Source organism: Myodes glareolus, chromosome 9 (assembly GCF_982192425.1).
Source record: "Myodes glareolus chromosome 9, mMyoGla1.1, whole genome shotgun sequence".
Lineage (NCBI taxonomy): Eukaryota > Metazoa > Chordata > Mammalia > Rodentia > Cricetidae > Myodes > Myodes glareolus.
In genome coordinates this window covers 27595091-27665342 of record NC_142034.1, presented here as the reverse complement: position 1 = coordinate 27665342, position 70252 = coordinate 27595091, and the positions used below count along the sequence as shown (strand labels likewise).

The window sequence follows — 70252 nt, the reverse complement described above, 5'->3', positions numbered from 1 at the left end:
ATAATATCAGCAGCTCACGGAGCCTAACCCCTTCCATAGACCCATCGCCTAGGGAACAGAGGCTACTGGTGCCTGTGCATCAGCCAGGGTGGGGACCATCAGGGCTGAACCTCAAAGGGGAAAGCTCAGGGGATCCAGCGAGTAGCTAGAGAGATGGGCTGAAAGGTCAGACATGAGTCAGTGTGGCTTCCAAACCGGTAAGTGACCGGTTGTGACAGGGTTCATCGTCATGTCCAGGTGACTGGGCTAAAGGAATCCAGGAAGAGAAGGAAGAAAAAACCCACGAGACAGGGATTCCTGTAGCCCAGCGTGATCTGATCTCGACACTACAGCGTGCCAGCCCAGAGCAAACCTGGCACAGGATCCCAGAGGCGAGCTTGTGACTGTGGTGTATGCCTGGCTGAGCGCAAGATTAAGAGCACAGGGTAGGAAGCAAATGTGATCCCTGCCCTTGAGAGCTTATTGCTCAGGGAAAGAAACATCGATAGGTCACTTCAACATAATACGGGAAGTGATAAAGTGGATACGTGTTTGTTTGGCTCCAGGGATTAAGCCCAAAATGATTTAACGGAAAGCACTTTGGCTCCCTGCCAAGGGGGTAATGGCCAGCCTTGATGCTTCTGCCTGTGCGGCATCCAGACCCTCTTCTGGGAAGGGCCCTCACCACCTGAAGAGGGAGGGCCATTTTTTTATAGAAGGAGAGTGAGCCAAGGACCCAGATTGGCCCTTCCCTTAGGAGATATTAACTGGTTTGGTGATAGATAAGTGACCCAGAGATTTTGTTTTTTTTGTTTGTTTGTTGATGGGTTTTTATTTTATTTTATTTTATTTTTTGAGACAGAGTTTCTTTACACAGCCCTGACTGTCCTGAAACTTGCTCTGTAGACCAGGCTGGCCTTGAACTCAGAGATCTGCCTGCCTCTGCCTCCTGAGTGCTGGGATTAAAGTCATGAGCCACCATCGCCCAGGTCCACGTCAGGAGAACCGCTTTTCCTACCGGAATTGCTGGAAGATGGAAATACAATCCAGTTAAGGAAAGGGACAGGGACCCATGGACCACAAACGGCACCTGAAACCTGAAGACGCCAGACTCTTCAAGGTATCCAGCTGAAAGGAACAGTCCCCTCAACCTCAGGTGACCAGTCTTTTTTTTTTTTTTAAGATTATTTATTTTAAATGTATTAGTGTTTTGCCTTCTATGTCTGCATCCTGTGGTCCTAAGGAGACCAGAAGGCACCAGAATCCCTGCAAATGGAGTCACCAATGGTGTTAACAGCTCTCTTAGGACTGAGAGAAGAACCCTGGTTTGTAATAAAAACCCAGAGACAGAAACTGGGGTGCAACCTGGAAACCAGAAAAGCAAAGCAGCCAAATAGAGAACTCTTACTTCTACCAAAGCTGGATGACCACAGACTAAAAATAGGCTAAGCCTCTCCTCTCATTTTATATTCCCTCTAGCGCTGAGATTAAAGGTGAGGCGCCACCACCTGGATTTGCTTCTGCATTGATTTTACGTAGCCCAGGGTGGCCTTGAACTCAAAGAGATCCGTCTGACTCTCTCTCCCAAATCCTGGGATTAAAGGTGTGTGTCACCATTACCTGACCTCTTGTGGCTTTGCTTTGCCTCTGGTTTTCAGGCAAGATTTATTTATTAAAATGCAAATAGCAGGGGGTTGGTGAGATGGCTCAGTGGTTAAGAACACTGACTGCTCCTCCAGAGGACCTGGGTTCAATTCCCAGCACCCACATGGCAGCTCGCAGCTGTCTGTAACTCCAGTTCCAGAGAATCTGATATCATTATACCAATATGCATGAAATAAAGTTAAATTAAAAAAATATAAATAGCATACCACTATCCTGGTCCTCTGCAAGAGCAGACAGTGCTCTTAACTGCTGCGTCATCTCTCTAGCCCCTGTGACCAAAATTTTGGAGAGCCAGTTGTGACATAGTCATACTAAACAAAAGTATAAAGCAGAAGCTGGGCGTGGCAGCACACACGCTTTGAATCCCAGCACTCGGGGGACAGATGCAGGTGGATCCCTGAGTTCAAAACCAGCCTTAGCTATACAGCTAGTTCCTGAACTACCATGGCTTCACAGAAAAAAACCTGAACACCTACCCCCCTCCCCCCACAAAAAAAAACCCGGCAACCAATAATGACTCAGAGTGTAAAGGTGACTGTCACTAAGCCTGATGGCCTCAGTCTTATCCGTGAGACCCACATGGATGGAGGGAAAATTGTCCTGAAAGTTGTCCTCTGACCTTTACATGTGCACCATGACATCTGTATGTTTCTACCTCCCAATAAGTGAATAAATGCTTAAAAATTAAAAGTTAACATTCGGCCTGGAGAGATGGCTCAGGGGTTAAGAGCACTGGCTGTTCTTCCAGAGGATCCTGCGTTCAATTCCCAGCAACCACAGGGTGACTCACAACCCTCTGTTATGAGATCTGCTGCCCTCTTCTGGCTTACAGCATACATGCAACTAGAACACTGTATGCATAATAAATATATAAGTCTTTTTTAAAAAGTTAACAAGAAAGAAATAAAAGGCATGAGGGGAATAACTCAGTAAAGAGTGCTAGTCTAAACAAAACAAGACAAACAAAAGTCAGGCATCATGAGGTACACCAGTAATGCCAGCATTCAGAAGGATGAGACAGAAGGATTATGAACTCTCCATGCACAAGTATTTAGCTTTATGAAAGTGTCTTTGAACATAAAGGCTATGCCGGCCTTTGATTCCAGCACTCGTGAGGCAGAGACAGGTGCATCTCTGTGAGTTCAAGGCCAGCCTGGTAACAGAGAAAGTTCCAGGACAGGCTCCAAAACTACAGAGAAACCCTGTCTTGAAAAACCAAAAAAGGGGACTGGAGAGATGGCTCAGAGGTTAAGAGCATTGCCTGCTCTTCCAAAAGTTCTGAGTTCAATTCCCAGCAATCACATGGTGGCTTATAACCATCTGTAATAAGGTCTGGTGCCCTCTTCTGGCCTGCTGATAGAATATTGTATACATAATAAACACATAAGTATAAAAAAAATTTAAAAAAAAACAAAAAAAATTGTCTCATTTTCCTAAACTTAGATTATTTTTGCAGATAAACTGAGCAGGTGGTACCAGAAATTTTTCTTCTCTCCCCTTTTAAATGTACTATTGTCCTTGTGTGTCTGTGCACAGTGTGAGGATGTGTGGCCATAGCACTAGGAAGCATGTGTGGAGACCAAAGGGCAGCTCTGTGCGGTCAGTGCTCTCCTTCTACCATCATGGTGCTTGATCTGGGGCTTGAACTCACACCGGCAGGCTTGCACAGTGAGCACCTTCCCCACTGAGCATCTCCCCACCTCTTCCACTTTCCCTGATGCTGTCGTCTGGATTAATGTGACACATCTATTGCAATGCATTTCCCAGTGTTAGTATTACAGGCTGAACTAAAAGCCCACGTTAACACAGTGTTCGCGCATTGTGATGGATCATTCTTTGAGTTTTGACAGACGACTAATCCTAGGAACCTAACATTATAGGATGTACAGAATAGCTTCACTGTCCCAAAAACCCCAACTCCCACCTACTTAGACCTCCCTGCCCCAGAATCTCTGGGACTACTGACACCGCCCCCACCCCAGCGCATTTACAGGAAGAGAGAAAAGTAGCAAGAATACAAGAGTATTTTTTACCGATTCTCCTAGCAACTTTGAAGTATACATTCTTACTAACTGTAAACGAAAGCTGGGCATGGTGACCCACCCTTATAGTCCTAGTACTCTGGAGACTGAGGCAGGAGGATTGTGGGTTCCAGAAAGGTTAAGCGCATCATCTTTTTTGTTTTTGTTTTTGTTTTTTGTTTTTTGTTTTTGAGGCAGGGTTTCTCTGTGGCTTTGGAGCCTGTCCTTGTAGACCAGGCTGGCCTCAGACTCATAGAGATCCGCCTGCCTCTGCCTCTCGAGTGCTGGGATTAAAGGCATTCGCTCCTCATCCTTGTATGCCTTGGTGGCTCAGTTTCTTTTTTTAAATTTATTTATTTTGTGTGCATTAGTGTTTTGCCATGGCTGTGGGGTCCCCTGGAACTGGAATTAAAGATAGCTGTGAGCTGCCGTGTGGGTGCTGGGAACTGAACTCTTGTTCTTTGGAAGAGCAATCAGTGCTCCCAACCACTGAGCCATCTCTCCAGTCCCCTCAGTTTCTTTGTTGATCTGAATGCACCATAGTTTCTTTCTCCACCTACTCACAGGGACATTTTGGTTGCTTTGAGTTCATGGACATTATGGAAAAGGCTGCTGTGACGTTCGTGTGCAAGTTGCCGTGTGAATATAAGTTTCCATTTCAGCCAGGTGGTGGTGGCACAGGCTGTCCTGGCACTCGCTCTGTACACTGGGTTGGCCTCAAACTCAGAGATCTGCCTGACTCTGCCTCCTGAGTGCTGGGATTAAAGGAAAGATCCTACCACACCCAGCTTTTTTATTTTGTTTTGTTTAAGCATGAGTTCTGGAGATCAAAGTCAAGCACTTTACTGACTGGAGCAGTCCCCTTAGCCCTGGCCTTGAACTCTTGATTCTTCTGCCCCCATCTCTCAAGAGCTGGGATTACAGAGATGAACCAGGATGCCTGACTTTATGCCACGCTGGAGTTAGGATCCAGGGTTTCACACCTGCTGGGCAAGCACTCCACCAACCAAGCTGCAGCCTCATTTTTCCCTTTGTAAGCATCTGCCCATCACATCTCGAATTTTCCTACCTACCCTCCATCACTGGTTGAAAGCTCCTATTGTCCCACACTCTCCTCCAGCGTTTGGTATGGGCTGCTGCTTGTATTTGATAGTTGTTCTGCTGGGTGTATAGTAACTCCTCCTTCCAGCACCCTCTTCTGGCCTCCCCTGACCTCAGGTGCTCCAACCTAGAACTTTTCCCTCCTTTCATTAGCTGCTCAGGCAACTTTCCACAGGGTTTCTTTTTCTAATACTTATTTATTTATTATGTATACAATATTCTGTCTGCTTGTATGCCTGCAGGCCAGAAGAGGGCACCAGACCTCATTACAGATGGTTGTGAGCCACCATGTGGTTGCTGGGAATTGAACTTAGGACTTTTGGAAGAGCAGGCAATGCTTTTAACCACTGAGCCATCTCTCCAGTCCTTGAGACAGGGTTTCTATGTGTAGCCCTGGAACTTGTTCTGTAGACCAGGCTGGCCTGAACTCACAGAGCTCTGCCCTACCTCTGCCTCCTGAATGCTGGGATTAAAAGCGTGCATTACCACACCACCTGCCTTTCAAGCAAGCTTCTACCCTGGTCGACCCCACTGCCTTCTGCAGCCCAGAGCCTAGACTCCCCACCACAATCTCTGGAATCCTTACAACCTTATGGTGTCCCCACCCCAGAGGGCGCACTGGCACACCCAGAAATTTCCTGTGTGCCCTGTCACCCTGTCAGTCCCTTTCTAGTCCCCTTGGCAACAGATTCCCTTTAGACTTTCTGTCTGCTCCTGCTGTGCCTTAACATCACACATACACCATAGACAGACTAGTGGGGAAGCCCCAACTATCTTGAACACTTCTTGTTACCCTAAGATATTCTAAACATACAGAAAAGTTCAAGGGTTGGCTTAGCAAATGCCCACATGGTCAGCTTCCGTGTTTGTCAAATAACCTTTGACCAATAAACCAGAAGACTGAGCTGCCTAGCCCCAGTAAGTTAATACTGCCTGCCCTGGCCAGTAGTCCTAGTGTCCGGGGGGATGGTCAGTTTTATACCATCCTGAACTGCAGAGCAAGACCCTGTGTCAAAGGAGGAAGAAGGCAAAGACTTTCTGGGCTTGACTCTTGAATCTGCCATTTATGTATCCTCTCTGTGCCTCAGTTTCCCCCTCTGTCAGAAGGCAGGAACAAGGATGCCTGCCTCGGGGCTCATGGGCAATTGTGAGTTTGTTGAGCAAAGCCTGGGCCAGAGTAAGAGCTGCCTCTTATCACTTCATCTTCCTTCCTGACTCAACACAAGAGATCACCCCTTTGATGGGGCTCCAGATCCTTCCCTCCCGCCCACCTCCTCAGGAATGGCACCCAGCACCCGGCACCCACTGGCTCCAACGGACATCAAAACAGGCTTGCTCCCATTTCAAACACTCACACCCCTGCTCCCACCCTCTCTGCCCCTCTCCAGCCTCCACTGGCGACAGGATAGAGCTGCCTGCACTTGCCCTGAGCTTCCCTCCCTCCCACTCTTAGCTCAGCCCTGGCTGTAAACAGCCCCCTGCTCCTCCCCATCACCAACCGACTCCACAAGAGATGGCAGCCTTATGCTGCCCCAGCCAGGCCACATGGCCTCTTTTGGGCTTCATGGCCACATCCTCCTCTTGGAAGCTCTCCTTCAGAGTCACCACCCCCACTCAGGGCCCTTTGCACTGCTTCCCTCCTCTGACCACCAGCTGCCACTTTTCTCGGCCCTGTGGCGTCTCCTTCCCTCCCAGACCATCTCTTCTAGGTCAGAGGCTCAGCCGCCCTAAAATGTCAGGCTCCCCAGTTTCCATTCCTAGCCTTTCCTTTCCTTCCTCCCTCCTTTCCCTCCTCCTCCTCTTTCTCCTTGAGACAGGGTCTCTCTATATAATCCTGGTTATACTAGACTCAACTATGAACTAGGCTGGCCTTGAACTCACAGAGATCCTTCTGCCTCTGCCTTCCAAGTGCTGGGCCTAAAGGCGTGCATCCACATGCCTGGCTACTGATCAGTTTTTCAGAACCATGTGCCCTGTTGCCAGCCACTGCTGGACAGACCTTCCAGGGTGTCTCAGGGATGCTCAAACTCCACCAGAGAGCTGCTGGGGAGGATCTTCTAAAGTCTCCTGTACACATGCCACACGGCACCCAATTCCAGCCTCAGGCACAAAACACACGTGCATCAAAAGACAGGTGCAAGAATATCCTTCCGGTGATACTTAGGATCACCCCAGACTGGAAGCTACCCAAAGACCTGTCAACTGTTGTCCCGCGCTACCGTCTCGCCAGCAAGAACCACGCGGTACACATAGGATCCTTCTGCAGAAAAGCTTTATGTCTCTTGAGAGGGAGAGCATAAGCTTACATGGCGGAGACCCAGATAAGATGGAACCCATCCCTTATAAAGGAAACAGACCCTGCTCTGGACATGTCTTTCCTGGATTGGTCAACTGCTCCCAGTCCCAGGTGAAACCTTGGGAGTAGTGGAAAATACCAACACATGTGAGCTTTCTAGCTCACCTGGCGGTGCAGCGCCATCTATGGTGGAGAGTGTGGTTGCGGCCCTCTACAAACTGTAGAGCAGACAAACGCACAGTGATGTAGTCCTTGACAGGCGGCTCACACAGAATGTGCCAACATAGCCTACGACTTGCATATATTTTACAATACAATGTTGAGTAAAAGAAAAGAAAAACAAAACAAAACAAAAAACCAGGCTGGGCTAGGAGAACCAGGAGCTCAGTGATACAGCTTGTGATCAGCATCCCTATGAGGCCATCCCCGGTATCGCAGTGGAAGGAAAGAAGGGAAAAGGGGGAGAAGAGGAGGAGGAAGAGACAGAGATGAAAGAGTATATGCTGTACATTCCATTTACATAAAAGTTAAAAGGGAGCTGGAGTGATGGCTCAGCAGTTAAAACAAAACACTGTTGCTCCTGCAGAGAACCCAGGCTCAGTTCCCAGCACCCACATGGTGGCTCACAAACATCCATAACTCCAGTCCCAGGGGATCCAATGACCTGTTTCCACCTCCTGGGTACCAGGCACACACATGGTGCACAAACATACATTCAGGTAGGATGCTCAGATACATAAAACAAAATGAATAAATCTTAAAAATATGAAAATCTGATTTGTGTATTCCATTGAAATGGATCAAGATGGTGTTTGTCCTCAGGACTCCTGGGTGCTGGTGTTGCTTTCCGGCCTGCGTTCAGTCTAGGTGCTGAGTGCACAACTCTGACTTACGCTAACTCATGGATTGGGATATGCGCTTATCTGCAGGTCTGCTTCCATCCAGTGACCAAATCCTCTTCCCCGCCATCTAGCCCTCGTTCTGGCTTTCTCTTGCCCATAGAATGCCTGCACCTTCAACACTCAACTGTCCAAATCTGAAGATTGGAGGCTACCTCTCCCCACCTCTCCCTGCCACTCACCCCGTTCATCCCCAAGACCCGTACCCTGCCTCTGACGGTCCTTCAAATCATTGTTTCTACCCCACTTAGCCCAGACCCACTTTCTTCTTCCTTGAACCACTGCAGTGGCCTCTAGCCTTCAGGCTTGATAACTGTTCACAGAACAGTCAGGATGCTTCCAGAGTGAAACACCCATCCTGTCCCCCTCCTGGTTAAAACTTGTTGTTTCGTTGTTGTTTTCTGAGACAGGGATTCACCGTGTAGCCCTGACTGACCTGGAACTCATTTTGTAGAGCAGGCTAGCCTCAACTCACAGAGATCTGCTGCCTCTGCCTCCCTAGCGCTGGAGCTGAAGACATGCACCACTACACCCTGCCCTGGTTAAAGTTTTAATGGTTCCCTGCAGCCTATGGATTAAGTGTATTCCATTTCCAGACTGAGTTCTAAGTCTCTGCCTCCACCCCTGGCCCCATTTTAGGGCCTCCCCATCACTGACACCCCATCCTATGCTCCACGAACGTTCGCACAGCCCTTTCCATCAGTGGTTCCAGGGGCAACCACTCCTTCCCCTTACCCCTGTTTTTATAGATCATACCCAACACTTCCTCCTGGGCTTGGTTCAGATAGATGCCTTTCTACCTATAAAGGGTGTGGCCGCTTTGTAGGCATGCAAATCCCCCCATCACCCTCCACACCATAGTGAAACTGGTACCCAAAGTGCAAAGTCCCCGGGATGAAAGTTGGGTCCCATGAAGGGGGCATCACATCAGCACCCAAGACAGCAGAGATACGGTGTAGAGGCTCTGAAGAGCCTGCTTGGATGAGACTCTGGAAAGATGGGTAAATTGCTTTTTGACTTGAAAGTAAGAAACCCGAAAAGAGGAGCCATTGGCCAAACAAGATAGTTGGACAGAGGGGAAGCTGGAAACCGAACAGGGTTTCGGGAACCACCTGTCACTGCAGGAGGCCATCTTCCAACCTCCCAAGGATTCGGACAAGACCTTTTTTATTATGACCACTAGATGGCGCCAGATTCCCGGGCAAGGAAGAAAGCAAGCCGCCTACACACCAGGCTTCAATCTTTTCCTGAATCCAGGTGGAGCAGTGGCTTTCTGTGAACAGTGCCTGCTCTGCCCAGGAAACAGACCCATCCACAGGCATCTCTTCTCCACGCCAGAGACAGTGTGTGCACCAGACCTTGACTCGGACACCAACCAGTGCCCCTCCTTCTCACTCCTGCCAGCCTGCCAGAGTTCTGTCACCTGTCACCTTGCTTTGCCCCTCCTTCAGGAGTAGGACTGTAGCTAGCTGACACTTGCTCATCTCGCTGGACCAGATGAGGTCCAGTGGGTCACACCGGTCCTACAGCATCCTCTGGCTACTTCTCCACCCAGCTGTCAGTGGCTCCCTTCCTGCCGGCCTGAGGGACCCCTCAGGGACAACTCAGAACTCATTTCTTTCGAGAATGACAGCATGCCTCAGTCTCAGCACAAGAGGGATTTAGCTCCTCTTATTTAGCCACTCAGCAAACATTCCCCCCAAAGACTGTCTTAGGTATCTGAAGGATAATGGTGAATGGGGTAGGCAGTCCCCAGCATACCGTGCAACAGGGAACAAGGTGCTAAGCATACACCATCAAACAAGTATTTAAATAATGTTTCTGCTGGAGAGATGACTCAGTGGTTAAGAGCACTGGCTGCCTATTCCTGATGAACCTGGGTTCAATTCCCAGGACTCACATGGCAGTTTACAATTGTCTATAACTTCAGTTCTGGAGGATCCAACACCCTCATGCTCACATACATGCAAACAAAAAACTAATATACATAAAATTTAAAATAAATTATAAAAAATACTTTAAGAAATAATGCTGAGCCAGGTGATGGTGATGCACACCTTTAATCCCAGCTCTTGGGAGGCAGAGGCAAGCAGATTTCTGTGAGTTCAAGGCCTGCCTGGTCTACAGAGCAGTTCCAGGACAGTCAAAGCGACACTGAGAAACCCTGTTCCTCCTCTTCTTTCTCCTCCTCGTTCCCCCAGACAGGATCTCGCTACACAACCCAGAAGTCCTGGGACTCTTTGTGTACACCAGGCTGGCCTTGAACTCACAGAGATTCAGCAGTCTCTGCTACTGTTAAAGGCGTGCACGGCCACGCCCGGCCTTAAATGCCTCTTGACGCTGCTGATGTTGTGATTTCAGTCCATTTCTAGAATACAACAGACCTTAGAAATTACCCTAAAATAACTCACTACAACCCCCAAGGCTCCTGTGCTCACTCACGTTTTGCTCAGGAGCCAGGCCCAGGTGGGGTGAGGAGGGATTAGGACATCTTTGAATCACCTGTCACCCCTAAATGAATGAACGAACCCACGAGACAGGGTTTGCCCGACGCTGTCCCTTCCCTGTGGGCAGCTGGGGGCTCCAAAGCAGGTCCTGCCCGCCGCCCCCGCTCGCATCCTGGGAGGGGAACCGGCAGCCCAGTGCCCTTCCTGCCCCCAACGCCCCGGGCTCCTTGGGCGCCCTCTTGGCAGAAGAACAGAGGGCATCCAGAGCGGGTGGCAACTCGCCCCGCCACGAGCTCGCAGCGGCGGGCGATAGGAGCTGGGGGGACGCTCAGATAGACAGACAGATAGCGCTCCCCTTGCCCGCCCCCGCCCCCACCTTTCCCACGCGGCGGCCTCCCGGGGCGGCCCAGGCCAGGCTGTCACCTCCTCCTGTCCCTGCGCCCCGACCTAGGCCCTCTGCTCCTCCAAGCCCAAGTTTTTCCAGGCTCGGCATCCTGTGATAGTAGGGTCTGGCTTTGGAAAACCCCACCGAGCCCCCTACACACTGTATACAGAATGAGACCTCTGAGACCGCAAAGCTCTCTGCGGGCTAGTTCCACGGCGTCTTTAAGACAGACTGCAGAACCCAGAAGCAACCACGAGGTGGCGCGCTGGCACTGTGTGTCCTCGACACGGTGCGTCCTGGTTAGCAAAGCAAGGGGAGAGACAATGCCAGGTTAAGGAAGGCGGGTTGGGTGGCGATGGGGGAGGGCGGGGGTGTTAAGAATTGAAATTAGGAAAAGTCCTCTTTCTCTCTAGGATTAGGTTGGGGAGCAGAAGTGGGATGCAGTAGAGAAATGGGTTTGGCACCCGGAACAGTAACTCTTACCTGGGAACTGACTTTGAGAGCCAGACAGGGTTAGGAGATGGGGGTTGGTGATTGCTCCAGCGCGAGAAGCCTCTTCATCAGGGTCTTCGTGGAGGGAAGAAACTGAGTGGCGTGCCTTGGCTCTTAACTGTTGGAGATAGAAGGATGTGAGCGATCTATGCACATTCGGGCATGCACAGCTGACCGTGGAGGTTCACAGTCCTACACCCCTCATTGCTTTACACTACACACAGACACACTCTCTCACAGGCACTCTTGCACGCACGCACGCACGCACGCACGGCAGACCTTTGGAACATATAAAATCCTCTATCCTTAACCCCTAACGAAGTCCGCCCTCCCAAGGGCTTTCCCATATTGTGTGGAACCTGCCCCCAGACCAACTTAAGTCCGCAGAAAGCCAACCTCGCAGGGACTACTGCGTCACAGCTTTCTCAGCTCTCCCTGGTCCATCTCTGAAACTGCACACATATAGTCCGGGGTACCTCCATTCTCTAGAGCAGCCCCTAAATCCATACAATACAGTCTCGCTCCAATGGAAACTCTCAAGTCCTACTTAGGACTTTTGCAGGCCAGGGTGCTCTTGCTTGGCGAGACTCTAATAATTTTAAAAATTACACTTCATGACTGCAGTGCCATGAAGATGATATATTAATGTACTCAAACTTTTTTTTTCAACATGGAAGTTCTTTTCCATTTTTTTTTTCGGATTTTAAAAGCGATCACAATATTTTCGTGGACCCTAGGTCTTTGCCACTTTATCTGTCATTTGCATAGTACACACATACATCACCAAGGACCACCTCCTTTCACAGATACCCAATGGACAAATTCCCCTCCTTCCAATCTCACCTAAGCCCACCCCTAGCCACGAAAACAGACGGGTTAATCCCGGGGGCTCTGCACAACCAACCCCTCCACACACACACCCCCGCTTCAGAGGATTTTTCTGGGCTTGAGCGCAGGAGAAACGTGGTGGTGGTGGTGGCGGCGGTGGTCTCTGTGTGTGTGTGTGTGTGTGTGTGTGTGTGTGTGTGTGTGTGTGCATTTGGGGTAACAACAAAGAGGGTTGGGGGAGCCAGTGAGAAAGCGCGAGCATGTTTTGCCTCGAAGGCAAGACTTGCAGCCAATCAGCGCGCAGGAGCCTCCCTCTGCGACTCCAAATTGAGTCTATAACCGGCTGGCCGGGCGGAGCTGGCAGCATTTGACTGTGGCTTGGGACGCGGAGAGAGGCACGCAGCGACTGACCGACGGCCGGCAATGGTCTAAGCGCCCTTCGGCCACCCCCTCCCCCAGACGCGACCAGGCCCTGCCCTCGCCCTCTGGACACACATCCCACCTGGGCTCCTCCGCCTACCCGGCGTTCCTATCCGCCCGCTTCCGCGCTCCTCAGAAGAGGCCTGGGGAGCTGCGGCGCCCGCCAGCATGAGCGGCTCCTTCGATCGCAAGCTCAGCAGCATCCTCACCGACATCTCCAGCTCGCTCAGCTGCCATGCGGGCTCCAAGGACTCGCCTACCCTGCCCGAGTCTTCAGTCACTGACCTGGGTTATTACAGCGCTCCCCAGCATGACTACTACTCGGGCCAGCCCTACGGTCAGACGGTGAACCCCTACACCTACCACCACCAGTTCAATCTCAATGGGCTCGCTGGCACCGGCGCTTACTCGCCCAAGTCGGAATATACCTACGGGGGCTCCTACAGGCAGTATGGAGCGTACCGGGAGCAGCCGCTGCCTGCCCAGGACCCAGGTGAGAACGCTGGGGTTGTGGAGAGGGTGTGAGACACTGGAAGGTCCCCAAGCGAGAAGTCTGGGGATGGGAGCTAAAATCTAGGGAATCCTCGAGGGTAAGAATTAGAAGAGTTTGAAGGAGTTGGGTTAGATGACCCCCAGAGAGGATAGGCGACAGTATGTGCGGCATTGTGCGCCGGGGTCTCCTGGAGATTCCGGGGAAGTTGGGGACACAGAAAGCGCGTTCTGGGTAATGGGGGAAAAGCTTCGATGCTGCTGTCCTGCGGGCACTTGAGTCGGCAGCCCCGCGATGGCTTGGAAACTTGATGGGAGTCGGCTCCGGGGGCTCTTCCTCTGGACTCCGTCTCCGGAGACCCCGAGTAGCGAAGGGCACGTGGAGAAAGACCCAAAGAAGTCACAGAAACGGAGGGAGGAGAGACTGAGAAGTAGAGATGCGGAAAGAGAGAGGTGGGGATAGAGAGAAACAAATGTGGGGAGGACAGTAAGGAAGAGCACGGAAGAAAGCAGAGGGAAGGAAAAAAGGGAAGGGAAAAAGAAAGAAAAAGAAGAGAAAGGAAGTCTGGGGGGGGGAGGAAGAAAAAGAAAACAGAGAAAGGAAAAATTGAGAGAATGCCTGTACCATCCTTGCATTTTTTTCTGAAGCAAATTATCCTCAAGTAGGAAGCTTATTAAAAGGGAATGGGCGGACTGGAAGGAGTGGGAGACGCCACCGCCGGTTAAGTGGGTCACTAGAGGACGGTCCGCAGACGAGAAGCTGAGCCGGGAATGCGTCCTGAGCGAAGCCGCGCGGTTCTCGCCCAGTCGCTTGCTGGCGCCGGGGCCGGCTCTCCGGGGCCGGGGTGCGGAGCTGGGAGCGCCGAGTCGTGGGCGGCCGCCCGTCCGGCTGGGTCGCCGCGGTTCCCTCCCTAGGCGAGGGCGGCACAACGCTTCTCCAAAGAAGTCCCGGGGAAATCAGTGGGTCGGAGGGTGCGGCGTTTGACAGAGGGGGATCTTGGAGAGTGCGGGGTCCCAGGCCGAGGCTAAGCTGGTGCGTTCCTTCTTGCAGTGTCGGTGAAAGAGGAGCCGGAAGCTGAGGTACGCATGGTGAATGGCAAACCCAAGAAGGTCCGAAAGCCACGCACCATCTACTCCAGCTATCAGCTGGCTGCCCTGCAGCGCCGTTTCCAGAAAGCCCAGTATCTGGCCTTGCCCGAGCGCGCCGAGCTAGCTGCACAGCTGGGCCTCACACAAACACAGGTTAGTACTGAAAGCTCAAGAGTCCCTGGGGGCAGATGGGAGCGTGAGCGACAGGGGTACCTATGAGCCTGACTGGGCTTTTAAGTACCCCCCAACCCCCGCGCCTCAGCAGACTGCAGCGGCTTTTGCCTGTGGGTCGAAAAGTCTCAGCGTTTGTTGAAAGGTTTTTACAGTAACAAGTGTAGACGGGTGCAGTGTGCATCCTTGTGAACTTATGCAACTATGTATGTCTGTCACAGAGAGATGTCCTCCCCTGCACCCCAGAACTCCCAGCTCCCAAGGCCCTCAGCAATATTACAGGACACAGGAGTTTTCTCTCTCCCAGACAAAGGGGTGGGGGGCAAACAGGCAACAAGCCAGGAAACTGTAAGGAGTGAGGGAAGTCCTTTAAGGGTCATTTTGCAAACAGAAGGCATGTATCTGTGATGGAGCCCCGGTTAGCACATACACAAAAATGTACGCTTGTGTAAAAACACGGCCTTGCTTTGCACCCAAATGCCTCTGCCCAAAGTCAGGCCGAGAGGTTCCCAAACAAAAGGACGTAGAGTCAGAAGGTGGGAGTGTCCCGCCACCCCTTTACCCATCCCCTAAACACCAAGAAGTCTCACTGCTCTGGGGAGGAATGTTGGGTGCCTGGCTCTCTACAGGTGTTGACAGGCTGGCCTTGGTTGCGGCTGGGCTGCGTGGGGCCTGGTCCATCGGGGATCTGGGTCACCTGGGGAAGAGCTGATTCATTGTTTGTGCCAGTCATGGGGTGGAGAGAGGCAGGCGGAGGGGGAGATATCCCAGGGGAAATTTAGGGAACTCAGGTTCACCTGCTCCCGAGTCCCTGGGTCACTCCCAATACCCAACCAGAGCCCCCCGAGAACCCTGTGTGTGAATGAGGGTGCTCATGTTGTGGGTGCTTATCTGGGTGTATCTGCCTGCATTTATAGCTTTACCGTCTGGTGGCTGTGTGAGGCTGTGAGTGGGTATGTCGCTGAGTATGGAGATACCTGTGTGGGTGTGTGTTTGTCGCTGTGTATCTGTGAACCTCAGCTTAGGGCCTCTGATGTGGGGCAAAATACCACAAACTGCCCAGGTCTCACTTAGGGTGTCTTTTTATTGAGGGTTTGCTGTATAGTAGACCATTTCAGAATTCTTTGTGTCTTAACCTTCTCGAGCCTTACAGTGACCCTTTGAGATAGGTGATAGTGTTGTCACGGCCCCCATTTTGCAATGAGAGGAAGGTGAGGCCAGAGAGGTTAAGTAACCTGCTTAAGGTCGCACTTCGGAAGTGGCAGAAGACGGGACCAGTAGAATGTTCCAAGCCGCAGTTCTTTTCCAGCTGGAAAGAAAGACGCTGGCTTGGGAGTGGAGGCCCTGGCGTGTTTTGCCTAGTTTTCCCTAGAGGCTGGGTACTGGGCTCCCTGTGGGGTTTCCTTTTGGCATCCCAGAGAGGCTAACTACTTGCTCTTTTCTTATTCTGTCCAGGTGAAAATCTGGTTCCAGAACCGCCGCTCCAAGTTCAAAAAGCTCTACAAGAACGGGGAGGTGCCGCTGGAGCACAGCCCCAACAATAGCGACTCCATGGCCTGCAACTCTCCGCCGTCACCCGCCCTCTGGGACACGTCTTCCCATTCCACTCCAGCCCCTACCCGCAACCAACTGCCCCCACCGCTCCCGTACAGTGCCTCCCCCAACTACCTGGACGACCCCACCAACTCCTGGTACCACGCACAGAACCTCAGCGGACCCCACTTACAGCAACAGCCACCTCAGCCGGCTACCCTGCACCATGCCTCCCCGGGGCCCCCACCTAACCCTGGGGCTGTGTACTGAGCACCCACCTGGCCTGAGCCCCGCCCCCCACGAAGGACCCCCTCCCAGGACCAGGCAGAAGGTGCCCTATCCTAGCGACACTCAGGAATCATCCAGGGGCACAGGGGAAAGACTCCCTTCCCCCTCCCTTGTCCCTTCCAGGGACCCAAGAACCTCCAGATGAGATATGCATGGACCAAGGGTGCCCCCCTAAACCAACCTCCCTCCTCCTGCTTAGACTGGGGTGCCCTCCAGATATCGAGGCATTTCGCTCCGGTGGAGACAGCACACGCTCTCTGCCCCAGGAACCGGCATTGTCTCCAGATGTCTCATCACCTTCCAGCCTCTCTGACACAGTAGAGACCTCCAAAAGGGAGAGACGGAGTATCTGCAGGTCCGGCCTGCCCTGGGGCACGAGGGACCGTGGATTCCAGCACTGCCAGACCTAAGTCACCGGGGCAACGAAGCCACTCTTGAGCCAGTCTTTGAAAGACATTGGAAACCGCATCATGGCTGATCCTCAAGGTGGGGGGCTAACCTAGCCCTCATATAAGATTTGAGAGTTAAACCAAAGAAAACTCCCCCCAATGAGGAAACCATTTAATGTCCAGGGAAGAGTTAAAGGAGCCTTCTCTCCGCCCCTTCCCTGGGGAGAAGGGCCACCCATGTGTGTTTTTCCTAAGGACCCCATTTCTTCTTCCATGTACAGGACTTTGCACAACTCTGGTTTTAAAAGCTGTTGAAGCATAGGACAACTAAGGGCATTGTTAACAGTTAGGACCAAATCCCACTCATCTCACCCACCGGGCAGGCAGCTCTGCTCTGCCCTGCCCCTGCCCCCCACCCCCATCACCCCTTCCTTTTCTACCAGTAAGCTGGCAGTCTGGGGGGTCAAACCCCAACTCTCTGCAGAGATACACCAGGCAAGACACATCCCCAAACACTCCCTTCACCGCAGCTTTGGAAAGGGGTTGCTTCCCCTCAGCTGCAGGATGCAAGCAAGGAGTCAGGAGACAGAGGAAGCCTAGGACTCAGTGCCTTGGGGTGAGGCTGGCTGCTCAGAGGGCTGGTACCAGTAGTGCCTCTCCCTGGCCCAGGCATTCCCACAAAGCTAACTTTCTTCTGCCCCTGATGTGGTAAAGACATCGAAGAAAAGGAGAGGTAAAAGACTGTAGTTATATATATAGTATGTGTTTTTTGTTGTTGTTGTTTTTTTTAAAAAGAGCAACCAAGAGAAGCAGCCTCCTCCCTTGTGGTTTCCTATTTATGTGACCCTGTTCCTCCTGGACCAATCTCCCTGTGTGTTGCAAGCCGAAAGAGGGATGTGGGCTCCTACTGGATTTGGGTTTCGTAGGAGGTGCAGCAGTAAGGAGAGATGTGGTGGGTCTCCGAGTCCCACCCCAAGGGGACAGGAATGAAGCCAGCTCCCACCCCTCCCCAGCCTTCTCATTTCTGCTTTCTTACTGGACCAGTCTTTATATATAATGTTAATAAAATAAAAAAAAGAAGAAGAAGAAAATAACCCCAGTGCTCTTTGAACTGTCGACTAGTGGCAGGCAGTTCTGAGGGGAGCCCTCTGAGCTCCTAGGGGAGGCTGAGATGGGGAGAGGGCAGGTGCTCCTGATCCTGTGGCTATCCACATTGTGAGCAGGCCTGGGTGGAGGCTCCCAACCAAGGCCTCCCTGACTCCACTCTGCTTGGTGGCTTGGCGTTCTCCGTCAGTCAGCTGCCCTCTGCCACCACCACCGCCGTTGCCAGGTCACCTCGGGGCTGCACTTTGATCTTGAGCTCACACATGGACATGCTTGCACATGCGTGTAAAACCCCCTGCCTCCACGCCCAGGCACTCCCAGCCCCTCACCCACCTGTCTATCCCTTTTAGCTCAGGTGAGAGGGGGGCCAGCCGACAGGAGGTACTGGTCCTATAGCTGGTGGAACCTAAGACTGGGATTGGGAAGCCATGAGATGGGGGAGGGGGTCTGTGTTTGCCTTCTTGGGAAGGGTGTGGTCCTGGCCCATAATCTAGATGCTGTCAGTGACTGCCTATGCTGGAAATGCTGACCCCTGCTTCCTGATCCCAACTCCAAGGCTTCTGAGAGGAGAATGAATATGTGAGCACGTGTGTGCGTGTGTGTGTGTGTGTGTGTGTGTGTGCGGCGCAGAGTGCACCAGGAGGTGGCATAGATGTACACTATGAAGCTTTCTATCTGACAGACACATAGTGATATCTCTTGTCACACGTACATGAAGTCCCACCAGAAAAATCATTACCTTTTGAGGAAAATGACATCCCTTACACACACACACACAGACACACACACACACACACACACACACACACACACCTGAGGCAGGTGAACATCACACTAACATAATAAACTAAAGAGAGCTAGGCCCCCCAATACACAAGTGTAGAACACACTCAGGTTCCCCTATCACACACACACATACATTCACACATTTGTGCACAGAAGCATTCTTGTTTAGAAAGTCAGGACACACTCAGCAGCCACTGTGACCAAACTCAGCCTGGAACCACCACCCTGTCTAAGTGCCCAGTCAGACAGAGACTCTGGGGGCCTATGGAGCGAGACACGGTACAGATGAGAAGACAGAGCGAGGGCCCCTCGCATGCCACACAGAAGCCCTGTCCTCAGGACAGGACCTCAGCCCCTTCCCTGGCCTGTACCTCTCCAAGTAGGCCTCAACCATTCTGCAAGCCAGCCTGGGAGGAGGCCACGCCCATGTGACTGACTTGGACTGGCAAGGGTTAAGCTGGCAGCTGCCAGGCGGGGCTGCGTTGAGCTTTTGGTTTGAGGGCTGCGTGCAGGCAGGAGCAGCAAGGCGGCAGCCGGGCAGACTCGCTGGAGACACTGCATTTTATTAGGGCTGGGCTGCCAGCAAAGGGAGGGAGAGAGGAGAAAAGGGCAGAGAGAGGAAGGAAGGAGGGAGGCTGGGCGGGCGGGCAGGCGGTGACGGATGAAAGGGTAAGGGTGTTGTAAGGGCCTAATTCCTCCCAGCTCATCCCAGCTCTGTCAGGCTGGATTAACTGCCCAGGTGACCTCCCGCGGGGTCAGCTCCACCCCTGACCTCCCCTTCCTCCTTTCCTCACCCCCTGGCCCACCTCTAGGCCAGGGGTCAGCTTGCCCTTCACCCACACTGATGAGGAGCCCTGTGGGGACAAAAGCTTGGGGGAGGGACCTGGCAGCATGCCAAGGTGGGACTCCAGAGCCCACCCTTCTTCCAGGTGCTGCCTGACTACACACATTGTTTCTGGGCAATCTACAGGGATGAAGGGGCAGGCTAGGGAACCCCAGTCTGCCTGAGGGCTGCTGCCTTCTGAGATCTTGATGTTATATAACAGGTGGCATTTGGTAAATTACCTGGTGAGCAATAGCTTGGCAGATGAGTGGGATAGTGCCCACTTTTCAACTGGGAAAACTGAGGTTCCAGCAATAGTAGAGTTGATGCTTAACATACATGAAGGCTTGGATTCCACACCTAGCACCAAAAAAGAAAAGGAGGAGGGGAAGGAAAAAGAGAAGTCTGGGCATAGTGGTTCAGGTCTGTAATCCCAGATCTCTGGAGGTTGCAACAGAAGATTTGAGAATTTAGGTCAGCCTGGACTAAATAATGAATTCAGGGCCAGCCTGAGCTACATAATGAATTCAAGGCTATCCTGAGCTACATAGTAAGAACCTGCCTCAAACAAACAAACAAACCAAAAGGGGTCGGGAGGGAGAAAATGAACCAGGTAGCACTGTGGCACGCGCCTTTAATCCCAGTAGAGGCGTAGAGGCGGGTGGATCTCTGAGTTTGAGGTCAGCCTGGTCTACAGAGCGAGTTCCAAGACAGCCAGGGTGCACAGAGAAACCCTGTCTGGGAAACCAAAACCAAAAGAGGGCAAAAATGAAAGTCAAGGCTGAAAAGTCTGTGGAGGTCACACAACAAATCCAAGACAGAGCTGGGATTTGAACCCAGGTCTCCACAGAGAACGAGTTCTCTGAATGGACTTTTTCTGTCAGTCAACGGTAAAGCGCTGGCAGAGTCTAAAAGGTGACCCTAACTCCACCAACTTGTCCCACGTGGTCAGCCCTCAGCAGGCTTCTCCCCAGAGAGGTCTAAGGGAAGGAAGGGCCAGCCTTCTTCCTCCAGGAAAACCCTAAGAAAAGCTAAATGTTGTGGTCAGGAATGTGTACTCTGGAGTCTTTTGGATCCTGTCTTCGTGAGTTTACTGGCTGTGTGGCCCTGGCCTAGTCACTTAACCTCTCTGAACTTAGGTCTCCTCACCTGTAATATAGGGATGATCCTACCAACCAGCAGAGCTGTGGGGAAGATTAAGGGGGATAATCTAAGTAAAATGCTTAACAGGGCACCCAGCCCTCGCGGAACCTGCTTAGTGAATGGAAGCGGCTACTGGCAATCTGACTTGTCCTGTTCTCCATTCAGCCTTGGACCTAATCTCATTCATAACACTGGCTGACTGGCCAGCTCTGCATTGCCACACTGGCTGATCCACCAACTCTGGGTGCTTGCAAAAAAGGCCAGCCGTTGTTTCCTGAGCTGTGTGTCAGACACAGACAGCTGGGGAAGCTGGGGCAGATGGGAAGGAAGCTTTGAAAGGCTGCACCAGAGAGAGAAGGGGTAGTCTGAGCAGCGTCTGGAATGGTGGGCACATGCCCTGTGACGACATGGGCTTCCACAAGGCTCCCCTAACTCCATGGGATGGAAAGGAACAAGACCTAATAGAGAAGCAGAAGACTGAATCCCAAGTGATGTCAGGCGAAAGCCCAGGAGGCAAGGACCAGGCTCAGAAGATCCTGGATCCTTCCTGGATGCTGAGATCATTAAAAGTGATGTTCTGACTGTTTCCAGCCCCTCGGGTGGGTCAATAGCTGCCCTGACACCTTGAACTTGGAGAAGGAAAGGCCCCGGTCCTCTGGGTGGAGGAAGCAACTCTTGGGGAAGTGAATGAGAAGGATTGTCATAATCCTGACCCAGAGGAGGGTCCTAGGTGCTGAGAGATCTTAGAGAGCCCTCCAATCCAGTATCCATACACCTTTCCCATGGCAGCCTACAATTTGCCCTCTCCTCCTGCAAAGCCCCATAGACTGACACCCTATGAATGAAAAGGGGGCAGTTCTGTGTACTGGAGCAAGGATCCTGCTACCCAGCTCCTGCGTGGGGGCCCCTGCTGGATTACCAAGCCCAGAGTGGATCCGATGGGAAGGGAGAGCACACTTGAGGTGGGGGGAGACCCAACAGGCCTCTGTTTTTTTAGCTTTAAGTGCAGTTTAATCACTGTAATAAGCTGTTTACAGCACCCCACCGCCCCAGACTGGTAGGCTCAGAGGCCAAAAAGTGCTTGGAGCTGAGATTCCTCTGTCAGCCCAGAGGAGAAGGGCAGCAGGAGAGTGGGCATGGGCTCTGGTGGGGTAGGAGCAGGAGGAGGAAGCAGGAGGCTGAGGGAGCAGTGTGGGTCAAGAAGTTAAGGATGAAGACAAGGCAAGCTGTCCTCCACGGAGCCCAGCACCTCCTCTTCCAGAAGGTCCTCCATGAACTTGAACCTCAGTCCCTAGCCAGTTTTTCTCCTCTGTCTCTCAGACATGCTTCTCACACCAAGTCAGAGATTCTGTCTAGGCCTCTCCTTGCTCAGCTCTGAGAGAGCCAGCATGGTCCCTCCAGTTCGGAGCACAGGCTTGGGCTTTGCTGTGGTTCTGTCCACCCTGGGGAGAATTGCAGGCCAAGAAGGAGAAAATCTTTCTTTCTTCCTTTCTTTCTTTCTTTCTTTCTTTCTTTCTTTCTTTCTTTCTTTCTTTCTTTCTTTTGGTTTTTTGTTTTTGTTTTTTGTTTTGCTTTTTGTTTTTTGAAACAGGGTTGTTCTGTAGCTTTGGAGTCTGTCCTGGAATTTGCTCTTGTAGACCAATCTGGCCTCGAACTCACAGAGCTCCACCTGCCTCTGCCTCCCGAGTGCTGGGATTAAAGGTGTGCGCCACCACCACCAGGCTTGAGAGATCCTTTCTATACACATCCTGGAGCCAGAGCTGGAGGCAGAAAGCAAGCGGGCAGACTCCAGGGCAGGGTCTTGGGTACCACCCCAGGAGGTGTCTTGCACAGCTGGAGTATCAGGATGCCCACAGAGCCTGGGGGATGAGCTCAATTAGGTGGAGAGCCTCAGAACCCTCAGGCAGGCCCCCTCTCAGCATTAGCTGGGGGTGGGCGCTGCCAGAGTGGGAGGGGCCAGTGATGACTGCCTCTTTCGGCAGGCTGTTGGGGGTTATCCAGATGACAGGAGGGAAACGGGATTCAGGGTCACCGTCCTGTGTAACTGAGGAGTAGAGACGGCTCCTCATCCTCGCTGGGCCTCTGATCAGGAAGCTGGCACAGACAGACCGTGCCACTTACCTGAGCTCACATAGAAAAGGAAAGACAGAGAGAGCTCTGAGGGCTGAGCCCCCTGTACCCCGCTACATCTCCGCAGTCTGCTCTGAGTGGGTGCTCAACCCGTGACAGCTCCCTGGAAAGCTTTCTTCAGTCAGCCAGAGGGCTAGAGAGCCATAGAAGCTGCCTGAGGGTGCAAGATCAGGACACTGACCTGGTGAAGCCTGGGAGAGTCCTAGTATGCTGAGCTCCCCCCCCCCCCCCCGCACTAGGGAAGGGGCTGCTCTCTACTCAAGGTGAGGAGAAGCTGAGGGCACCCAGGAAGGGGGCAGCCTGAGAAGGGGACCCAACAGGAGGCGGGGCGGGGCCTGTGGGCCCAAATTCCTGGGTTGTCTCCCAGGGCAAATCAGCGCAGGACTGTTACTGTTTGCTGAGTAAGCAAAAGGTTCCACACCCTGAGGATCAGCTGCTGTGAGGGAGGGGCGTCCCCTCCCCCTCCCCCAGGCAGTTCACCTCGCACCTGGCAAACAGCAACAGCGTACCCTTCCCTGTGCGCCACACTGAGGGCACCCGGCCACGTCATGCAACGCGTGTGGCACAGTCACACACCCACCCCCGGGGCCAGTTGGTTGTGCCCTGAGCTCAGGAATCACCAATGGCAGAAGAGGGAAGAATGAGACAACCTCCGTTCAGGGAGCAGGGGCAGCCAGAGGAGTGTGTAGGCCTGAGGGGGCAGGGGGCAGGGGGCAGGCTGGTAGCAAGGAAGCAGAAGAAACTGCTCCAAAGTGCTGGATAGGACTCAGTAAGGACCTACTGTGTGCCAGGCACCCAGCTTCTGTGCCAAGAGCTTTCCTGAGCTCCGTCTTATTGGATCCTGATAAGTACCTGTGCCATTATGATCCCATCTTACAGGTGAGATACCTGAGGCTGTGTGACCTCAGGCCAGTCACTTGCCCTCTCTGAACCAGGCTTTCACTCGCCTATAAAATGAAGCTAATCATCTCTCTCTTTTAGGACTGCTAAGGAAATAAAATGAGATAGCACACGGATGCAAAGGAAGGGCTTGGCACACAGCTTGGCACCATGCTGAGAGCTCAGACCGCTGTCACTTTTCTATTAAGTCATCTATGGGCAATCCAGACACTCCCACAGACCCTAGGGAAGTCTTAGCACCCTCAATGGACGTTCAGAGATGGGTCCTCCGCCTCTGTGGAAGGTGGCCTTCCATAGAATTCTTCTTTATGTGGCTGGTCACGTGACTCCGTGGCTAGAAGAGCTTGCCACACAAGCTGGAGGACCCGCGTTTGATTCCTGACACTAACCAATGCTTTAACGATGGGTGTCCATGTGGAATGCCAGCTAGCCTGGAAAAACAAGAGGGACAGGGAGAACTGACTGCCAAAAGTCCTAGCATACCTGTGCCTGCAAATACACACACACAGCACTCATGCATGCTTGCACACGCATGCCCATGTATGCATGTGCACGTGCGCGCGCGCACACACACACACACACACACAATTGAGCATGCATGTGAGCATAAATTCTAAAAAGATTTCTCCCTTCTACGGTGAAAGGGCTTTCTTGATTCCAGTGTAAACCTGCTGGGCTTCAGCTGCAGTGAAGGGACAGTCACTTAGGAAGGGCTGTATCCTGGGACCAGCAGAAAGGTCAACAGTAGGAGCCAGGGGTGTACCCTGACAGTAGCTTGCTGTTTTACATTTATTTCCCTGATAAAAGGGATACTTTTCTTCTTTTACTGCCATACTAGAGAACTGTTACTGAGGTTTCATATGTATCCTGTATTTGGCCACCATATTAAGTCTCCTTATCTTAGGTGTGTGTGCGCGCACACGTGTGTGTTCATGTATGTGTGTTCAATTTTGTAGAATCCTCAGAATTTCTAGGTGTCAATCAAATACCAAAGAAAACACTTGCTCTTCCCTTCTCCCATGTCTCGTGTGAGTGTCCTGGGGTAGAGGCAGGGAGATGTTTCCGAAATGAAGAAGTCGGGCTGATATGGTGGCACAGACCCGTAATCTCAGCTCTTAGAAGGAGGATGTAGGTAGGCTGTGGGTTGAGAGTAGCCTGGACTACACTTGAAGGCTCTGTCCCCAAACAAAATAATTTAAAAAAAAAATGCTGGGCTGTGGTGGAGCACACCTTTTGTCCCAGCACTTGGAAGGCAGAGGTGGGCAGAACTGTGAGTTTGAGGCCAGCATGGTCTACAGAATGAGTTCAAGGACAGCCAAGATTGTTACACAAAGAAATCCTGTCTTGAAAAAACCAATAATAATTAAGTAAAGGAAGTCAGTGGGCTCAGTGTTAGCTATGCCCTTCAGGCTGGGCCTCACCTCCTGGGAGCCATCCTCCTTAGACCCTGTGGACTGTCCTGGAAGTACAGAAGGACCTTTCCCTTAGCCACCTCCTATGGACCCGCCACCCCTCATCACAAAGCGGTTCACACACACACACACACACACACACAAACACACACACGCAAACATACACACACATACACACACATACACGCACACACACGCACATGCAAACACACACGCAAACATACACACACATACACGCACACACACGCACATGCAAACACACACGCAAAAACACACACACGCAAAAACACACACACGCAAACACACACACACACACACACACAGTCTGAGGGAGCCTGCCCACATTGCAGCTCTGCTCACAGTGGGTCACCACACAGAGACATGTGCTTGGAGCAGGCTCTGGAGCAGAGAATGATGAGGTGCAGGGGCCTGGGTGAGACTCGCGGAGCTAAATTCTCCTGCTCAGCAGTCACTAGAGTGCAGCGCTCTGTGGAGTTTTTAAAAGATATTTTTATTGAATGTATTCATTTATTCATGTGTGAGCTCCCACGTGACGACGCCGAGGTCAGAAGTCAACATTCAGGAGCTGCTTTTCTTCTGCCGTGTGGGTCCTGGGGTTGAACTCAGGGTGTCAGGCTTGGGAGGGGCAGGCGCCCTTGCACGCTGAGCCATCCTTTTCCTGAGGGCTGGGAATGGAATCCTCACAGGCTAAGCAGGTGCCCCCTCTACTAAGTTATACCCAGTCCGAGTCCCACAATAACCTTAGGAAGTACACATTATCATCTTCATTGTCTAGGTGAGCTTCAAGGTTACGGAGATGGACTTGAACTCAGGGACCTAGCTGTTAATGCTTTGGCTTCCCAGGGTGGAAATGTATCCTTGCAGCGGTTGGTTTCTGTCACAAACCAGAGTCGCCTGGGAAGAGAGAACCTCAACTGAGGGGTCGCCTTTATCAGACTGGCCTCTGGGCATGTCTGTGGAGCATTTTCTTGACTTAGGATTGATGTGGGAAAGCCCCGTCCCCTGGGCAGGTGGTTCAGGGTTGTATATGAAAGTAAGCTGAGCCAGGCAGTGGTGTGGCACACCTTTGATCCCAGCATTTGTGAGGCAGAGGCAGGCAGGTATCTGTGAGTTTGAGGCCAGCCTGGTTTACAAAGTGAGTTCCAGGACAACCAGAGAAACCCTGTCTCAGAAAAAATAAAGAAAGAAAGAGAGAGAGAGAGAGAGAGAGAGAGAGAGAGAGAGAGAGAGAGAGAGAAGAAAGAAAGAAAGAAAGAAAGAAAGAAAGAAAGAAAGAAAGAAAGAAAGAAAGGAAAAAAGTGTTCTACCAACTGAGCCAAACCCCTGACCCCAGGATGCACCATTTTGCTCATTAGCCCTGACGCAGAGGTGAGGAAATAAAGACCCAGGAGGATGAAGTACCCTGCCCTAAGTCTCTCAGCTGAACATCTGCACTCCAGGGGACCAAATGATAAAATGAAGTCTGTCTAGGACAGAAGGTAAATTTTCTTAGCAGCAGGGGGCTTATGTCTTCTTTTCCAGATGGAGTTGCCAAAGGCTGGGAGGGCCCAGAGCTGAGTCTTAAGGCAGAATTCCAGGTTTGGGAAGGGAGGCCCAAGCCTCGAGGAAGTGAGACAAAGGCCTAGGGTCACAGGGGTGGAAGGCCCTGCCTTGGTGGACCCAGCTGATCTCCCTGGGCCCAGGGAATGTGACAGAAGTTAGGCGTTAGGCAGAGGCACGTCAGGAGCCTCGTGCAGTCTGGCTTCCCTGAGGATCTGTTGGAGCAAAGAATTCCCCACAGCCCCAGGGCTGGGAGGAGTAGTCTGTGGCAGGCCCCAGCCTGCAGAGACCTAGAGCAACTCCTCTGTCCGGAGAGGGGATTGGCCCAGTGGCTGTGTAGGCCCGGCTGATGGGAAGGGGAGGGGTGTGAAGGGTAGCTGTCCATCCTGACTCTCTCCTCTGCCCACTCCTTTCTGCTGAGTCCCTCCTCATAACGGGAACATCAGGGTTGGAGGAAGGGTGATCTCTGGCAACCTGGGTCTTGGGGGAGCCTGTAAGTCATCTTGTCTCCCTTCGTGTGGGGCAGGACAGAGAAAGAGAGCAGGGTAGCACACTTGACTCAATCATGTGCCTTGTGTTTTAGTCATGGACTTGCCAATGGAGGACGCAGACAGAAGTTTTCAGTGAGCGGCAAGCGATGCCCTAAGGTCTCTGCTGAGCTCTGAAAGGTGGGGGGCCAGGAGGAAATCTGAGGAAGGACACCATCCCCTGGAAGGGAGCTCACCTCTCCATCTGGGAGCCAGAGAAGCTGAGGACTGGCATCATGGGGAGACAAATCAGAAAGCCTGCCATCCTCCATGGGGTCCACTCCTTTCCCCTTTCTGGGCTGGCCCGACCAGGCTCAGCAGCTCAGAAGCTCAAGGTCAGACAAAGCTGCCGAACACATCCTATCTGATCCAGGGAAGCAGAGTTTCCTGGAGAGCTGGCAGTCTGCTGGGAGATTCTGAGTCTGCCTTAGAAAACTCTAGCCTTGAAGGGAGAGTGGTGGTAACATCATCCCTAGCAAAAGGGAGTCCTGTGAGTCTCAGAGAGTCTGCAACTTTTTTTGTTTGTTTGTTTTTGTTTTTTTTTTTGTTGTTGTTGTTGTTCTTCTTGTTGTTGTTTTTCGAGACAAGGTTTCTCTGTGGCTTTGGAGCCTGTCCTGGAACTAGCTCTTGTAGACCAGGCTGGCCTCAAACTCACAGAGCTCCGCCTGCCTCTGCCTCCCGAGTGCTGGGATTAAAGGCGTGCATCACCACCGCCTGGCTGAGAGTCTGAAACTTGTCCAGGTCACCCAGTAAGTAGTAGCAAACACAGGGCTCCAAGCCTACAGCCTTCTCTGCCAGGCAGGGACCCTGGGTCCCTTTGTCCCTCCTTCAGGCTGGAGTTGGTGTCAGAGCAGGGGAATAGAAGGACCCATGGAGAAGTCCAGAAGAAAGCTCCCACCCTTAACCTTAACTAGTTTTGAGTGGCAGCACCGAGTGCTATGGGCACATCTGGGAGTCAGCCTGAAGTGTGTGGGGAGGAGCTGGGCACGGGAGTTCTAGCCAAAGCTCGGAGAAAGAAGCAGGCAAGGCTTCCACCAGCAAAGAAAATGAAATCATCAATTTATTGGGTTTCTGTGGCCATTCAACCTCCCTCCCCAGCAGCGCCTAGGGAAGCATGTCCAGAAAACATTAGCCAGGGAAAAGGATGGAGTGAGAAAAAAACCAGAGGATCGAAATAAAAAAATCTGTGTTCCTGCACACATTGCACAGAGAGAGAGAGACAGAGAAACGAGGAGAGAAGCTGCAGGGTTTTTTCCCTTCTTTTTAGATATATATTTATTTAATTTATTATTTTATTGTTATTTTTAATAGTTTATTTAACTTTATTTTATGTGCATTGGTGTGAAGCTATCTGATCCCCTGGAACTGGAGTTACAGACAGTTGTGAGCTGCCACGTGGGTGCTGGGAATTGGACCTGGGTCCTCTGGAAGAGCAGCCAGTGCTCTTATCTGCTGAGCCATCTCTCCAGCCCTAGTTAATTTATTTTTGAGACGGGGCACCCTATGTAGTTCTGGCTGGCCTGGGACTCCAGAATGCTGGAATTAAAGGCACATGCTATCACACACCAGTCTCTTTTCTAGCTTTCTTTTTCTTGCTTCTCACCTCCTTCCTTGACAGAGCCTCATGTGGGCCAGGCTGGCTTTGGATATTTATGCAGCTGAGGATGACATTGTCTCTTCCTCCCAAACTCAGGCTCCCCCCTTGTTGCCCAGGGTCCTCAGGCCGGCCTGTTGACATGAACTCTGTATTTCTCCACTTGTGCTGGATCTGAGCTGGCTGGGGCATGGAGGCAGCAGCCATCAAGGACTCACTGAGGGAATTAATTCCTCCTTGGCCCCACTTCCAACAGACCTGCAGCTGGCAGAAGGGGTGCACTGAAAGCAATGGGAGAAAAAGGAGCTGAGGGACCCCTTCTGGGATGGGAGGAGCAAAGGTGGAAGGTGGGACGTGACAGACTTTTTTGGATAAGTGACTTTTTCTTTTGCATCTTAATCATTAAAGCATCATGTCCTGGAACATGGGATCCCAAGGAATGGGGGGGGCACTCCAGCTCCCTTCATCACCAGCCCTACACACTACCAGAGGCCTGGCAAGGAAAAAACTATCCAGGTAAAGTGGAGTGGGGACAGGAACACCAAATTGCAAAATGCTTTTGGGGAGGAAGAAACTAGTGACTCTGGGGCCAGAAAGCTGACAGTAGATTTGCCACCAAGGCAATGGAAGGGATTTTAATTAGACATCAGGCAGAACCATAAAGGGCTGGAGTATAGCAGGGGAGAGATTGTGGGAGGGGACAGAAAGGGCTTCTCAGAAGACTTGGGAACCGGCAGTTATTGTCCACCTCCAATGGTTCCTACCCTACTGACCCATATCCCCTATATATTCTAGAAGGGCCTTGACCTCCGCAGCTCCCTCTACACAGGCCTCAGCTACCTGGATAACATTCCATCGCCTCTGGATCCAATCCCACAGGCAAGCCCAGGCATCCGAAATCCAGGGAGGCTGGGGCTGAGTAATCAGCTGCTCCAGCCATGGAGCCCAGTAGTGTCGTGGGGGAGGGGAGGGAGGAGCTTCCCACCCCCACCTCTCACAGGCACAACGGATTCAGGGATGGAGGAGGGGCAGCCTGTCACTCCAGTGTCTTCTCGCCCTCCTCCCGCTGCCACATTCTCCCTCTTCCCACCTGCAAGCAATTTGGCCAATGGGAGGGCAGCTAAGATTGCCGGGTGGAATCCTTCTAGATCTGGGTGCATTTGGTGAGGAGGGGGCTACCTCCTTCCCCACCCTAGACCCCATGTAACCTTTTCCTCTTCACAGAAGCAAATTACTCGTAATTATCTCACATCCAAAGCCTTCAGGAGCTGCTTCCAAAATTGCTTTAATTGAATTAATTGAATCTCATTTGGTCAGGGGAGTGGATGGGGGGCCATACCTTAAAATAGTACAGGGGAGTGGGGGGGTGAGTTACCCAGAAGGAGGCCACTTTCCTGGGGCTGAGACCCTGGAAGTGGTAGCACATACCCCCCAACACACCCTGCCAGTTCTGCGGCCTAGGCTGATATGACTGATATCAGTTGGGCAAGCCGCTGCCCACTTCGAGGGGGGACCTAGCCTGAGCCTTTCTCTCTAACGGTGTTGGCTGAGAGGTGGTCCAGTGTATTTCCAGCTGCATCCTTCCTCCCTGCCTTGGGGAGGCAGGTAACTAGATGGCTATAGGAACTCACCCTCCTGTCATTCCGGCGGCATATGTGAAGGTCATTTATAAAATGTTCATTGTGAGTCAGGCACCGTGTCAAGGCTGTGACAAGCACTATCCCGTTTCATCATCACAACCCCATGGGAAGCAAATCTTATCGTTATCGCTCTTGTTGAGGAGGTAAGAAATAAAGCACAGAGAGGTTAAGAAACTCACCAAAAGTCACAAAGCGAGCATCACTGCTGGAACTCTTTGGAGACCAAAGTCTACCTTCAGGCTTCCCTCTCCTTTGTTGATCCAGTGCCCCCAGCGGAGCTTCATCCTGGGGAGAACCCACATGGTTCCCCCAGTATCTAGAGAGGTGGAGGTGAGGCACTGGTCCTCTTGGAATTCCTCCAGTCCATCACCACCTAGAAGTCCGAGGCAACTGGACCTGCTCCCAAATGGAAAAGAGGCTCACTTCCCCTGGCAAGGGGCACACGGGGGCAAGGGAAGGGGGGTGCCGCAGGCTCAGCTGGTCGCTGGCTGAGGGAGCAATTACACTACTGCTACTTAACTTTACAACCCAGGCTGTTGTTTTAACGACGCGACTCGTGTTGGGCTGTCCAATTAATCTGCCTTTGGAGGCTTTCCGAGATGAGGCGGTAGATCTTATCTTGCTCTGTGGAAAGAGGAGTGTGTAGCCTGCGTGGCAGGGAACAGCTACCCTGAGGGCCCTTGGCCTCAGAGAAGACCCAGAGGAGCCATCTGGGGTCAGCCACCCCGTAGAGAAATGGAGCCAGGGTCTAAGGGCCAAGAGGAGGATTTGAAAGGGAGGAAGGGAAAGGGTCTTTCCAGTGGCCATCTTCACTCCTCACTGCTCGGTGGCGGTTTGCTGCTCACAGGGAAATCTTCCCTGTGTCTTTGGGGGAGTGGCCGTGACAAAGAAGGAATGCTTGCAGGCGTCCCTAGGTGAGACACTTCCACTGACAGTGATAGCCCCTCTGTCCTCCCTGTGACCCCAAACCAAGCTTCTTTCTAGTTTGGGGTTGGCTGAAAGTGTCCTACTGGGCTTTTCAGACGGGACTGGTGCCCTCAGCTTGTTGTGATGGGGAACAGGTCAGGCAGTGGGCGGGGAAACCAGCCTTTGAAGCCTTTGGCCTGGAATTGGAGGCCCCTCCCCAGTCCCTGGGGCTACTCAGGGCTGAATTCTCTGAATGACTGACCCTGTCCTCAGCCCACCTCCAATGCTGTCTGTGTGCTGGGAGCTGTGGCACCCAGTGAATCCTGATGCTGCCAAGGCCTGATGTTCTGGCAGCCAACCGGCCTTCTCACCTGGCCCTAACTCCATTAGCCCACGCTGGCTTCTGGATGGTGCCCACATGGCCTCTGTCCTGCTTTTTCCTCCACCTCTTGTCACACTGTCTCCCGTCATCTGTTTAGCCACCTGTTAGCCTGAAGCATCTGTACCTGTCACCAGGGTGGTACTCCTAGGACCCCCAGCAGGAGATCCATAGACGTGTGCATTAGATGGAGAATTCCAATTCCTTCTGGTGTTTTTTCCTCCCCCATCCCTTTCTGTAGTCCAAAGCCATCCCACCCCCAGCAGCTCGCTTCTTCCAGGGATGAGCCTGGACTGAGGTAGAACATGGTGGCTGTGAGGTGCCTGACTCCTCCACAGCTGGCCCAGGAGGTAACTGCTGACAAAGGCCACTCTGACTTTGGCCTTTCCCTCTTTGAGCATCTTCTCATTTCCTACGGTGCTAGCAGCACTGCTAGAACATTCCAGAGCTAGAACCACATAGCTAGCTGGTGGCAGAGGCATAACAAGGTTCTAATGTTGGACTGGAGAGATGACGCAGTGGGTAGAGTACCGACTGCTCTTTCAGAGAATCGGGGTCCAATTCCCAGCACCCACATACCCTCACACAGACATACGTGCAGGCAAAACACCAATGCACATAAAATAAAAATAATAAATCACAATAAAAAAAGAATCTAGTGTCTATGACTTCTGGTCAAGGAGAGCCTGTATCAGAGGGCAGAGAAAAATGAGCAACCAGGATGAACCGAGGATACAAACATACATAACACCCAGGACTCTGAGAGATTCTTTGTTCTGTTTTTTTGCATACATTTTAATCTCTAAAGCTTGTGATTTTGAGAGATGGCAAGACCCTGGGGATGCTGGACAGAATAATGGTGAATTGGAACAGTTTCTTGGGCTGAGGCAACCGTGAGGAACTGAAGTGCCAAGCCCATCCCATTATTTGGAGACAGCTATGCCGGCATGGATCCAGAGAATCTGTCCCGTTTCATCTTCTGGGCTTCCAAGAATATGAGCAGGTGTACTCATTAGGTATCAAGGATGGAGGGTAGTGGGCCTAGACTCTTAATCTACACCTGTTGAATTATATGGATGACTAAACCCAGGATTTATCAATTCAAAATGGGGTAGATACAGGGGTAGAGGACCATTGAAAAGAAGCACAAATTGCCCACAGGCCAATACTTTTCTTTCTTTCTTTCTTTCTTTCTTTCTTTCTTTCTTTCTTTCTTTCTTCCTTCCTTCCTTCCTTCCTTTCTCTCTCTCTCTCTCTCTCTCTCTCTCTCTCTCTTTCTTTCTTTCTTTCTTTCTTTCTTTCTTTTTTAAGACAGTATTTCCCTGTGTAGCTTTGGAGCCTGTCCTGGAACTAGCTCTTATAGATCAGGCTGGCCTTGAACTCACAGAGATCTGCCTGTCTCTGCCTCCCAAGTGCTGGGATTAAAGGCAAAGGCGTGCATCACCACCCACCGCCAGGCCAACACTCCATATGTCTGTTTTGGGGCCTCTTACATGTTAAGCACTTACTCTACCACTGGACTGCACCTCCAGCTAGGGAGGTAATGGGCTGACCATCACTGATAACTGGTAGAAAAAAAAAACAGAGGCTTTATGACCTACAACAGAGACTGTGTCCACTTCTGGATTTGTTCATGGACGGGCTAGTAGGGCCCAAGGTGCAGGCCAGAAATAATATTTATTTTCTTCCTGGCTTAGATCCTAAGCTATGGTGAGGCTGCAGTCATGTGAAGAAAGGGGGAGAGGCAAGAAAGACCATTGCAGTCTAAACTCTAGCCAGTGCCGCTCTCTCTAAAGTCTTTGTCCTGCTGGTAGGAGGAGATGTCCAGTCCATGGTAGCACTGGGGACAGATTAAAGATTAAAGCCTTTGATTCAGTTAGCTGGCTTGGAGATCCAGACTCCCACTCCATTCTTTTTTCTCATTTTGCTTCTTGTCTTGAGAAAAATCCATCTGGAGCTGGTTTCCTCTCCCCCCAGAAGGAGAGCAGGTGCGATGGTCCTGGGCTTGACAGGAAGGTTGGAGCCTAACCAGCCCCCGCTCTAGACTCACAGCATCTGAGGCAGAAGCCGCACATCTGGGGAGCTGATACCAGGCTCTAAAGCCATTGTCATGGCCACTGGTAGGCAGGGCGCCAGCCTTGGGTAGACCCCAGAAGGATGGAAGATTTGGGGAGCAGGGAGACAGGGAATGGGGGGTCTCTCAGAGAAGTCTTCTTTCTGCTCCCCAAAGTTCTGTTTCAGGAGTTTCTTCTGTTTGGAGCGTTAGTTCTGAAACCAATCTTTACATTTGGGAGAAAAAGAAAAGAGGATAGATTAGAAGTGTCCCCAAAAGCCTTGAGAATGGGAAAGGGACCTAGCTACAGAGTGAGCCTTGTGAACCTCTGCTCCAGCCCTCCAGTTCTAAGGCCCTCAGTCTCAACTTCCGGTCTGCTGCCCTCCTCTTCTGGAGCCCAATTCTCCTCTAGTATATGCCCTCAACCCTTGCTGCCAATCAGCTGTGGGCATCTGTGAAGAGCTGTCAGCAGAATCATGGGTCTCCTCTATGGGAGTCTCAGAAACCAGGGACTGGGAAGCTTGGCCCTACTTGGGTTTGGGTGAGTTCAAGCTGCACTGAGGGCTTTCAGACAGAGCCAGGTACTCTGTGTGTGTGTGTGTGTGTGTGTGTGTGTGTGTGTGTGTGTGTGTGTGTGTGTTGGAAATGCTGGTTCAGGTGTTCATGCAACTTCAGGGTGGAATAGATGGTTCTAGGTTGTGCAGCTTCGTGATCAGAGGCTGCTGGGAGGGCTGGGGGACAGCACTGGTTTCTCTGATTCTGGGAGGCAGCAGAAAGCTGTGTTGTAAGCCCGTGAAGTGACCAGGTTAAGTTAGGTATTTCCATAGGCTCAAGCCATCGGGAATCAGCAAAACCAGTGCAGCCAACACCATCAACCTGGGTCTCAGTGCGTGTTGGTGGGGGGAGCCCTGTCTATTTCTCTGCCTTTTCAATTCCTATTTACACCGGCAACTTGTGGATTGAAGCTGCATTTCTTGCCCTGGTTGAAGTTACCACCATGGCTCCCACTGTGGGAGGTCGGAATTCAGTAGCTACAGTGGTACCTGCTTAGATAAGAGTTAGAGCAAAAGGCTGCGGAGAGCTGAGCTAAGGTCTAAAGATGAAGAAGGTAGTTGGCTTGTCAGCATGGCACCCTCTGACTTCTGAAAGGGGTCTGTATAAGTCTGTCTTGAACTGCCAGTATCAAGGCACGGAGCCTTAGTGTACCTTGATGTAAAAGTGATCACCTCTTTTTTTCCCTCCGACAGCTGACTCGGAGGAGGCTTTTTCCGGGCCAAGTCAGGGGAAGCCACTCGGGTCCAGGATAGGCAGCAATCTGCAGGTCGTTTCTGGCCCAGATGCGGGGCAGTAGAATGGGATCTGGTCCTGTTCCCCAACCCCCACTCCGCCCCTGCCTACCAGCCAGGTTCTCCAAGTTCAGCTATGGGCTGTGGTGTCAGGATTGAGGCCTTGGGTTTTCTTCGTTCCTGAAACCTGGGCTCCAACCTGTGCCATTCTAAGGGATACTGAGACTGTCCGAGAGGATGAGAGAAGTGGGTGTATGAAGAGGCAAAAGGCCTGCCTAGGATGACAAAATGCTCGGGTGACAGTCGCCCCATTCCCTGCCTGTCTGTTGTGAAGACCCCAGACAAGAGCAAGTAGAACACCCCCCCCCAACACCCTGCCCCGGTTGGGGCAGGAGTAGCTTCTGTCCTTCTGTTCTTCATTCATCCCTAGACTCCCGTCAGGGTCCCCGCCCACAGGCTACAGTAACCGCTGCCTTCACCTCCCCCGCAAATCTCACCCGTGGCCTTGGGGGCTGCGGGCTCTGAGGTCCCTTCGACCAATTCCCAGAAAGGCGTTACGTTTCCGCTCCTGCCCGAGGCTGTCCAGTCTCTCTCGCTTCAATCCCACCGCTTTCCCGGGGCTGGCAGCCAAGCGACCACCCGCGCCTCCTTGGCTGCCCGGAGGTTGCCAGGACCGTGCGAAGAAAGACAGTTTGGATTGCTGAACTCTCAGAGCAGGTCACCTTCCAGGTGCCTTCCGGGACAGCTGCCTTTCTCCATACTAGTTGTGGCAAGTCACAACTGGATCTACCCGGGTCGCGATAACGGGTCCCCAGGGCCTCCCTGGAGGCGTGGTCGCCGCACCCGCAGCCTTAACGGGGTGCTGATGAGGCTCTCAACTTTCTCTGAGCCAAGAGCCTCCCAGGGATGAAGCTGCACACGTAGTGTGGGTTTAGTAGACCCCCAAGCCCTCTGTCTTTCTCCAATCGTTCATTCAGGAACGGGCGGTCCACACAGTTCCAACAGTGAAATGCTAAGATCTATTTTAAAGACGTACTTGCTCGTGAATGCGAGCGCCCGGAGTCCGTGGTTTTTCGTTGGACCCGGGTAAAGGACGTACTAGAAAGAATTTTCCACTCCATTGTTCTTGGACCAAGCAAGGGACAGCAGAATATGGAAGACAAACCCGACAACTCAACCTTATTGCCAGAGTAGTTCTCCCGAGGTAAGATCAGGTTCCCAAAATGTACACTGTCCCAAGTGCACACACACTATATATATCAAGTTGTCCAGGCTGGCCTCAAACTCAGGATCCTCCTGTTTCTGCTTCCCCAGTGTATATTAGCATATCTAAAAAGAAAGTCCAAGAGGTACATAACACCCTCCCCCCCTTTCCTTCAAGCAGACCCAGCAACCCAGCAGACCCACCCCCAGTTCTGCAACAGAAGGGGTTAAGTTTCTGGGTTTCTAAATAAGTTCCCTAAAGTCCCCCTTCTCTGGCTCCATTCCTTGAGGAAAATGAACTTGCATCCTTTCTTCCTGCCTCGGTTTCTCCAATCATAAAACAAGGAATTAGAGACTTCGGGTTCTGGGGGTTCATGAATTTATGTCAGAGTAAGGGGTGGGGAGAGAGAGAAACATCTTGGTTTGGGGCTGAATACAACGAAGTTGTCCCGCAGATGTGCATGGTTGGGAGTGCGCCAAGGGCAACAGGAGCAATGCAAAGGGACTGGGAAGTCTGTACACCTGGGTCTACGGATAGCCAGCATCCTTGCAGTGCCAGCCAAGGGCGGTCAGTGCGGCTGTGCTAAAGTCAGGCCTAGGAAGGCCAGCTAGTCCCTTGCCTTCACTGAGGCCTTCTAGTGAGTGCTTTCTCTGGAGCTCAGATTTGCTGCAGGCAACGACAGGAACTGGGCCTAATCTATCCCTAAATTAAGGGTGAGGATGGTTTAGGTGTAAGTCTGAGGTGGCCAGGGGAAGGCTTTGAGACTGACCAGCCTGTAACTTTATTCTTTGAACAATGGTTGGTAGGGTCCTACACCCAGATTCTGCAGCAGCCAGCTACCAAACAGAGTTAGGCGCCTCTAGAAAAAAGGGGGGGTGGGGTCCAGGAAAGGAGAAGGATCCCCTCCTAGTTGTCCACCTATCTATTGCTTGCTGGGAACTGATTTCTGTTCATTAGTGTCTGGCTCGCATACTGGTTTCTGGGTGATGTAAGGGAAAGGGGTGAAGGGTGAGGAGAATCTCGGGAAAGGAGCTAGGTCTCCATCCCCACATCTGGATTATGATAGTTTTCCGTTACACAGAGGTACACACACAACTTCACTACTACTCCAGCGGGTGGGGTAGGAGGCTCTCCCGCCCGGCTTCACAAAACTGCAAATCGAAACCAGGTCGGATCTAAAAAGAAAACCTAGATCAACTCGCCTCCGCTCCTCCCCCATCCTTTCTCCCTCCCCCTACCGCCGAATCCCTGGAATCCGTGTACCATTTGCATCCCGCTTGCCGCGTGTAAACAGAAGAGGGAGAAATTTATGAAAACACAACTCAGATCCCAGAGGTGAGAAGAGCCTCCGCGGCCACACTTACCTGTTTCAAGTTCCTGCGGGTGCTCAACTGGCGGGTGAAAGGGCTGAGACCACGCCGCCAAGAGTTGCTGGCTGGGCAGGTAGGCGTCTCCTGAGGTTGTTGGCTCAGGGTAGGAATAGGGCAGGAGGTGGCCATAAGGCTGGGAGTAGGACAAATCGGGGGAAGCTGCGGTTTTGGTTGACAGGCCAAGCGGGTAGGCAGCCACTACCGACGGGACGGGGGCGAGGTCCGGGAAGACTACATTGGAGGCATCGCGGCCAGGAAGGGGACAGGGTAAAGAGGTCATTTTGGCCGATACTCGGCCACAGGGCCTAGGTCATAGACCTGCACGCCATCTACTCTCTATGCCAACACCTTTCAAAGTCTCCAGAATTGAGGCAGATGGACCCCCCCACACACACACACCCCCAGCAAGCCACCCCACACTTCAGATCCCAGAGAAAATATATCTCTAAGCCTCTTCTGGGTGAGAGATAGCACCCTAAAAAGAGGTTTTGGGGTGCCCGTGACTTTTCCCCTCCCCCCTAAGTTCTGGGTCCCCCATCTTCTCTGGGTTCGGTTCCCGGGATCACAGGAGTCCCCCGCCCACTTAGACACCCAGGATTGGCTATCGTATGGTGACCTCAGAGAGGCCCAGAGCTGGGCCCGCCCCGCAGTTAGCACACACCGGGAAACGGGAGGGGTGCGGTGCGCAAGCCCTGGGCCCTGCACCTCGGCGCCTACTCCAAATTTCTGGAGACAAGAGGAGTCAGGAAATCTCGGTAACAACGTCCAAGTGCTAGGAAATTGGGCCTGGGATGGCCAAGGGGCAAGGGGAGCTACATGGTGACTGGAGACGCTGCGCGGATTCAGAACCTGTGTTCGCGCTCTGCGGGTCGAGCCGGTGCGCATGGCTCCACGCTGCCTGGGCTCTGCGAGGGAGTGGAAAGCAGATTGCCAGCGCCGGTCGCTTATTCAGCGCGTCGGAATGCGTAGCTGCTGAGCGATGGTAGTTTGTTGGTAAACAGACGCTGGGGCCTGGAGGGTGCCGCCTGGCGCTCAGCCTGCCCCGCACGCGCGTGGCGCGCACGCCCCCGCCGGGTGCCCAGAGCCTGGCACGCCGCGACCGCCGCGACTGCGCCTCACCACCCCCAGTGCAGGCTTCCGCTTCCGCCAGGGGCCCCGGTTTGGTTGCGACACCACAGCTCCGCAGGCCCTTGAGGTTGCTGGAGGGAATCTGATGTCTGGGATTCGCCTGTACCGAGCCCCGCCTTTCCTGGCACTCCGCTCAAACTGTAGCCTTGTATGAACTGGGACAAAATCTGGGAAGGGGGGGTGAATCTAGTTTGGAGGCTCCTGAGAGGACACAGAAAATAGGCTAGCTTCTTTGCACTTCCAGGCTTGTGCAGGACCTGCCTCTGAAGGGTATACAAGGCCTTATGAACATGTATCCATGTTGCCCCATGTGCAAAAATACACAGGGAATTAATCTAAGCACCACATATATGTTGTCATATACCAGTATCCCTTTACGAAAAGAGGCTCATTTATGAACCTGCAAACACAGACTTTCTATTTTTCTTCCTAGACCTTGTTTCTCTGTGTAACCTTGGCTCCTGGAACTCACTCTGCAGACCAGGCTGGCCAGGAACTCAGAGATCTACCTGCCTCTTCCTGAGTGCTGGGATAAAAGGCGTGCACTGGGATAAAAGACACATTTAGCCAGCCATCACTGCCAGACTCCAACACAGACTTTAAGGTGTGGTGCATATACATCTGCATATACAAATAAGAACAACTCTTTGAATAAAAGCACAGCATTAAAGCTGATGAGATGGTTTGGCAGATAAGGCACTCGCCTCCAAACCTGACAATCTGAGTTGGGTCCCCAGAGTCCATATGATGGAAGGAAAGGACAGACTCCCAGAAGCTATTCTCTGACCTCCACATGTGGACTTCGTTATGCAAGGACACACACATGTACACATAACACAAAACCAAATAAATGTAGCAAATTTTAAATGTAAAAAGCACTGTGCTTGCCTTCTACAAATGTATTAGAAGCCAAATTACTGATACTCATTCTCAAAAATAAGATAATCCAAACATAGAAATATGCTCATGCACCTACCGTATGGAAGATAAGTCCCCTCCCCCACATCTAAGCTGTTTCACAGAATGAGAGACAGTTCTTTTGTTATGGTTTGGTTTGTTTCTTCGAGGCAGAGTTTCTCTGTAGTGTTGGTTCTCCTGAACTAATTCTGTAGACCAGGTTGGCCTTGAACTTAGAAATCTGATTGCCCCTGCCTCTGTAATGATGAGATTAGAGGCAAAGGCACATACCACCACTGCCCAGGTCTGTCCCTTAGCCCACAAATCCACACAGATTCCCTAGTAAACCCAACACACTTGATCCTTCTGTTATGCAAGCCATCTTCATACTTGTATACACACACATACACACACACACACACACACACACACACTTAGGGCTTAAAGGAAAGGTAGCAATCTTAGGGTGTTGGGAAAGAAGACAGCTATTAGAGAAAAAGATAAGACTGGAAGAGTAGATGAAGGCACTATGCTGTGAGCAGATGTAGGCCTTATAAAATAGACAAGGTCTGGGGCTGGAGAGAGGACTTGGTGGTTAAGAGCACTGCTCCTCCAGATGACCGGGTTCAATTCCCAGCACCCATATGGCAGCTCACAACCACATGCAACTCCCGTTCCAGGGGATGTGACACCCTCTTCTGGCCTCTGGTCCCCAGGCTGTACACATAAAATAAAAATAAATCAAAAGAGAAAGTCTCGGGGAATGTCTAGGGACTGTTGAAATTCGCAGTCTAGAGAAAAGGAATCTGTCCCCCAAGGGGCAGAAATTAGTTTCTCCAAGAAAAGGCCTGCTTGCTAGTGGTGCAGGGTTCTCTACCTTGTAGTCCTGGAGCTTGATGAGGGGGCTCCGTAGGAGACCCTCTTTCTCAGGTTGACTGGGGAAGTTTGCTCAGCAGGTAAATGCTATTTTCATATAGGACCACTCCCCACCCCACCCCCGCACCCTCCCTACCTCCTTGGAGCTGGGGCTATGAGGAACTGAGGACATTGCTTTCCAAGCTTTCTCTCTCTCTCTCTCTCTCTCTCTCTCTCTCTCTCTCTCTCTCTCTCTCGTTTTTTGAGACGGGGTTTCTAGCACTATGTTCTCCTCCTCCTCCTCTTCTTCTTTTTCTTCTTCTTTTTCTTCTTCTTTTTCTTCTTCTTCTTCTTCTTCTTCTTCTTCTTCTTCTTCTTCTTCTTCTTCTTCTTCTTCTTCTTCTTCTTCTTCTTCTTCTTTGAAACAGGATATCTCTGTGTAGCTCTGGCTGTCCTGGGACTCGTTTTGCTGTAGACTAGGCTGGCCTTGAATTTACAGAGATCTACCTGCCTCTGCCTCCTGAGTGTGGGGACTAAAGGTGTGTGCCACCGCTGCCAAGCTAGCTGTTTTGTTCTTCAGAAGGGAGGCCTTCATAGTGTTCCCAAGGATGGCCTCTCTGGCCCTGTGAATCAAAGGAAGAGAATGCCCTTTGAGGTGGGGCTGTTGGAGCAGGTTTCATAAGGACTCTTTTGAAGCTAGAACGGAAAGGATGATGGCGGACAACTTCAGAGTCAGGTAATCCTTTCTGTGCTGGACCTAACAAGGGCGGAGGTAGGTGTTCTGGCAGGCTCTGCAGTGCGTGGCTTTGGGATCACCTCCAGAGCAAGGTCCCTAGTGAATGTCTCCTCTGAGCTTTCCCAGTTCCTGTTAGAAGTCACAGGGAGAGGAGGGGGCTGGACTGAGATTCTGGTCCTCTGTTTGTTAGCTATTAGCTACGCCGTGGCTTGCAAACTCCAGAATCCAAGAACATAAAACTGAGGAGGAGGAAAGAAGCAGAAGAAGAAGAAGGGAGGAAGGGAGGAGGAAGAAAGTACAGACAAGAGGGAGGGAGGGAGGGAGGGAGGACAAATTAACCCTTTTCTATTACTACAGATAGCTCCTGCAGCTCACAAAAGTAGGAACCAACTCCCCAAGTGTTTTTTTCTGGGAGATCTGCTTTGAAGAACCTAGTGCCAAGGAAACTAGTGGTGGGGTGGGGGTGGGGACTAGTTAGCAGGGAAGGCTGAGCAGTTGGGGCAGCCTGATTCCCTTGAAGGCCAGTACACATCAACAAACGCTTGTGGGGTTTTTTGTTGTTGTTTGGTTTGGTTTGGTTTTTTTTTTGTTGTTGTTGTTGCTGTTGTTGTTTTCCCCTTGAGGCGGGGTCTCATTATGTATCCCTGGCTGTCTTGGAATTCCGCTCTGTAGACCAGGTTGAACTCACGAATATTCACCAGCCCCTGCCTCCCAAGCGCTGGAATTAAAGGCTTGTACCACTATGCCGGGCTCACACTTGGGTTTTATTAACTTGCGGGCAGAAGGATATATTGCTAGAGGCTGGTTTGTGTCCAGGTTCCTCCTGTAGCATGATCATCCTTCCCCAAAACAGCGAGCTTCCAGGGCAGTTCATAGTCAAGGCTGGACGGAAAAAAGGGCTCCCGCAGTACACTCGCAGGGCTCAGTACTGTGTAAGGATGGCTTATGCAGCCTGGGCCAGGTGTGGAGTTCTGAAATTACAACTCCACTTCGCACCTAAACCGATCTGCTCAGGGAAACAGAGTTTCTCACTCCCCACGAGAGATTTTTTGCGGGCTTGGGGGTCGTTTTGGAATTACACACACCCTTTCTCTGTGGTCACAGCTCTCAAATGAAATCGGTTTTGTTTTTGTCTGTTCTCAGCAAGCTTTAAAGTTCTATTTGGAGGGGACTTTGTAATTCGGTTTGGAGAAACTAAACAATTCAATTTTGCTGCAGCCTCCCACCGGTTTGCCCTCAAACTGTGGTAGAGCCCCGGTAGAGGCCTGGGGAAGGAGCCGCCTGTAGAAGACAGCGTTCCTCATCCCATTTTGCCGGAGATGCTGAACCACCGGGTCTCCTTTCCTCTTTCTGACGGAGCATTTGGCGAGCCCTGGTGCTAACGGGCTCTGCAATCCCGGCTGGCTAAGGGCTTTCTTTTGCGCTCACTTCCACTTTCACTCCCCTTTCCCGAGAGCTTTTTTCCAAATAATCCCTAAAGATACTGCCCGTGAATCAGGAGCGGAGAAGTCTTGTGGTCAGCGCTATCTGGTCCAGGCAACGCTTGGCGTGGGGCTCCCACGAGAATCTTCCCCCACCCCACACGGTCTCAGCAATAACCCCACCCCACCCCTGCATCCCCGGTTTTCTTTGTTTAACTTCAAACTTTGTTTAACTGAGATTGACCCGGGCATTTGAAATACACAAGAATATGAAAAGTCACCTATGCTAAGAGTTTAACTATAAATAATTCTTTGACCAGGACACCGTCCCCCAAAGAAAACTGTAACTTAAAGTCGGGAGTGGTGGACGAAAGTGCTTCTGTGGCTTGGGTGGAAGCCACACGGTGCCAAGCTTCCTCAAGCGCAGGGACTGGGGGGTCTGAATGGGTGAGTGGGGCAGGGTTTCTCGGCGGAGTGTCCCACAGGGGCCACCAGTGGACGGAGGGCCCCTCACGGGGAGCCGGCCTGGTGGGGAACAGTCCCGACGAGCGCGCTCCCGACACCCTCAAGAACTTTGCAAATTAACTGGAGGCCATCCCGCCTGCTACGAACAAGCCGGGTCTGGAACGAAGGCGGCTTGGCTAGGTCCTCAGACCCCAGAATCGCACAGAAATTCGGGCTTTCTGCTCCTCATTCCTTATCAGTAGGCTGTAGGTGAAGGCTCAAGGGGGACACGGAGCTAGAAAACGCCTGTAGTGGGCAACCGATGAGGAAGCCAGTGTGTGCAGGGGCAGCCACCACAAAAAACAGAACCCTTAGACACGGACCTGCACACACGCTTGTAGGCTACCACTCCCATACCCTTCACACACACACATACACACGCACGCACTTCACATGCACTGAGCCTGCTACCATTTAAACACAGAGCACAGGCTCACCCTGCCTTCCCGACCCCCTGGGGTAAAGAAGGGTCTCTATACAGGTTGGGGTTGTTGCTTTCACTCAGACAGTGGAGATCAAGTTCCTTGTAGGTCTGCACTTATTTTCCTTTATTTAAAAGGAGGCAGGGTGTTGGCCCTCCCAAGATGCTATTTTGAACTACAGTCCTTAGGACTATCTGCCTCCTCTCTGTAGCTCTGGGTTTGGGAGGGATGGGAGAGTTTTGCTTTGGGGAGCAGACTTCAGCTAGCCCAGAGAGCCCTGCAGAATCATTCCTCACTCCCAAAACGAGATAAATAATCATGTCTGCAAAACAACAGCCCACCTACCCAACAAGAAACAAAATCCCCAAAGACTTTCCCTCTGCTTACACCAGGAGGGGCCACAGAGAGAAGCAGTTCCTTGTCACCCCTCCCTCTCTTTCAAGCCCACCCCCACCGGGCTAAAACCAGGAAGGCTGTCGAGGAGGAGGGACCCAGGCCCATGTGGTAGCTGAAAGAAAATAACAGTGTCTCCTATATCCACTCCAGGGCCCCTCCGCACTGCGTCATGGAACACCCTCTGCAATTCCAGCTGGAGGAGGATCGCCCAGCCTGGAGTTCTTCAAGGGCTGCTGAAAAGGGCTGGGGGAGGTGGTGAGAGGGAAGAGAGTGGGCAGAGCAGGCTGTGATGTAGGCCCGGGGCTGTGCCAAGGGTCAGCGGCCCCCTTAGGAAAGTACGTACAACGTGGAAGAGCACATTTTCAACTCGCAGGCCAACTGGGCCGGCTTGCCCTCCCTCCCAGCCTCCGTGCTGTGTCTCTGCAGCCCAAGTTCTGGTTGGCATGTACCTCAAAATGAATGTGGAGGGGGGAGCTGAGCCTATAGTCACAACCCTCATTCAACCCAATGGCACCTTTGTTGCTTTTCACACAAGAGAGCAGGAGGTCCTGGTCCTCTGGATGGGAGATGTGGGGAGGCCTATCCCAGGACCTTAGAGGCAGAAGGGACTCTGTGGGAATTTGAGTCCTGTGTTTTGGATAACAGTAATGATTGCACCATCATCAAATGCTGTCTGTGTGCCAAGCACTATGCTAAGGATCGAAATGCCTCTCTTTATCACAGTATCTCTGTATAAGGTAGAGTTGCTATCTAATATAGATACCCACGTTATCCCTTTTTTTAAATTTATTTATTTATTTACAAATGAGGACATCGAGGCACAAAAGAGCCAAATCCCCTTTCTAAAAGCTGCAATTAGAATCCTCAGCCAGCTGGCCATCGTAACTGCCAGGGGACTGTCTCCCCCCCCCCCCCCCCCCCCTGGAGTATCTATCATTCAGCAAGAGCCTGGGAAGCCTGGAGGCCAGTGTCCTCTACAAGGCAGTAAGAAAAGAAATACTATGAACAATGACTAGTCACTCCTGGCATTCATGTGCTACACAAAGCTGTGAGGCAGTCCTTTTCTCATTCTTGTTTCACAGGTTAGGAAACTGAGGCACAGACCCTGCCTGTGCCGAGCCTCTGTTCACCCAGCTGCAGGGTTAAGAAAGTGATGGGAACTGGGGAGGCTGCTCCCCGGGAAGGGCTCCCAGTGTTCCTCGTGCTCTACCTAGAGCATTGAGGGGTGGAAAGGTAGGACCCGGATGGAGGCAGAGGGGCTTCGCAGGAGCACCTTGGGTACCATGATTGGGGAAGGGGATTAGGTGACAGAGAACTGGAGAAGAGGCCCTTGCAATGGGGTCAGGTGTTGAGTGAGGAGGGAAGTCCTCCAGGGGCATAGTGGCAGAGGCAACAGAGAGGAAGGAAGCCAAGAGAAAAGTGGCTCAAAGACAACCCCCAAGTGGGCTTGGTGACTGTAGGGGAGGCCCGGAAGGGTTGGGGGAGGGAGGAGGAAGCTGAAGCTCCTGGCCTGGGCAACCAGGCAACCAGGGAACCCAGGAAAGAAGCCCTGTGTTCGGTTCAGGGATTTCAAAGCATTTGATTGGTCCATGAAGCATGGACCAAGATTCTGGGTTGATGTTCCAGCAGGCAGCCAGCCACGCGGACTTGGATCCCTCCGTGCCTTCTGCACAGGTGTCTTTCCCAGCCCTGCCAATGTAAGCAGGTGAAACTTACATACATGCAGATATATGCAAATGAGCAACCCAGCCTGGGCCCAGAGCCAGAGGCAAGCCCTCCCCCACCTCCAGGGACCCAGAAAGGGCCGCCCCAGCCCTGACTCACTAGCTGACATGCCGCCTGGAATGCCACCTCCCCGGCCTGGCTTCCTCCAACTTGGTAAACTTGCTCCTGGAACCACTCTGAAGCAGCTCGGGCCTGAAGCTCCAGGCCGGAACACTGGAAGCCAGGGCTGGGGATTCTCAGGGTGAGGATTTGTCCTGAGTCCCTCCTGAAAAAGCAAGTGTTTGGGATAGGAGACAGATGCCCAAGGATTTAGAGGATTTAAAAGCATGCAATGTGGACCAGCAACATGGCTCAGGACCCACTTGGTAGAAGGGGAGAACTGGTTCCCTCAAGTTGTCCTCTGACCTCCATATGTGTGACATGACTTGTGCCCCACACCACAAAAAGAGAAAACAAAATAAACATTAAAACACGTGCCATGCCCACAATATTCCCTAAAGCGTTTGACACCGGGGCTCTGTAACCACCTGCGAAGTACATGGTTTACCGGTTCCATTTTATGGATAAAGACACTGAGGCCCGTGTTGAAATGTCTCGTCAGGGAAAACCTGATTTATGTTCACAGAGCTGGCTTTCCAGAGCAGGCCTTCTGACTCAGTGTTCTTGGCTCCACTCTGGTTTATGCTGTGCTGAGAGAAGGCGTGGGGGGTGGGGGTGGGGCAAATCCTGGAGTCTGGGGCTCAAATTTTCCCAGACAATCATGGAAAAGAAGTGGTGTTTCTTTTGTTTTGTATATTTAAATCTTTCCCATTTATTTATTTATTTGTGTTGTGCTGGGGCCTTGTGCATGCTAGGCAGGTGCTCTGCCAGTGAACCTGGGGAGAAAAAGTGACCCTCTTGGCCTCTGGGCTCTTCACGAAATAAGTTCCTGCCTTGGAAAAGAGCTCCTACTCTCCGGCTTGGACCATGTGTTCCACTCCGGCTCCAGCTTGCCCTCTCTCTCCTCCTTCCCTCCCTTTACCTCCATTCTCTTTCTAGATACAAGGGCCCACTATGTAGCCTCAGACAGTTTCGAACTCTCAATTCCTCCTGCTTCGGTTCCCCCCACACTGGAATGACAAGACTATTGCTATCCCACCAGGGAGTGCGCTCTCCCTGTGAACCTGTGAAGTTCTCTAGCACACATGGGAGGTTTGGTGAAGATCAGCAAATTCAGTCGCACAGTGTGTGTGTGTGTGTGTGTGTGTGTGTGTGTGTGTGTGTGTGTGTGTGTGATTGTGGGGAAATCAGTGAAAAACAAGCTGGGCAGTGGTGGCACAAGCTTTTAATCCCAGCACTCTGAAGGCAAAGGCAAGCAGATCTCTGAGTGTGAGGCCAGCCTGGTCTACAGAGTGAGTTCTAGGACAGCCAGGGCTACAGAGAAACCATGTCTCAAAAACAACAACAACAACAAAAATCACAGCACATGATGAAGAAATACTTATAAACTAGGTGCTTGGCCAAGAAACAGAGCTTCCCAGGCATCCCTTGAGGGGCCCTCCTGGATTGTGACTCTCTCCACAGACACCCTGGCTTGGCACTTGATTTCCATACTTTTCCTTCTAGTTTTCCTGCCTCTGACTGCTGCTTCTGTCTTCTGGGGACTTTGGCATGAACAGAACCACACTGGCCTTAGACTCTTGCTATTCTGAGGCAGGGTTTCGCTCTATAACCCAGGCTGCCCTCAGACTCATGACCTTCCCACCTCAATCTCCCAAGTGCTGGGATTACAGACCTGGGCCACCACATCGGGCTGTCCTCCAGCTTCTTCCTTCCCACATTGGATATTTGTGTTCCAGCATCCTGTCAGAGTCCCCTCATGTAGGGCTCTGCTGCCCTTGCCTCTTGGCTCTCCCTGGATCTGCAGCTTCTTCTCTCCCAGTCTTATGCTCTGGGTGGGGTTTGCTCCAAGACGTAGATAGAGTTCTGCAAAGTGTGAACATGGCATACAGCACAAGACTGGTGCGTGCTAAATGATTTGTGAACACAAACTAAATAAATGAATGAAAATGAGTGTGTGTGTTGAGGGGGGAGTATGATTTTGTCTCTTCCATCAGAAATCCCAGTGGCAGGGGTTCCATTGAGGCCCCAGGGTGACATTCAAGAGACGGGTTTCTGCCAAAGGTCCCTGCTGCCTCCCTTCCCTCGTGCTGTTCCTCTCAGAGGCTGTCAGTTTGGATGCTGGCCTTTCCCCCAGTGCAGCCAGGTGGAGCACACCAGCTTGGAGACCCGGTCAGTCTGAATTCTAAGCCTGCCTCCACCCTGCAGTGACTTGGACAAGTAAAACTCCACCGTGTGGGTCTCAGTTTCCTCATCTGTGAGGTAACCCAACAACAAGCTGGGCCTTCAAGGACTGTGAAGATTCAGCCAGTTACCCAGTAACCGCATGCAATCTGGGGTTCCTAGATCCAGACTCCCTGCTCTGCTCACCTACTGAACCTGCCTGGTGCCCAACCTGATTCAAAAGGTTTTTGTATTCTGGGTGTGGTAGCACAAGCCTGACACTCAGGAGACTGAGGCAGGAGGATCAAAGGTTCAGAGCTGGGGCTTGGGGGCTGGGGATGACTCAGTGGCTAGAATGCTTGCTGCGAAAGCAATAGGACTTGAGTTCGAATCTCCAGCACCTATGTAAAAGCTGGGCATTCCACTAACCCCAGTGTTGGGAGGGGGTAGAGATGGGCAGCTCTGGGGAACTCTCACTGGACAGCCTGCCCAGTCAAAGTGGCGAAATTCAGGCTCTGTAAGAGGTCTTGTCTCAGAGAGAGAGAGAGAAAAAAAGATGGAGAATAATGATAGGATATGACTCCTAATATACTATGGGTGTGCATGGATAGAACACACCCCACATGAATGTTCCAGGCTAGCCTGGGCTCCATAGTGAGACCCTGTCTCAAGAAACAAAAGTTGAGGATGAAGCTCAGCTCACTGGATGGAATGCTGACGTAGAATACACAAAGCCCTGAGTGTGATTCTCAGCACCACATAAAGCCAGACGTTGTGGCACCAGCTGATAACTCTAGCACTTGAGAAGCAGAGGCAGGGGGATCAGAAGTTCAAAAGCAGCTTCAGCTGGTTTGGAGGCCAGCCTGGCCTACATGGGACTCTGTTACAAAAGCAAAGCAAATAAAGAATAAAAGTCCAGGAGTCTGGCCTTGTTATGATGTCACTGAGCCCAGAGGACTTGATGGCTGGAGGTGTCTCTCCAGGTTGTAGAATGCATGCACGGACAAAGCCAGGCTCATCCCAGCTTCTCATTCCCATAGGCAGCATCTGACACCGTGTCCTGCATCCTGAGATGTTTACGACAACTTGGATTCTTCAGCCACTCCTAAAGTCACCTTCAAGTCCTCCTGTGTCCTCCGAGGGTCTTGTTGGGTGGCAAGTGGAATGCCTTCACACGCAGGATCTCAACAGAGCCCCACCCTGTCAGGTGGGGCAAGTATTTCTGTCCCCATTTCACAGATGAAGAAACCAGTACTCAGAGAGGCCTAAGGCCTTGCCTAACGTTGCACAATGATGTGGAAGAACTGGGATTAGAACCCCAGCCTCTTGACTCTGGGGGCCAGTTCTCTGAGTTGTCCCGGAATATCCCAATAAACTCTTAAGTGGACAAAGGAGGAGACACGGACAAGAGACCAATGGCCAACTGCTGATGGGTCTCTCTGGGACATGCAAGAGAATTGGTGGTAGCCTGAGCAAAGCCAGACCCCTGCAAACAGACAGGACAATGGCCGAGTCAAACCTTGGAGTAAAACAAGCAGATGGTCCCACAAAGTAGGTGGGAGGTCAGAATTTGTCTGCAAACCCATGAGGGGCTGCTCACTAATTCTGTGGGACTGGTTGGTTTGTTTTTTAAAGACAGGGTTTCTCTGTGTAGTCCTGACCGCTCTGGAACTCGCTTTGTGGGACTAAAGGTGTGCGCCACTGCCTTCTGCCCTGTGTGATTGTTTTACTTTGCTTTGTTTTCTGGGTGTTGGGGGTAGAATCCAGGGTTGTGTGTCTGCTAGGCAACCAATCTAGCATTTGACTATACTCCAACCCCTAGTTCTCTGTGATTTTAAAATATCTATTGTTTTGTTTTTACATTTATTTAAGAGTGTATGTGTTTATGTGTGTGTCCTCACGCTTGCACACTTGCCCTGTCTTCCCCCGCCCCACCCCACTCCCCCACCCCCACCCCGCTTCCATTGATTTCCAAGTTGGACATCAGAGGCCAACTCTGGGAAACTGGCTCTCCTTCTACTATATGGATCCCAGGGATCAAACTCAAGTTGTCAGGCTTGGTGACAAGCATCTTTACTGCCTAGTTCTCTGACCAGCCCTCTCTGACTTTTAAGGCTAGAATGCAAGACAGCATAATAGAAGCCACAGGAATGCAGACCCAGGTACCATAGAAGGCTATTTTTAATATCGTGCTTTCTGAACAGCCCAAGTCCTTCCATGTCCTGGGTGCACCTTGTGCCCTCTGCTGCAGTGGGAAGCTGAGCTTTAGGCTGGCTTCTTTCAGCATAGACACAGAGTCTGTCTCATTACTCTATGTCTGCAAGTTCCTGTCTCGAGGGATTCCCACAGGGGCTGTGAGAAAGGACTGGGCTCTAGAGCAGGGGCAAGAGATTTGAACCCCAGCTCTCTGGTATATTAGCTAAGTGCCCCTGGACAGATAGCTTAGGGTTTCCGATTTTCACTTTTCTTATCTGTAGGATGTCATTAATATAATAACAGCTATGCTATGCGTGAGGTTATTAGAAGATGGAATGAAACACTGAGGGCCCAGCAGAGCACTGGCCCGTGGAAAGTCAGTAACATGGTTTTTGTGGTGATGTGTATGTTTGGGGGCTGCATCATAGCTGAGAGGAATGTGCTGTGTGCCCACTAATGTTGTGTGAGTCTGTGCTCTAAGTATCAGGAAAATAGCTAACTTAGTGGGACCAGGAAGCAGACTGACTCAACATAAGAAACTGAGTGGAAAACAAACAACCCTCACTGAGGTCTCAGGGAGCTTCCTTGCCTTTGCACTGTCCCCTCCTGGGCAAGCATTGCACGCTCAGGCCTGGGATTGGGATGGAGTCTGTCCTGGGTCCTGGAAGACACTGGCATTTTCAGCCCTGTAAAGGTGGCAGGAATCCCCAGATGGTCCAGCCCACCCTGGAAACCCAGCCTCTGCAGAGCGTGGGGCTGGAAAGTTCTGACTCGGTCACCACCTGCTTCAACCACAAAGCCCGAGCTTCCAAACCAGCAAGATGACGTGGCTTAGCCTGGAAGGTGGTGGTGGCTTCTGAGTGCCAGGCACCCAGCAGGGCAGGGAGGGGCCCTTGGTAGCCTGTGGACAAGCCCTCAGCCTCCACCCTGTGGGGCTGCTCAACTACCGTGGTCCCTGTGGAGTGTGTGTATGCCAGAGGTCAACATCAGGAGTCTTTCTTAATCGTTGCTCACCACTGAACCTGGAGCTAATGCAGCTTGGCTGCTGGTTAGGGAGCCACAGAACACTCCTGTCTCCTCCTGTCCAGTGCTGGAATCATAGGCATGTGTGCTGTGTCCAGGTTTTACATGCATTCAAAGTCAGGTCTTCATGATTGCATGGCTATGTCCCTAGTCCCTCAACAGCCATGGGCCTTAGAGCTAGAAGACGCCTGAAATCCTCAGAACCAGAGGGTTTTGAATTCTGGAATCAGAAGAGATGGGGTGGGATCGGAAGTTTGCATATTAATAAACAACTTGGCGGGAAAACTTTTCAGCGCCATACCAAAGCTCAGGAGACACATGAAGAAGCTGAGCCCAGGAGCAGACAGGACTGGCCTAAGGTGACATACGAAATTGGATGAAACCCCAGCTGTTTAGACTTTAGTACAGTGTGTCTTTAAGTTATACTTTTTCTACTTTTTGTGTGTTGGGATTAAAGGTGTGTGCCACCACCACTCAAATTTTTTGTTTGTTTGTTTTGTTTTTTGACCCCTCCCCAACCAAGGTCTGACTTAGTAACTCTGGCTGTCCTTGAACTCACTACTTACACCAGGCTAGCCTCAAACTCACAGGTATCTGCCTGCCTCTGACTCCCAAGTGTTGGGATTAAAGGTACATGCTGCTATACCTGGCCGAAACCAGCTATCTTTCAAAGAGGCCAAGTTCACAAGGAGTCTTTCCTGGGTCTGTCAATCATGTGAGAATCAGTCAGTCTCCTTAACTTAGTAACCCCCTCAAAATGCTGATAAACCAAAACAGTTTTTTTTTTAATTTTTCAAAACTTTAAATTTTTTTTGTAAGAATCAGTGGTGTTTGTTCGTATATGTTTTTGTGCATTACTTTGGTACCTGCAGAGGTCAGAAAGGGTATAAGATCCCCTAGAACTGGAGTTACAGCTAGTTGTGAGTCTTCATGTGGGTTCTGGAAATCAAACATGAGTCCTTTGGAAGAGCAGCCAGTGTTCTTAACTGCTGAGCCATCTCTCCAGCCTCCAAAAGAAATTCAAGTGTGGGATGTGGGCAGGTCTTTAAAGCTGAAGCCTGGAACAGGTAGGTGTCTGGACCGAGTTCTCTCAAGGCCACTCAAGCTCTTGCGCAGAGATAGATGTCCACACAATGAGAAGTGGGGATCTTATTTGGAACACTTTGCTCACTGGCTCAGTGCAAGTGACATCGTGCTGAAGGCATTGATGGTGCTCAGGCCTCTCCAAGGCGAGATGGAGGGTCTCACCAGAAGGCCTGGCCAACACCAGACAGTGAATGCTTACAGAGGATACCAGGGAGGGGCCACCAAGAGGAGGGAGGGGTGGGGCGCTGTGTGAATCACACTCTCGGGCTCCCACCCCAGGGCCCAACTGCCATCAGAACTGGGCGCCAGAGGTTTCATGGACCCATGTGTCTGCGAGATGCTGTCTGTGACCGTGTAGCTGATCCCTGAGTGGCTGAGGCCATCTGACTAGTGTGTAACTGGATGCGGTGGGTGTGTAACAGAATGTGCGTGTGACTTCCTGTGGCTTGGGCGTGGCTTGGCACGTGGTCGTGTGGGAGCGCTGCAGTTGTGGCTGCATGTGACCTTGTGGTTGTGTTTGTGCAACCACGTGCGCGTAGAAACGAGTGTTGTCTGTGCCCGGGTGTGTGTGTGTGAGTCCCAGAGACAGGTTCTGAGAGCCAGTGGGCGCTGGGCAGATGGAGACAGGGCTGGTTGTCAGCATAGCTGTGGTTTGTTGCTCATGATCCACGTGTGACTGCATGGAGACAGCTGTCATGGATGTGCGCGGCCACTCAGGACCCTGAGATGTCCGCACGTGTGTCTGAGAGTCTGAATGCGCTCGCTTCAGGGTGACCATCTAGAAGCCACGGCCTGGTGGGTCTCTGGGTGTCATGGCTTCAAGCCAACCATGTGTGTGTCACTGTGCGCTCCTTTGAGGGACTCAGTTGGTCACTGTGTGACTGTGACTGTATGTGACACCTTCCTCAAGAGGCTTTGATGTGGTTGAGTTTCTAGGGGCCATAAGGACGCTGCCTCACTCTCGAGGACTTCAAACGATGCTGATGCCTTCTGTACAGCATGGGAAATCCCTGTCCCCGCTCCCTCCTCCTCTCCTGTCCTTCAGGAGAGCCTGCTTGTTTTCCGTTTTTACTGCCTAGGGTGAGTTCATGGCCACAGCTGACTCATCTCTCTTTCCTAGAGACTGGGGAAGGATGTTGGGATTGCTTGGTTGGGGTTTTGCTTAAAAGCCTGGGCCTGGAAGTGCAGGGTCAAGGACAACATGGGTCTTGTGAGCACCAAGGTGCTTTCTTGAGCTTAGAAGGTCAAGATGCCTTTTTGGGTGTCGCTATCTAGTTCCCATCCTCTGACCCCAAATCAGAAGCTTCTCTCCTTGCCCCAAAAGTTCTCCCTTCTGGTCGTCACAGGCCACTAAAGGGTGCTGAAGCAGTTGGGTGTCATATACTTGTTCCCAGACCCATCTCCCTCAAGGATGATTCATAGTGCCCTGAGACAGCAGGAGCCTCAACAGTACTGTGTTGGCGCCCCCTATGGGTAGAGCCTGTTCTAGTGGAAGCAGGGTGAACTCGCCACATTTGATGGAGAAGACAGAGTCCTTGTCCCCAAGCATCCTTAAGTCTTATAGGGGACTCGGAAATCCTCTCTGGACCTAGAACAAAGAAACTACACAGTTTTCTGGACTGGGAGGGATGTTCTAAAGGCTTCTGGGAAGGACTCAGGGCTCCTGGAACTCACTAGGAGGGAGAAGAATTTTGAAGGGTAACTGACTGGGACCTAGGAGGGAGAGAACAAATCCTTGGGAGATCTGAAGGATTGGAAGTGAAGTGGAAAGACAGAGAAATTCTATTTTTATGTGAGGCGACACAGTAGGACTTGGACTAAGCCCAGAGTCCATGGCAGAAGAACTCTACCTAAGCAGTCTATGGATGGGAAATAACCTTGGTGTCCCTCCTGCTGCAGCCAACATACAACCTATGTCTCATTGCCAAGATTGAATTTGGAAGCTAGAGTCTGCTTTCCCCCTTTGCCTTCACCTAGGTAACCAGTCCAACTATGCTTTGAACTAGCCTGTAGGCCCTACTCTCCCCATGTCCACCCTGAAGGTGTTTCTTCCAGGCCCTTGCCCTGCCAGTGGCTGAAGACATGAAAACTCCCGCCTCCGCCATCCTGGCTTGCTGCCCCTGCGGTTCCTTGCAGCTCCTGGGATGGGCTAACTCAGCAGATCAAACCCTCCACCTACCTGGCTCCAGCCCCAGACTCCCCTATTCTAACTTAGGGGTGTTGGGAGAACAGAAAAGTCAAGAGGTTGGGCTTTGGACAGTCCCTGGCTAAGCTCCAACCTCAGTTTCCCAGTGGATGAAACAGAGAGCTGGTGCATGGCCCTCTGGGTTCCCAGGGCGGATAGGGAGGCGCCAGTGAGCTCATGGGTGTGCAGGCCCCAGTGAGCCATAAATAGTTCAGCACCCGTGGGAGGGAAGGGGCTGTGTTATTCCAGCTGGGTTCAGCTGCCCACAGGGAGGCTAGCCAGTGGGGTTGGGGAATGGGAAGGGTCTCTGAGTCAGGTGCCAAGAATGGTAGAATCCAGGCTGGCACCTCACTGAATGCTGCTAGGTATGGGTCAGACCCTACATGTACCAGGACAGCTGCAGAGTCTATGGGATGGAGACTCTGGGCAAGTCATGTGGATATGTGACTGAGGAAGCTGCTTTACAGAGAGGGGCCGTGCTCAGAACCCCGAGATCACCTGTGTCGCCACTCAGCCTCCGAGCCCTCTGCCATACATGCCTGTCATCCCAGAACTCAGAAAGCTGAAGCAGGAGGGCTTAAAGTTCCAGGCCAGCCTGAGCCACATAATGAATTCAAGGCCAACCTGGGCTACATAATGAGTTCAAGGCCAGCCTAATATATAATGAGATCCTGTCTTCAAAATAGTAATTAACTAATTAAAAAATTAAATAAAAGGCAAAGGAAATTTTGGAGCTACAACCAGTTCGCTCAGAAGGTCTTGTTACCTTTCTCTAGGCTGTTAAAAAAAAAAAAAAAAAAAAAGATCCCAGCACCCTCTCCTTCAAATGGGCAAACCAGTGCATTCACCGCCAAGCTCCTCCCTGCCCATCAGTCAGGGCACTGTTACCCAACATCACCATCCTGGCCTTCCACTGTGGAGCCTTTGAGCAGGCTGCACCCCAGAATGCTTCCCCCACAAACCTTGCCCTGCCAACTTCCAGCCACGTGATGTTGGGCAAGCCACAACAGCTCTTTGAGCCCCCATCTTCCCATCTGTAAAATGGGATTGCTACTACCCCTCAGGGTGGTGGGGACTAAGGAGTGGCTTATGGAGTACCGAGTCCAGTTTCTGGTGCCAGGAGGCCCAGTTCCTCATGCCTCCAGGAGCCTTTCCCACACCCGCTCCCCTGCCGTATGTATAGCTCTAGAGTGTAGATGGTTTGTTATTTACTGAGTTGTGTAGGTTTAATGCTGCCACAAATTTTAGGAAAGTCCGGGAGGGGTTCTGTGCCCCTTTGGAAACAGATGCCAATTTGGGTCTAAGAGGTGACGTTTCCAGACATGGAAATAGCCAGTCACTCTGACGGCACAGCTATTGTGCCTGGCTGGGGCAGAAAGAACAGTCAGAACAGAAGCGAACCCAGGAAGGCTTCCTGGAGAAGCGTCCTTGCAAGACCAGGAAAGTAACAAGGGGTAGAAGAAGGGCAGCTTGGCCAAGAGCGTGACAGAGATATGTCCGATGGGAACACAGTAGAGAAAGAGGAGTTGGAGACAGGATTGGAAAGATCAGGATGTGCCCTGGAAACCCCTAAGAGCCAGGCAGAGGCACTTCCATCAGTGTAAGAAAGAGGAACGAAAAGCAGGCTTTTGAATAGAGGAGTAAAGGTTGAACCGGCCTCTCATTTATTAAATGACACGTGCTTTCCGGATTTTTCCTAGGTGCTTATTATATTTTCCCAGTTAGTCTTCAAGCAATGCCGTGATTTCCATTTTATAGAGGGAGAAAGAAAAAGCTGAGTTCTCTAAGGTCACAGAGTAAAGAGCAAGCAGACAGGAGCAACCAGAATGAAGCTGCCTCCGGCCCATGCATTTGCCAGCACAACCCGGAGTCCCTGACAAAGGATGTGGGTAAGAGCACGAGGCCCTTCCTCCCTGCCTGCCCTGCCAAGGCTTACAGAGCACACTTTCCTGCCCCATCTGGAAGGTCATCCTCAGAGCTCAGTGGAGGGGTCAGGCCCCAAGGCTTACAGAGCACACTTTCCTGCCCCATCTGGAAGGCCAGCCTCAGAGCTCAGTGGAGGGGTCAGGCCCCAAGGCTTACAGAGCACACTTTCCTGCCCCATCTGGATTGTGGGCATTCAGAGGATAGTAGATGGGGTGTGTGTATGTGGGGGGGATATCCTGCCTTATCTGTCTATCATACTCAGGCCTGTGTTCTGAGGTGGTGGCAAGGCATGCCAGGTCCCCACCCCATCCCTGTTCCCAAGATACTGGCATTCCTCCCTGAATCCCAGTGAAGCCGTTTCTGGGGATTTTCTCTGTACCGATTTTGCCAGTCTGAGGGTTATGTGTGTGCCTTCTTCCCCAGGATGCGCCTTCACTTAGCAGATGTCCTCGGCGCACTGGTGAGGCGAGTCCCACACTAGGCCCTAGAATCCAGGATCTCACCAAGAAGAGGGGCCAGATAATGACCAAGGAACCAGACCTCACTGCAAGTATGAAAAGAGCTGAGGGGAGGAAGTAAGACAGAGAGCTGGGAGCCCTGGAGACCCAGGGACGTCATCTCAGGTGGGTCATGGGACAGTTTTGGGTAAGTCCCTCAGCTCTGTGTAGTAACAGTAAGGATAAACATTGGGAAGAGCATTCCACTTGGAGAGAATGGCTGGTGCAAAGGTCCTGAGGCGAAGACAGACCTGGGGTACAGGAGGGTCTCCAGGAAGGGGACTCAGGTTAGTGAGATGGGTCATGGATAAAGCGCTTGCCACCAAGCGCCATGTGGAAGGAGAAGACTGGCTCCGGCCCATTGTCCTTTCAACCCCATGAGTGCCCCATGGCACATGTGCGCCCTAGCCCTCCTCAAGTAAAGTCAGTAAATTCAATAGAAAAATCAAAAAGGAAGACGGCTCAGCTTGGAGTGGGGTGAGTGAGGAGGTGTGGGCGCTCCAGAGGCAGGCAGGGCCCAGAAAGTGCAGGGTGCATGGCTTCTGGGTGATGGCTACCAGATTAGGGGTGTGTGGAGGGGCAGCAAGGAATAACCCTCTGAGGCACGCTGAGTTAGAGCCCCTTGGCTAAGTAAGTGCTGATGGCAGCTGAGGTCGACTCTCTCTTTTTCCTACCAGGAACTCAATGTCCTCTATATTCAGAATCCTCCAGACATCTAGACCCAGACTCTACAACATTCTAAAGGAGTTGGCTTCATTTTTTTTTTTTTTTTTAATCTAAGGCGGAAGATCCTGGGATGGCTACAGGACTAACCACCTTGGAGAAACTGCCTCCTTTACCTTGTGAGGATCCCTCTGCTTAGCTTGCTGTGGGGTCCCTGTTGCTGTATCTCGGACTCTGTGGGAGGGTGCCTGTTCAGAGCCACATCTACCCCAGGCTAAAGTCCTCTAGTTGGAGAAAGGTCCAAGGTGGTGGATCAAGTGGCCAGCAGGTGACCTTTGCCCCCTGATTTCCCCACATCCTGTTGAAACCCCTACTGGGTAAGCAGAGCTGGAGATGGCCTCTGTCAGGGTGGAGTTCTTGAAAGCTAGTGGCCTCCTGGGGCTGACTTTGGGCATGGTCACCCAGCAGCAGGCCCAGGGAATAGACTGAGTCAGATCCGGGCGGGCAGCAACACAGGCAGCCTGCTGAGGTCACGGTCTGGTGGCTGGAGGTGGCCTTCTGACTCCAGTCCTCCACCCCAGCTGCTGTTTGTCCAGCGCACTCTTCAGCGTGTGCCAGGCACCCTGCGGTGTCCCTGAGGCACTCCTGGGACATCAGCTGTCCAGAGCTAAGTCTGGGGGTGGAGCTGCTATCACCATACTTCCTGGGCCCTGAGAAGAAGCAGTACCCTGTCCCCAAGAGCCCCAGTCCAAGCACAGAACCCCAGTCAGGGGGAAAACTAAGACATAGTTAAAGAACACAAAGACACGTTTTAAAAAGCCACACAAGGGCTGGAGGAATATGTCTAGATGATAGACTGCCTGCTTGGCATGCACAAGATCCTAGGTTCAGTCCCCAGGACTTTAAAAAAAAGGAGTGAGGGCGGGGAACCCTTCAAGTGAACCCAAACTGGTAGGGAGTCAGACATGCTGGTGCATACCATCAAGGGGAGCAAGAAGCTCTTCCAGTCAGAGACTAGCCTAAGCTACAAAGTGAGAGCCCATCTCACGCTACCATCTTGAGGCTAGAGTAGAGAGTGAGAAGGGTGGAGGAGGGATGGGAGGAGTGGGGAACACAGAAAGGAACACTGGGTCCTCCTGCTTGTGTAGGGGAAGGGGTAATGCAAAGACAGAAGTAAGCGCCGAGAACCATCTTTAGCTTCCCCGCGGTCCTCCAGAGGAGCACAGCACCCCAGAGACCCAAGATATGGATCCCATGTGGGTGGATGGGTCAGTTCGGCTCCTGTCCCTCCATCTGGAGCCAGCCTGTGAGTCCTTGTGTCCACAATACGACACATGAGGGAGTAATCACCAGGATTATGCCGGAAGGAGACTGGGGGCTCCCACTGACCCCCCCCCAGGTTCCCCATCCCCCCATGTCCCCTGCCCAGGCCTTGTGGGTAGCCAGAGTCCTCCTCTGCAATGTTTGGAAGCTGTGGTCTCTTGGAGCTTGTGTGGCCTGAGGCATCTCACCCCTCACCTCCTCCCTTGCCCTTCCTTCTGAAGAACAGTAGCAGAGGCCTAAGCCAGAAGAAAGCCAGGGGCTAGAGCTGGGCAGCCGATGCAAGGATTCATCCTTGAGTGGGGCAGGGTACCCAGGACCTGTGGACAGAGCCAGGGAGAGAGATTTCCTGTCTGCAATAGTATTAGTGAACCTTAGCATGGAGGACAGGACCCAGGGTAGACTCAGAAACCTAGCAAAGTATCTCTAGAAAATCCACGAACAACAGAGGGTGTTGGCCAGAGAGGGGGGCACTGTATGAAGAGACAGTGGTTTTGTTTGTTTGTTTGTTTGTTTTGTTTTTATTTATTTGTTTATTTATTTTTATTTATTTATTCATTTATTTTTATTTTTTTAAAAACAGCCCCATTCATCTCAGAGTAACACTGGCTGCCTTAGTAGGGAATGAGTTGCCCATTCAAAGAGGCATTCAAGCAATGGTTAATTCTCCTATTCATTAAGTATTCATTAAGTACCTTCAGTGATGGTCCAATCCAGGTAGCCAGACGGTTTAAAGTCCCTATTAGTTCTGATAGCTAAAACGTGTTAATCAGGGTAGACTTCCCAGAGGAGGTGGAAGGGACAAAAAGAAAAGGGTTGTACCCGGGGCTGAGGCTGGGCCAAACCCTAGGCTCCATAGCTTGCTGAAGACTTGGGCAAGCCACTGCTAGACTCAGCCCCCACCCCAGGGGTGCAGGGGCTTAGGTCCTGGAGGTGCAGGGCGGCAAAGGGGAGCCAGACAGCTTCTTAGAAAGTGGCAGGCAGGTGAGTGGGGCTCCCCAGTGATAATTAAGGAACAAAGGTGCCAAGGAGCTCAGTGCTACGAAGCCTCTGGGGCAGGCTGGCTAATGGGAGCCTGGAGGAGAGGTAATAACAAGGGGAGGAGCAGGAGCAGACAGCCCGGCGTCATGACGCCCACAGGCCGCCCCCTCGCCCTCCTGCACCAGGACAGGAACTGCAGCACCTAGTTGGGGAAGCATGGAAGGTGCCCAAAGAGCTGTTCCTGGGCCTCAAGGAGGTGGCTACAGGTACTAGGTGGTACAGGGAGAGAGAGGTTCCGGGTGATGGTGGGAGGTGGAGCGGGAAGAGGTCAGGGACGGAGGCTGAGAACTGGATCAGATGGACATTTACCTGGGGACCCAGAGGTGTGTGAGTGCCCGAAAGGACGTGCCCAGTCTTTGGTTTGCTCGGTTCTTTTTTCGAGGCACGGTTTTCTAACCGTGTAACGCTGGATGTCCTGGAACTAGCTCAGTAGGCCAGGCCACAAACTCACAGAGATCCACCCGCCTCTGCCTCCCGTGTGTTGGAATTAAAGGCATGCGCCATTACCAGCCAGCGATGTGCCCAGTCTATTTTATTTTTATTTATTTATTTATTTGGTTTTTTTTTCAAGACAGGGTTTCTCTGTAGCACTTGTAGATCAGACTGGTCTCGAACTCAAAGAGATCTGCCTACCTTTGCCTCCCGAGTGCTGGAATTAAAGGCATGTGCCAACACCGCCCGGCGATGTGCCCAGTCTTAAAGGCAGAGATGTTCTCTCGTTCCAGTAACTTTTCTGCAGATACTAGCTCCAGCATGTTAAGGGGGAAACACTGGGCAAGAGCACTGGGCACCAAGTCCTGGGGTCTGCTTCTGCTTACACAGTAGTATGACCCTGACAAGCAAGGTTCTTGGAGACTGGCATCTTTATAATGATATGTGTCAGTTGGGCTAGGACGTAACTCAGTTGGTAGAGCGCTTGCCCGGTATGTACTGCAGAGGTTTTGATTTCCAGTACTACATAAATTAGGCATAGTAGTGCAAGCCTATAAGCTCAGAACTTAGGAGGCATAAGCAGGAAGATCAGGAGTTCAAGGTCACCTCAACTACACTGCAAGTTTAAGGCACTATAGCCTAGGTGAGAGAGATCCTGTCTCAAAAATTCAATACAAACAGAGGTCTCAATAGACTGGTGTATATGAAGGGGATCTAAGGGCTGGAGAGATGGCTCAGTGGTTAAGAGCACTGGCTGCCCTATGGCAGCTCACAACTGTCTGAACCCCAGTTCCAGGGCATCTGATACCCTCACACAAACATCCATGCAGGAAAACCCCAGCGCACAAAGAAGACAGGAAGGACGGAGGAAAGGAAGGAAGAAAGGGAGGGAGGGAGGAAAGAAGGAAGGAAGAAAGGAAGGAAGGAAGGAAGGAAGGAAGGAAGGAAGGAAGGAAGGAAGAAGGAGGAAAGGTTCATGGCGTCCCCCTACACAGGTGGCCCTACACTAAAATCAGAGCCCTGCTCAGTCACACACTGGCCATCCTTTCACTTAATGAGCCTGCAAGAGCAAAATTCCTTCCCATAGCCTCCCTCACCACTGGACCCTCCCCAGTCTCGCCTTCTACCAGCAGGTGTCCACACACATACACACCCGTGGGCACACGTGGCCGACTCCCCCCACAGGGTCTTGCATGACTTCACTCCATGCTTCTCTGTTGCATCCCCACATAGAGGCCAGAGTCACCTCCTCAAACATCATGTCACAGCCGTGTCCATGTCCACTCACGGGCACCTGAGTGTGCACACACACCCATATACACTCCCAAATGTGACTGAAACTTTGGAAATGGGGTGGGTCCAGCCCCTACTTCATGCCTAGGCAACATTCAAGTCAGCCCTGATTTCTGGCCACCTCATCACTAAGGTTCCTGCTGATATTCACATTGTACGTGTGTGTGCATGCACACAGTGCCATCTTGCATTTGGGGAGTTCTGGAGTTAGCCCCCGCCCCGACCTCACACGCTTACCCCAATCTGGGTCCAGCTCAGTGCTGTCAAGATTATCCTCCAGAACCCAGCTCCGCTGCTCTGGCCCCCTACATGGCTCCCATGTTCCCTAATCTAGAATACAAGCATTTCTCCTCACTTTTTTGTTTCTCTGGATTTTTTTTGGGGGGGGGTGACTTTTGTTGTTTTTGTTTTGTTTTGTTTTGATCCCATGCAAAGTCTCACTATGAAGCCCTGGTTAACCTAGAATTCTTTATAGCCCAGGTTGGCTTTACACTCACAACATCAACCTCCCAAACACTGGGATTGGGATTATAGGTATGTGCCACCATGCTTAGCCTTTTCTCCAGATCCTTACTGGCTTACCTAACTTCACAGGATCCCTGTAACCTTATTATAAGACAGCAAGGCTGGCCAGTCAGTGGTGGCACACGCTTTTAATCCTAGCACTTAGAAGGCAGAGTCCAGGACAGGCAGGACTACATGAAGAAACCCTGTCTGAAAAACAAACAACAAACAAACATAAGAAGATATCAATGCTATCTCCCAATCTAGACTATTTCTTGAGTCCCCTTTTTCAGTTGTGGGGTTTTTTTTTTGTTTGTTTGTTTAATTGATTTTTTTTAGTTTTAGTTTTTGTTTTTTTGAGGCAGGGTTTCTCTGTGTAATTTTGGAGCCTGTCCTAGAACTTGCGCTGTGGACCAGGCTGGCCTCAAACTCACAGAGATTCTCCTGCCTCTGCTTCCCGAGTGCTGGGATTAAAGATGTGCACCACCACCGCCCAGCTCAGTTGTATTTTTAAAAATATAATTGCTTTTGGTTTTAATTCTCCTCGTAGGCTGATAGGTATTCAACTTGCTATTGCCTTCCGTTATTGCCTGGCCATCTTCGGAGATTCCAGTCACGAGAGCACCAGCGTGCTTAGCTAACCTGCTTCAGTGTATTGTGGACAGCTGCTTAGACAAAAGCTAACAACAGGTCAACAGCCTCCTGGAAGACACACAGCCCTCTTCCCGTGGTCCAGCCCTCAGCATCCCTTGCTGTTCTCTGCTAGTGTTTCATGACAGAGGTTAAACAGGGTGTTATATAGCACTGATGCTCAAAGGTGGGAGCATCCAGGTATGTGCAAGACTGGGTACTGAGACTGTAGGTGGAACATAGCTGGACCTTGGAGATATTTTAAGGAGACCCTGCTGGGCCGGACCTATGCTACCGTGGTTGGGAACCACCAGCCTTAGGCTTAGGTGCTCCAAGTTCCTTGTCTCATTCCCATCTCCCTCTAGGGAGTTGGCATAGCCCACCAAACAACTAGAAGCCCTCTCTCTGCCCTCTGCAGCGCCCCCAAATGGTCACAAGACCTCTAGTGATGTCGCTGTACACCACACTCCCCTTCTCTTGCCTCTCCTGCTGATTTTCTCCACATGTGGGGCCACTCTGCAGTCTGGGGCACCTCCTGTTTCTTTCGGTGACGTTCTTTTTCCCACATATAGAAGAGCAACTCTTTTTTTTTTTCTTCCAGACAGGGTTTCTCTGTATATAACAGCTCTGGCTGTATTGGAACCCACTAGGTAGACCAGGCTGTCCCCCTACTCACAAGAGATCTGCCAGCCTGAAGAGCAACTCTTATTAGCTGGGACCAGATTGCTATGCCCATTTCTTTGCCCCAGTGACTGGCACAGAAACTGGTTCACAGGGCTTCATGTCTCTGGGTGGCTAGAACTCAGAGAGATCCTCCTGCCTCAGTCTCCCAAGTTCTGGAACATAAAACTAATTATGTGTCACAAAAAACTGGGTAACAGCAAAGAAGTTTCTGAACATGCAATGACCAAAAGCTGACTCAAAATCATGAGTCTAGGTATTTCTGGTGGACCAGCCTGTGCTGTGTCACAGAGCTTCCCTGAAGCCTTACTTCTGAACACACATTTTGGATTTCTTTCCTTTCCTTCCCTTCCCTTCCCTTCCCTTCCCTTCCCTTCCCTTCCCTTCCCTTCCCTTCCCTTCCCTTCCCTTCCCTTCCCTTCCCTTCCCTTCCCTTCCCTTCCCTTCCCTTTCCTTTCCTTTCCTTTTTTTTGAGACAGGGTTTCTCTGTAGCTTTTGGAGCCTGTCCTGGAACTAGCTCTTGTAGACCAAGCTGGCCTCAAACTCACAGAGATCCGCCTGCCTCTGCCTCCCGAGTACTGGGATTAAAAGGTGTGCGCCACCATCACCCAGTTTACATTTTGGTTTTGGCACTGTAAGCTGACACCTCAGCATGAAATGTTAATGAATACCGTCTGGAACACCTTAGTTCAGATATCACACTGTTGTGTATTTAGAATTGGAGTGGTTTGGCCAGGAAGTAATAGCACACGCCTTTAATCCAGCACTTGGGAGGTTGAGGCAGGTGGATCTCTGTGACTTTGAAGCCAGCCTGATCTACAAAGTGAGTTTCAGGACAGTCAGAACTTTGACACAGAAAAGCCCTGTCTAGAAAAACAACAGCAACAATAAGAACTGGTATGGTACTCGCTGTTTTCTGCTCTTCAAGAAACAAGATGACTTGATTAGCAAAAAAATATACAAAAAAAAACCCCAAAACCTTTGAATATTTTCTTAGCATCAGTCTTCAGCTTGTGGTTAATTGAGTTGCTATCTCTTTGGACTGTGTTGTTAGAATGTTTGATTATAACAATTACTGCTGAGTTGCTCTCCTGAGCATCATCAAAAATAATTATTCAAGGCCGGGTGTGATGGTTAGTGCCTTTAATCCCATTATTCAGGAGGCAGAGGCAGGGGAATCTCTGTGAGTTCAAGGCCAGCCTGCTCTACAAAGCTAGTACCAGGCCAGCCAGGATACGTAGTGAGACTTTATCTAAAAGAAAAATTTAGGGGAGATGACTCAATAGTTAAGAGCACTGGTTGCTCTTCAATAGGACCTAGGTTCAATTCCCAGCACCCACCACATGGTAGCTCACAACTGTCTGTAACTCCAGTTCCAAGGGATCCGATTCCCTCTTCTGGCCTTTACAGACACCGGGCATGCACATGGTACACAGACATACATGCAGGAAAAACATCCATATGCATAAAAATTTTAAAAATTATTCAGAGAACTTTGTCTTGTGATTAGGATAAAATTTTTAGCAATTTCTAAAATGGCCCTAAACATCCTCTGTCTACCTAGGGCACTGTGAGATGGCTCAGTGGGTAAGGTTGCTCGCCACCAAACCTGATAACCTGAGTTCAAATCCCCAGAATCCATGTAGTAGAAGAAGAAAACTAACTCTCAAAAGTTGTCCTCCACTCGGGCAGCAGTGGTGGATTTAACCCCACAGTTGGGAGTCAGAGCTAAGTGAATCTCTGAATCTGAGGCCAACCTGGTCTTCAGAAGGAGTTCCAGGACAGTCAGAGCTACACAGAGAAACCCTGTCTCAAAAGCAAACAAACAAAACATTTTATACTATGTATTTATGAAAAGGAGCATTCTCATCACTGATGATTATAAAATAAAAATATCTGTCAACCCTGAAAAATGTTAAGGATGTTCTACATTCTGTAGTCTCAAATAAGAAGCCAAGGTTTAATTATTCAATTTATTGTGAATTAGTGTGTGTGATGTATGAAAGCCCATGCACAAATTCCATGGCATACATGTAGCGGTGGTCAAAGGACAACTTTTAAAATAATGTTTTTAGATTTATTTTTATTATTTTATGTGTATGAGTGTTTTGCCTGCATGCATGTCTGTGCGCATGTTTGCCTGGAGCACTCAGAGATCAGAAGGCATTGGGTCTGGAGTTACAGACAGCTGTTAACCGTTCTCTGTGGTGCTGGGAATCCAGCCCAGGTCCTCTGGAAGGGCAGCAGCGTTAACTGCTGAGCCGCTCTCCAGCCTAGATTTACTCTACCTGTGAACTGTGTGTCTAGTTTTGTGTGACCATGTGATAGGGGCATGTGGCTGTAGGTACTCGCAGAGGCCAGAAGGGGGCTTCAAACCCGCTGGCGCTGAAGTTGTGAGGTTACCGGCAGCTGTTGTGAATGCTGGGAACCAAATTCCAATCCTTTACAAAATCAAGTGCTCTTACCCAGGGAGCCATCTCTGGGAGAGCTGTCTTCCATATCTGGGTTGAGCTCAGATTGCTTGGTATGCACAGGAGGGCTGTTACCTGCAGAGCCATCTCAGCACCGCATGATTTAATTATGGACAAATAAATAAGCATGTCCTCATTAGTGTGCAAACACAGTGCGCTTTTAAAAAAATTTCTTATAGTTTATTTAACTTTATTTTATGTGCATTGGTATGAAGGTGTCTGATTCCCTGGAACTGGATCTTCAGACAGTTGTGAACTGCCATGTGGGTGCTGGGAATTGAACCCGGGTCCTCTGGAAGAGCAGTCAGTGCTCTTAACCACTGAGCCATCTTCCCAGCCCTACACTGCACTTTTTAAGAAATGATAAAATTAGATGTCATGAAGGGATTATTTAAAATAAAATTCCTTTTTTTTTTTCTTTTCCTTTTGGGTTTTTCAAGACAGGGTTTCTCTGTGTAGCCCTGGCTGTCCTGAAACTCACTCTGCAGACCAGGCTGGCCTCTAACTCAGAGATCCACCTGCTTCTGCCTCTCAAGTGCTGGGATTAAAGGCATGCACCACTACATGGCTAAAATAAAGTTCTCTCTCTCTTTTTTTAAAGGTGACTTATTTATTTTTATTTTTCTATGTGCATTGGTGTTTTGCCTGTATGTATGTCTTTGTGAGGGTGTCAGATCACCTGGAACTAGAGTTGCAGACAATTGTGAGGTACCAATGGGTGTTGGGAATTGAACCCAGGTCCTCTGGAAGAGCAGACTGGGCTTTTAACCACTGAGTCATCTCTCCAGTCCTAAAATAAAACTCTTAAAATATTTTTACTTATTTTTATGTGTATGTGTGGTTTGTATGCTATATGTATGTCTATGCACTGTGTTTGATGCCTGCAGAGACCAGAAGAGGGGAACAGAACCCCTGGAACTGAGTAATAGATGCTTGTGAACTGTTATATGGGTGCCAAGAATGGAACCTGGATCTTTTGAAATAACATCAAATACCCTTAGCTGCTGAGCCAGTTTTCCAGCTCCTAAAAACAAAAATGTCTTTATGGGTTGTGATCACTACACTTTTCAATTGTATTCCTATTTTCTATACCCAGGGCTGTGTTAAAAATTTTCCAGGTGAGCCAGGCAGTGGTGGCACATGACTTTAAACCCAGCACTCGGGAGGCAGAGGCAGGTGGATCTCTGTGAGTTCGAGGGGACAGCTTGGTCTACAGAGGGAGTTCCAGGACAGACACCAAAGCTACTGAGAAACCCTATCTCGAAAGAAAAAAAAATCCAGGTGAAAAGGAGACATGAGTAGAAGTTTCCAGAGTTAATGATAAAAGGTACAAAGCAATGCCACGGTGCCTGACACGTAGCAAGTTTGAGAAAGTAAGTTACCTCCCTCATTTCCCCTGCCCCCAGCTCCGCTGTGGGAACTGGTGACTGCGGGTGGCCTGTGGGCTTCCTCAGCTGTCCTCAGCCCTGTCCATAGACTACCCACCAGCCTCCAGCTACCTCTTCCCCTCACCCATCCTCAGCCAACCATGTCGCCCTGCCCATTGGCTAGCCACTAGCCTCCGGCTACCTCGTCCCTCTCCTGCCCTATAGCTGCAGGACCAAGTCTTATTTTCTGCAAGAATCCCCTCTGCCTGCTGTCCTCACGGAGCCCCTAGCTACTACCCGTCACCATCCTTGGAGATGACAACTGGGCCAAGTAAGAAGCTTGGCTCTCTGGAACTTCCTCCATGGTTTATACCCCAGGCAAAGCCCACGTCCTCAGCCAGTCTGAGGCCTTCACTGCCCAAGTCCACAGGTTCAGAGATGTTGAAGACTACTGAAGACTATTGGCCCAGCAATGGACTCTGCTCTCCACAGAGGCTCCACCCCACCACCAATTCCTGCCCAGAAGAAGGTCAGTTTATACTTACAAACCTTGCTGTGTAACAAAAGAGCCGCTCTCACAGAGTGGGCTTGTGGGGGGACCCTGCTGCTTGCCAGAGCCGGGAGAGGCGCAGTGGGGTGAGGGTGAGCAGAAGTTGGTGTTTGGTACTCGGTGTCTAGGGAAGAGTCGGTCATTTCAGTGGGCAGGCAACACAAAATACCTGGGTGTCCCAGGAAGCTTCCTGATCTAGGGCGGCATGAAGATGATGTAGGTAAAAGCTGGGTGGGGAAGACCTTGCGGGAAAATGCCAAGGAGTCCGGCAGGCAATGGAGAGCAATACGACAGCCCAGCTCTAAAGCACATGTGGTCCAAACCGAAGCACAGTTGGAAGGTCACACATTGTGGTAATGAACTCCTGAATAAGCCAGATGTGTGGCACTTGCCTGTAATGCCAACACTTTGGAGGCAGAGGCTGGAGGATTGGGAGGCAGAGGCTAGAGGATGGTGAGTTTGCAGTCACCTGCGGTTACATAGCAAGACCCTATCATAAAAATTAATGAATGAATAATTATATAAAGCATGTTCTGACTCTGATTAGAGTAAAATGTGCCTGCAGTCCCAGCGTTGGGAGAGTAGAGGCAAGAAAATCAGAAGTCTGGTGTCATCCTTAGCCACATAGTAAGTCTGGGGATAGCCTGAACTATAAGATCCTGTCTAAAACAAACAAAAAAACAGAAAAGAGTTGGGCATGGTGACTCACGCCTTTACCCCCCAGCCCTATCAAGGCAGAGACAGGAGAATCTCTATGAGTTTGAAGCCAGCCTGATCTACACAGCAAGTTCCAAACCAGCAATGACTACAATGTAAGACTTTATCTCAAAAACAAAACAAGCAAATGAAAAATGTATAAAGACCAAATAGTGTCTACAAGTTGGCTCAGCAGGCAAAGGCACTCACCACCAAGCCAGACCTCTGCCTGATCCCTGGAAGAACCAGCTCCCAAAATTTGTCCTGTGACCTCCACAAGTGTGCCATGGCATGTGCATGTATGAACACACATATAAACGCACATACACACAAGAAATAAATGTAAAAAGGAAGATTTCTAGGTGTGGGACTCAGAAATCAATAAAAAAGACAAAATCTTCCTACCTGCCTTAACGTTATTCCTTCACAACAACGTGAGTTCCAGGACAGAGAAACTCTGTCTCAAAAAAACATTTTAAAAAATGGCTAAAGCCATAATTTTCATATGACTAAGTATTTATTTTATTTCTTATTTTATTTTATTTATTTATTTTTTCGAGACAGTGTTTCTCTGTAGCTTTGGAGCCTGTCCTGGAACTAGCTCTTGTAGACCAGGCAGGCCTTGAACTCACAGAGAACCACCTGTCTCTGCCTCCCGAGTGCTGGGATTAAAGGCATGCTAAAGGCATGTGTCACCACCACCTGGCCATGGCTAAGTATTTATGTGATTAAAATATTCTGATTTAGCTCTTCCTGCACGTGAGAACTCGGAAAACACCATCAGTGGAAGCTGAGAGCCCTGGTGAGGACGCTGAATCTACTGGGTCATGACCTTAAACTTTCTGTACTCCAAAACAATGAGAAATGTTTATCCTTCACAAATCTTTAAAAAATTTCAATTTAGCTATTAAAATTAAGGTGGAATGTGAGCTATAACTAATAAATAGAAATTTAATTTGACTAAATACAAAAATATTTAATCAAATCTAACATTGCCATTATAATTATATAAGTCTAATTATACCTGAAATACTTATATAAAACACAGTGCTTTCAGCTGGGCATGTTGGCACACACCGATAATCCTGTACTTGGGACGTAGAGGCAGGCAGAACTTTGTGAGTTCAAAGTCACCCAGGTCTAAATAGCAACTTTCAGCCTGGCCAGAGCTGCATAGCAAGACCCTGTCTCAAAAAACAAAGTAAATGCCAGGTGGATCTCTGTGAGTTCGAGGCCAACCTGGTCTACAGAGTGAGTTCCAGGACAGCACAAACTGTTACACAGAGAAACCCTGTTTTAAAAAAAACAAAAACAAAAACAAAGCAAAAACAAAAATAAGGCCAGAGAGCTGGTCCAGATGCCTGCCCACCCTGACTACTGAAGTTCCATCTTTGGGAGCCACATGATGGAAGGAAAGAACTCCACTCCTGAAAGTTGCCCTCTAACGTCCACACTTGTGCTGTGACCCACATACATACCCCACGCACAATAAATAAGATGTAAAAAAATTTAAACTTGTCAAACAAAAAACCATAACACCTTGTAATGTTAGTGTTTAACATCCAGCATAAAGATTCCTGTTAACTTTTCATTTGTCTCTCTGCCCTTTATATCGTTCAAACCAAGAGCTAGGTGTGCTGCCCAGCAGAGCAGAGCCGCTCCCCACCTGCAGTGTGCATGCATTCCTAATGCCTTGCTGACCTGTGGGCTCCCCGGATCTCAGAGAAACAAAGCACCAGCTCTGACACTACCAGCCATCTCAGTTTATTTTGCAAACACTGAAATGGAGCCCAGACCCAAGAGTAGCTTCCTCCCTCCCTCCCTCCCTCCCTCCCTCCCTCCCTCCCTCCCTCCCTCCCTCCCTCCCTTCCTCCCTCTCTCTCTTTGGTTTATCTGGACAGGATTTCTCTGTGTAGCCCTGGCTGCCCTGGAACTAGATCTATAGACCAGGCTAACCTCAAACTCAGAGATTTGCCTGCCTCTGTCTCCAAAGTGCTGGAATTAAAGAACCCAGAAGTCTTTTTTTTTTCCCCCTT

The 70252-nt window shown here is 51.0% G+C and overlaps 1 protein-coding gene and 2 long non-coding RNA genes across 3 annotated transcripts; 2 read left to right on the top strand and 1 right to left on the bottom strand.

The window, feature by feature from the left end:
- The first annotated feature begins 12472 nt into the window (after positions 1-12472).
- Positions 12473-17304, top strand: Dlx3 (distal-less homeobox 3). The gene is made up of 3 exons (XM_048446659.3): positions 12473-13026; positions 14074-14264; positions 15738-17304. Exons 1-3 carry the CDS (start codon positions 12702-12704, stop codon positions 16083-16085), a joined length of 864 nt encoding a protein of 287 aa, XP_048302616.1. The 5' UTR covers positions 12473-12701; the 3' UTR covers positions 16086-17304.
- A 14859-nt stretch (positions 17305-32163) lies between these two features.
- Positions 32164-38418, bottom strand: LOC146893256 (uncharacterized). Its single transcript, XR_015003772.2, has 2 exons — positions 37304-38418; positions 32164-33675 (listed from the first exon to the last, which is right to left on the bottom strand). It is a non-coding gene; the product is annotated as an uncharacterized LOC146893256 (long non-coding RNA).
- Positions 38419-55853: 17435 nt separating this feature from the next.
- Positions 55854-63490, top strand: LOC146893257 (uncharacterized). Its single transcript, XR_015003774.2, has 3 exons — positions 55854-56034; positions 56495-56694; positions 57246-63490. It is a non-coding gene; the product is annotated as an uncharacterized LOC146893257 (long non-coding RNA).
- Positions 63491-70252: the final 6762 nt, after the last annotated feature.

Coding starts and splice junctions, on each gene's coding strand:
- Dlx3 (XM_048446659.3), top strand. CDS start 12,702: ATGAGCGGCTCCTTCGATCGCAAGCTCAGCAGCATCCTCACCGACATC. Junction 13,027..14,073: donor GCTGCCTGCCCAGGACCCAG/GTGAGAACGCTG, acceptor TCCTTCTTGCAG/TGTCGGTGAAAGAGGAGCCG. Junction 14,265..15,737: donor TGGGCCTCACACAAACACAG/GTTAGTACTGAA, acceptor TATTCTGTCCAG/GTGAAAATCTGGTTCCAGAA.